The sequence below is a fragment of the Molothrus aeneus genome, chromosome 1 (assembly GCF_037042795.1).
Source record: "Molothrus aeneus isolate 106 chromosome 1, BPBGC_Maene_1.0, whole genome shotgun sequence".
Lineage (NCBI taxonomy): Eukaryota > Metazoa > Chordata > Aves > Passeriformes > Icteridae > Molothrus > Molothrus aeneus.
The window spans coordinates 2,385,270-2,446,217 of record NC_089646.1 but is presented as its reverse complement, the minus strand read 5'-3'; the positions used below and the strand labels follow the sequence as shown (position 1 = coordinate 2,446,217).

The 60,948-nt window shown below is 49.3% G+C and overlaps 4 protein-coding genes across 9 annotated transcripts; 2 read left to right on the top strand and 2 right to left on the bottom strand.

The window, feature by feature from the left end:
- Positions 1-1,687: 1,687 nt before the first annotated feature.
- GUK1 (guanylate kinase 1) lies at positions 1,688-13,787 on the bottom strand. Of its 3 annotated transcripts, none has more exons than XM_066553877.1 (8): positions 13,683-13,787; positions 8,477-8,590; positions 7,718-7,759; positions 6,886-6,982; positions 4,429-4,567; positions 3,083-3,167; positions 2,690-2,775; positions 1,688-1,865 (listed from the first exon to the last, which is right to left on the bottom strand). In XM_066553877.1, the coding sequence occupies exons 1-8, from the start codon at positions 13,723-13,725 to the stop codon at positions 1,830-1,832; spliced, it is 642 nt and encodes a 213-aa protein (XP_066409974.1). In that variant the 5' UTR covers positions 13,726-13,787; the 3' UTR covers positions 1,688-1,829. The 3 variants fall into 3 exon arrangements, 2 of the variants coding, with proteins under 2 accessions (XP_066409974.1, XP_066410061.1); XM_066553964.1 differs by lacking the exon at positions 13,683-13,787 and adding an exon at positions 11,953-12,247; XR_010783970.1 differs by having other exon boundaries at positions 1,836-1,865; positions 4,392-4,567.
- Positions 13,788-13,828: 41 nt separating this feature from the next.
- Positions 13,829-15,323, top strand: MRPL55 (mitochondrial ribosomal protein L55). Of its 3 annotated transcripts, XM_066553673.1 has the most exons (4): positions 13,829-13,845; positions 14,422-14,506; positions 14,654-14,840; positions 15,085-15,323. In XM_066553673.1, exons 2-4 carry the CDS (start codon positions 14,484-14,486, stop codon positions 15,226-15,228), a joined length of 354 nt encoding a protein of 117 aa, XP_066409770.1. In that variant the 5' UTR covers positions 13,829-13,845; positions 14,422-14,483; the 3' UTR covers positions 15,229-15,323. The 3 variants fall into 3 exon arrangements, with proteins under 3 accessions (XP_066409770.1, XP_066409690.1, XP_066409854.1); XM_066553593.1 differs by lacking the exon at positions 13,829-13,845 and having other exon boundaries at positions 14,330-14,506; XM_066553757.1 differs by lacking the exon at positions 13,829-13,845 and having other exon boundaries at positions 14,333-14,506; positions 14,657-14,840.
- A 104-nt stretch (positions 15,324-15,427) lies between these two features.
- C1H1orf35 (chromosome 1 C1orf35 homolog) lies at positions 15,428-19,086 on the top strand. Of its 2 annotated transcripts, none has more exons than XM_066550401.1 (9): positions 15,428-15,454; positions 16,290-16,426; positions 16,519-16,672; positions 16,751-16,796; positions 16,883-16,965; positions 17,055-17,127; positions 17,458-17,537; positions 17,799-17,957; positions 18,116-19,086. In XM_066550401.1, exons 2-9 carry the CDS (start codon positions 16,333-16,335, stop codon positions 18,336-18,338), a joined length of 912 nt encoding a protein of 303 aa, XP_066406498.1. In that variant the 5' UTR covers positions 15,428-15,454; positions 16,290-16,332; the 3' UTR covers positions 18,339-19,086. The 2 variants fall into 2 exon arrangements, with proteins under 2 accessions (XP_066406498.1, XP_066406490.1); XM_066550393.1 differs by lacking the exon at positions 15,428-15,454 and adding an exon at positions 15,531-15,655.
- A 1,518-nt stretch (positions 19,087-20,604) lies between these two features.
- ARF1 (ADP ribosylation factor 1) lies at positions 20,605-35,388 on the bottom strand. The gene is made up of 5 exons (XM_066550412.1): positions 35,257-35,388; positions 25,800-25,979; positions 24,664-24,774; positions 23,882-24,006; positions 20,605-22,215 (listed from the first exon to the last, which is right to left on the bottom strand). Exons 2-5 carry the CDS (start codon positions 25,945-25,947, stop codon positions 22,054-22,056), a joined length of 546 nt encoding a protein of 181 aa, XP_066406509.1. The 5' UTR covers positions 25,948-25,979; positions 35,257-35,388; the 3' UTR covers positions 20,605-22,053.
- Positions 35,389-60,948: the final 25,560 nt, after the last annotated feature.

Genomic DNA, 60,948 nt, shown 5'->3' with positions numbered 1-60,948 from the left:
GGACACCCCACCAGGCTGGGACATTTCCTCCTTCCCCCTCCCTCCCCTTCACCAGGGAAGGGGGACCCAAACCGTCCAAAGGATGGGCTGTTCCCGTTTCCCAAGAGCTGCCCCCGCTCCCGTTGCGCGGGGTTTGCACTCACCCGTCCCGCAGGGCTGAGCCGAGGCCGGGCTGGCAGCAGGGATCCGCAGGGAGCAGCAGCTGGGCACTTCCATGTGGGGACAGCCCCGCCGGTGCCACGCGGTGGCCGCAGAGCCCCGCACCGAGGCGGGCGCCGCGTCCTGAGCCTCCCGCTCGGCTGCTCCGAGACTCCAGCGCCTTCCCGCTGCCGTTCCTGCCATCTAGAGGGGACCTTTTCCCATTGCAAACGCGTCCCTCAAATTGTAACAAAATCCCACGGTTCAGAAAGAAAAATAATGAGCCCAATAATCAGAGCCCAATAATCAGAGCCCATCACTTGAAACAGGACAGGAAAAAGCACAGGAAAAGCCTGTGTGTTTCACACCACAAATCCACCCAGGATTCTCCTGCTTGTTTAGCCAGTTCCAGAACCAAGCAGTGGGAAATCCACGACAGGAAGCAATATTTTCTAGGAAATCTAGGAAAGATTTATCAAAGCAGTCCAAGAAAGATAAATGAGCAAAATAATCAAGTCAGGCTGTGAATTCGAGATACTAAAAGGGTGGCCCCAAGGAGAGTTTCTGCTTGTTGTCCTCATAAAGTGAAGGATGGAGGTTTGGAGATGGCCTGGACCAAGAGGTGCTGCAGAGCAGCTGGATAAACTGGAGGAATGGGATGTGAAGAGGATAAAACCCAAAAATGAAGTGTTTAGGCACAAATCTGCTCTGGTAAGAGGTGATTGGGGTGAGAAAATATCCCAGCCTGGCACTGCAGACCCAGCTGCTGGGGCTGTGTGGTTTGGGGGGAAGCAGCTGAAGCCACGCCCTGTGGGACAGGAGCTCTGACAGACTGCTCATTCCAAGGAAGGGAATCACACAAGGGTTTGGGGTTGGAAGGAACCTCAAAGCCCATCTTGCTGCAATTCCTGCCACAGGCAGGGACACCTTCCACAATCCCAGGCTGCTCCAAGCCTGCACAACCCAGCCTTGGGCACTGCCAGGAGTCCAGGGGCAGCCACAGCTGCTCTGGGCACCCTATGCCAGGGCCTCAGCACCCTCCCAGCCAGGAATTCCCAATTCCCAATCTCCCATCCATGCCTGCCCTCTGGCAGTGGGAGCCACTCCCTGTGTCCTGTCCCTCCATCCCTTGTCCCCAGTCCCTCTCCAGCTCTCCTGGAGCCCTTCAGACTCTGAGCTCTCCCTGGAGCCTTCTCCTCTCCAGGTGAACACCCCCAGCCCTCCCAGCTTATGTTCTGCTGGAGGGACTGAAGGGCTTGGAAGTTTCATGAAAACATCAATGTTAAAGCTAAAGAAAACTTGGGAAATGAAGTGCAAAGCTCTCTAGGTCTCAGAACAGAGAGCTATACAAGCAACAGCCACTGGATGTGGAGGATTCCCCCTAGGAAAAGGGATTTATTGCTGCCTTCAAGCACATCAGCCCAACAGCTTCTCTACAGCCTTCCAGAAGGGCTCAGCCCTTTGGCAGCTCCCAAAGAGCCTGGAGGTACAAACCTGAGAGGGAGCACGTGCTGAGCATGCAGTGAACAGAAGCACAAGCATGACCAGGTTTCCTTTTCTTTCCTTTTAATACAAACATCCTAGGGTGAGTTGGGGGTAGGAGCAGCCTACAGGGAATGTCTTTTGGAATAAAACACTGTGACGTACTTCGGGAATGATGTGCAAAATTGAAAGGGCCAAGCAGGGCCAGCTCAGGACTTCCTGGATTCTTCAGTCTTCTTGATTTCCTGCAAGGAGATCAGGAAAGAGAGTGAGAATTTACCACTCTTTGGGAAACAGCTCTTGGTTTCACAGCTTAGGAGACCAGCAGTGACCAACTGTGCTGGTGTTGTGGGTCCCAGGATGAGGTGAGAGATGAGAATTTGACTCCAAGTTCTCACAAGGCTGATTTATTATTTTATGATATTATATTATATTAAAAGAAATGATATACTAAAACTACACTAAAGAAAGGAGACATCAGAAGGCTAGAAAGGAATGAGAATAAAAACCTGTGACTGACCAGAGAGTCTGACACAGCTGGACTAGGATTGGTCATTAATTAAAAACAATTCACATGAGACCAATCAAAGATGCACCTGCTGGTGAGCAACCTCCAGACCACACTCCAAACAATCAGATAATTATTGTTTACATTTCTTTTCTGAGGCTTCTCAGAAGAAAAATCCTGGCAAAGGGATTTTTCAGAAAATATCACAGTGACAACCAAAAACTCAGACCAGTTCCATGACATCCCAGGACCAAGCCCTGAGTTCACCTTTAGGGACAGGGCAAGGTTTGACTTGGAAGCTCCAGAAACAGGAATCCCCTTCTCTGCTACCCAGGGATGAATGTTTATTTTGCCCCAACTCAAAAGGATTGTGAAAAAAAGGATTGTGTTGGATTCATCTCCCACTCTCTGATCCACCATCACTTGTACTCAGTCTGTCCCTCAGCAGCTCAAAGCAGAGCAAGTGTGAGATGAGGTGATATTTCTGTGGCTGCCTGAGAACAGACCCTCACCTGCCTGGCCCAGGAATGAGGTGGAGAAAATCCCCAAGGACTCACTCACCTCCAGCAGCACCTCCTTCAATTCAGAATAGGCCTTTTCTAAATCATCATTAATGATGACCAGGTCAAACAGCCCAGGCTCTTTACCTGGGGAAGGAGATGAGGACAGAGTTAGAGGACAATTTTTCTCCCCTGTGTCAGCTCTCGTGCACAAAGCCCCATGGCATTTTAATAAGATATTTCAGTATTATTATTAGATCAGCTGCTGCTAATGAACTGCTCTGCCAAGCACCCCCGAGGAACTGCAGTGGGAAGTGCAGCAGTGATCCAACTCAGCTCATGGCAAGCCCTGCCAGCGCTGCTGGAGAGCACAAATCAGCTGTTGCCACCAAAACCAGCTCCCAAATCAGCCAGGCACCCCCCTCTCCCTGCACACAGCCCTCCAGGGACTCACTGAGCTCCAGGTCCACGCGGGCTGCAGTCAAACGCTTCTGTAAACTCTCCTCTGTCTCCGTCTTCCGCTCCCGGAGTCGTTTCTCCTAAACCCAGGGACAGAGACACGAAGGGAATGAGAGCTCTGAAAGCTGCAGGCACAAACCACCCCCACCCTCAGGCAGGTGCTGTCTGTGACCATGGGCACGTGAGAACACCCTGCAAAGGGTGAGGGGCCTCACTTACAGCCCAGTGCAAAGCAGTGGCCAAACTGGGCTTGAGATCTCCTACCCACAATTCAGGGTCCCAGGTTTCTTTTACCTCCCTCTCATTTATTTATTTTTCCAGGTACTGCTGGAAATGAGATCTCTCTGCTGGGCTCTGGCATCTGGTGCTGCTGGCTTCCTCCTCCACAAACTCAACGAGAAACAGAGCCTGCCTGATGTACTGAGAGCAAGAGGGGAGAGTCAGGAGTTGTCCTCATGTGTCCTCATCCCTCTCTGAACCATGCTCGTCAGTGATTGCACTGCTGCAAGAGTCCCTCTGCAATCACTTACACAGGGTAAGACCAGAGGAGCACAGAATTTAGGGTGCTGCACAGAATTTAGGGTGCTGCACAGAATTTAGGGTGCTGCACAGAACCAGCCTCCCTGGGTTTAATATTAACTGTGAAGGGAAATCTCAGCACAGCATGAAGCACAATTAATGCATTTAAAGACTGGCCATGCTGCAATGGAGTTCATAACCAAGGTGTGGAAAACATTGAGGAAGGACTCAAAAAACAATACACAGGAAGATTTATCCCTGAGAGCCAGAGGCTGGGGAGCTGGGCTGGATGGAGATATGTTATAGGAGCCTCCTCGAGCCAGGTCTCATAAGCTCTTGGAGGTCTATAACACACCCAAGATAGTTCAGCTACCCTTGGAGGCATAAAAATCAGCAGGATGGCTTCTGTTGTAGTGTTGGAAACAAAAAGGTTCAATAAACAGCAAGATAAGAGCCAAGTGCCAGAGGTTCTTGGCCTTGGTACAACACCTCACAAAAGCCATTACTTTCTTTGTTCTCTTCTTTTTCTAGTAAATTGCCCAAGCAGGACTTTTTGGCTCCTCTCCAATTAGCTATCCTTAAGTTTGAGGTGAAGTCCCCTAAGCCTATGAGATGTCTTTTTACCTAACTGAGAAAAGAAACTCCTGGGTTTCTTTCCTTTTGGAGGGGACAAAGGACACTTTTGTCCCTCTGTGGCACACTCCTAGAGGGACATGCTTGGGGATGTGCTCCCCACCTGGAGCAGGGCCCTGCAGAGGGAAGGGGGAGCCGTGGCTGCTGATTACCTCTAAGCGCTAACGGCAAAGCAAGGCGGGCGCTCACCAGGATCTCAATGGAGGGCGGCTGCACCGAGATGTAGATGGGGTCCAGCTCCGTCCTCTTGATGTTCTTCACGCCCTGGATGTCGATGTCCAGCACACAGATCTGGTTCTGGGCCTGCACGGCCTGCACAGCTCCTTTACTGGGGACACAGCACACAGGGAAGGGGTCAGAGAGCCCAGGGGTCCCAGGACGAGGGAAGAGATGAGAATTCGAGTCCATGTTTCAGAAGGCTGATTTATTATTTTGTGATATCTATTATACTAAAACTATACTAAAAAAGAATAGAAGAAAGGATTTCATCAGAAGGCTGGCAAGGACTAGAAATGGAATCTTGTGACTGATCAGAGAGTCTGAGACAGCTGGACTGTGATTGGCCATTAATTAAAAACAACCACATGAGCCCAATCCCAGATGCACCTGTTGCATTCCACAGCAGCAGATAACCATTGGTTACATTTCATTTCTGAAGCTTCTCAGGAGAAAAATCCTAGCAAAAGTATTTTTCATAAAATATGTCCTTGACACAGGGATGTGGTTATTAATTGTTGTGGGTCCCCAGGAGGAGGGAAGAGATGACAGTTCTGACTCCATGTTTCAGAAGGCTGATATTATATTTTATATTTTATTATATTTTTTTATATTTTAGATCCTATTTTATATTTTTATATTTTATATTATTTTTATATTTTATATTATTTTTATATATTTTTAATTTTTATTTTATTTATTTTATTTTATTTTTTATAATTTATTTTTTATTTATCTATTTTTATTTATCTATTTTTATTTATCTATTTTTTATTTATCTATTTTTTATTTATCTATTTTTTATTTATCTATTTTTTATTTATCTATTTTTTATTTATCTATTTTTTATTTATCTATTTTTTATTTATCTATTTTTTATTTATCTATTTTTTATTTATCTATTTTTTATTTGGCATATATTTTATTATAAAAATATATGTAAAATAAAATATATTATATTATAAGAAAATTATACACTAAAACTACACCAAAGAAAAAGAAAGGAGACATCAGAAGGCTAGACAAGAATGATAATAAAAACCTGTGACAGACTCAGAGAGCCCAGCACAGCTGGACTGGGATTGGTCATTAATTAAAGACAATTCACATGGAACCAATCAAAGATGCACCTGTTGGTGAGCAACCTCCAGACCACAATCCAGATAATTCTTGTTTATATTTCATTTTTACATTTCTCAGGAGAAAAATCCTGGCAAAGGATTTTTCCTAAAATATGACAGTGACACAGGGGGGTTGGGGTGTCCCCTCTAGCAGCAGGGGAACCTCACAGGGCTCCCCAAACTGTGGCAGGAGGGGACAGAGCCTGCTCTGCTCTTGATGAAGAGTTTCTCCAAGTGTCACTGCTCTGGCTGGAGCAGGGAGCTGCTGTCTCCTGCTGGAGGGGCTGGCAAAGCCGTGCTGGAAGCTGTGGGGATGGATCATGTGTGATTATCCCACAGGATGGGTGGGATGTCCATCAACTCCTGCCTTGGCAGAGCTTCACCACCTGGAGGGAAGTTCGCTGCTCATGGCAGGAGGTTGGAACTCGATGATCTTAAAGGTCCCTTCCAATCCAAACCATCCTGGGATTCTTTGACAAACATGGAAACAACCTTCATTAAAGAGCAAAACCACTGAGAACTGCCCTTCTGCAGAGATCCACTGACTCTGCTCAAGGATGCTGGATGGACATGGATGCTCCATCTGTGTCACAGACACATTTTATGAAAAATCCCCTCCTTAGGATTTTTTCTTCTGAGAGGCCTCAGGAACAAAATGTAACCAATGGTTATCTGCTGCTGTGGAATGCAACAGGGGCATCTGGGATTGGGCTCGTGTGGTTGTTTTTAATTAATGGCCAATCACAGCCCAGCTGGTTTGGACTCTGTCCAAGACAGAAGCTTTTGTTATCATTCCTTCTTTTTCTATTCTTAGCTAGGGTTTCATCAGAAGGCTTTCTTCTATTCTTTTGCTATAGTTTTAATATAATATACATCATAAAATAATAAATCAGCCTTCTGAAACATGGAGTCAGATCCTCATCTCTTCCCTCATCCTTGGACCCCTGTGAACACCCTCACACATCTGGGTCACAAGATGCATTTAATTCTCCACTCAGTTTTTCAAGTGGTGGCTTTTATATGCTGTAAAGACAATTTCTCTTCCCCAACATGGGGAATTGCCTCAAGCTTTTTAATCATTTATTATAATTCACTGATGACTTAAGGAGCAGAAAGGATTGGTGAGAACTTCAATTCTGCTAAGCTTGAGGGACTCTCCATTTACCCCACATCTGAGCAAGAACATCCTCAGGGGCTTGGAGAGATTCTGTATTTATTTTCTAACATCCCAGAATAGTTTGGATTGGGAAGGATCTCCAGGACCCTGTAACTGCAGCCCCTGTGGCACAGGCAGGGACACCTGACCTACCTTGTCCCGTACATGTTCCCAGAGAACTCCGCGTGCTCGATAAATTCACCAGCATCAATTTCCCTCTGCATTTCCTCCCTGGTCACAAAGTGATAATCTGGAGAGGGGCAAATGGGAAAAATGGAGAGACATTAACATTCTGAAGGTAAAGTTCATGGTCAAAATGACACCCATGGGTTTTTGGGGGAGAAGACACTCAAAATCTGTTTTAAATAAGGATTCACTTCCTACTTCCACACCAGTTGTCCAAGCATCTGCTCAAAACTTTCTGGAGTTTTCTGTGTGGCCAAAAATGCTGCTCTAGCCCATTTTTCATATCCTTTCCCATTCCTGGTGCAGTGGGAACTTCTCCTCCCTTGCTTCCAGGTGTGGGACACACTACAGCAGTAATGATGAGGCCTTTCATTTAAAGGGTTTCTAATTAAAGACCAGAATGGGATGAGAGAGGGGGAGATAAAAGGGAACATCAAAACCAAACTAACTTAAAAGGAATATTTCTCTATCTTCTGTTGAAATTCCTTCCTTCCTGTCACTTCAGAGGGAAAACTGCCATTGGAAATGAAGAACAAACCTCATTTGGTTGCTTCTTAAATATGCAAATACATGAGAAAACAGCTGGGCACAAACAATTAATACAGCTAAAACCATCTCATTAAGCAGCTGCACTTCCCAAAGCAGTGGCCATTGGAAATATCTCCCCAGAACTACCTGGAACTTTGGAAAAATCAAATCACCCAAGTTCAGAGCACAGCACCTAAAATGAGAGCCCAGCTTTGAAAACCTGAATTATTTAGAGAGTGCAATGAGACAGACCTGACTGCAACAGGCTCACCTTTGCCATTCACTTCTCCAGGTCTTGGCTGCCTTGTGGTATCTGCAGGAAAAAAAAGAAAAGAAAAAAAAGAAAAAACAGCCTTGTAAATTCTGTACATCACCCATGGGTGCTGCAGCATCAAAGAAATGCCAAGGTCTAAGTGGCACATGGATCTCTAGGGAAAAAAATCTCTATAAAGAGGGTTTGGGAGAAAATAAGGTTTAGTTTGGAGTGAGATGAGAGATGCAGTTGAATCAGGAGCATGGGATGACACACACACAAAAATGGATAATTTTAAGTTTTTCTCTCCTCCCATAGCATTAGATTTTTAAACATCCAGTATTTTTTCTTTCATGGTGGAGTGAATCCAGATCTCAAAGCACAGATTTTACTTTTAGTACACAGTGTTGGGACATTAAAACACATTTTGGAAATGGACCTAAAAACATCTTACAAAGCTCCATTGAAAAATCAAGTGGCTTTTGAAGCAGAACTGTGGGGTGATTTTGTGACTTTCACAGTCAAGAATCACTCAGAAGAACCTTGTTTACTCTCTGAGTTGTGTTTAGAGATGTGGAGAGTCACTAAACCTGGAAAGCTGCTACTCCAGACAAAGCTTAGACTCACCATTTAATACCAGGACTAAAAGGTGCCCTGAATTATTTAAACACCCCCAGGATCCCACAGACAGACTGGGACACAGGCAAACCATGCAAAGCCATAATGTGGGGTATAAATAGAGGGAGGCTCTGAGCTGGCCCAGCCCTGGGTACTCACGGGAGACGCTGAAGCCGAAGATGTTCTCATAATCTTTGAGCAGTTTCTTTAACAAAGTGCTTTTCCCTGCACCTGAGGGGCCACTCAGAACCACTGGCCTTGGTCCCTGCATGACTGGGGAGAGACAGAAAAATGGGTCTGGTTAGAAACACCCATGGAAAGGCAGCTGTGGATATCCCAGGAGTGCTCAGCCCCTCAAAACAGCACCAATCTTTTACCCTTGGGTACAAATTTATGCAGGAAAAGCTGAAATTATGCAAAATCACAAGCTTAGAGCTGATAAAAAGCACTGGGAGTGCAGAAACATTTCTCAAGAGACTGAGGTTAAACTCATAGGATGTAACCCAAAGAAGGAGGAAACTGGGATTTAGCTGCCCCTAAACTGGGATGACTGAAGCCACCTGTTTCCCATCACAGCTGGGTCTCACTGGGACCAAAATCCTAAGGAAAACTCTCTCTAAAAGGAACAAAATCCTATTTGTGCCTGGTGGCATTTGGAAACATGGGACAGAGGTACAGTCCCAGTCCCCTCCCTCTCACAGGGAGAAAGGAGAGTTTGCAGATAAAACTTTATATCACCAACCCCCAAACCCTTGCAACAGCATCTGAACTCAGGTGCAATCACTGCCATGAACAGGCTCAGGGGTTCATTCCCACATTTCCTGAAGCCCCAACTCCGTCTGCAGGTGTTTCATGGCAAGAAAGAAACAGATCCCACCAATCAGTTCCTGGTACAGGTGAAAAAAATGCAGCCTGGGGCCACACAGGGGAGAAGGGAGAGGGACAAGGGAGAGGAGAAGGGACAGGGAGAAGGGACAGGGAGAAGGGACAGGGAGAAGGGACAGGGAGAAGGGACAGGGAGAAGGGACAGGGAGAAGGAGTTTTCATGTTCCTGTGTCTCTAGAGAGAAGAAAGGTTAATTACCCACATGTGAAAAAGAAGAAATGCTGTGTGAAGGTGTGGGGGTACCACTGGGGACCCTCATCCCTCAGCAGCTTCCAAAGCAGAAGCGATGGTGAGAGTGGAACAAATCAAACAAGTTCCTCCTATTTAAGTTTCAGCAAGCAATCAAATCGTTTCCTCGGCCTCTCGGGCCGGGTGTGGCCCGGGGAGGCCCCAGCCAAGAAGCAGATAAAGCCTTTCCATTTTCAACGAGCTCACAGCAATGTCACCCTGACCTTACACATCACTTTTCAAACGGCCTTAAGGCAAATGCTGTCTCACCAGAGCGGCCGCGGGCTAATCCCGCCGGGCTGCCTCTCCCTGACCCCGCGTTTCCAGCCCTAAATCCCTCCTCCCTCGGCCAGCACGGAGAATTACACAACTTTTCCTCTCTCTGCTCCCCGAGGATCCTCGTCTGACCGCAGCTCATCCCAGGCGGGGTTTGATGCACGAAGGCTCGGGAGGTGCCGAGAGCGGCAGCGTGGGCGGTGAGAACACCCACGGTCGATAATCATCCAGAAGGAAATTCCTTGATTCCTTCTTTTTTTTTATTTTTAGTGCCCTCCGAGTGCTGCAGCCTCAGAGATGCAAGAGATGAAACCTTGGGGAGGACCAATCCCATCACCACAAAAGCAGAAGGCTGAACAAACTCCAGGAAATCCTTTGGGGGCTTTCCTACCATCATTCCCTTGGTCCTTAAACGTCTGTAATTTCCAAAAAACACAGGTTTTGCCTAAACGGTCAATACCCAAAGAAAGCACCAGGGAAATGCTGCTCAGTGCTTGCAGAGCAGTTACCCAAAGCATTTTCTTCTCTCTGTGCCACAGAATTCATCAGGTGAGCCCTCAGCATTCCTTGGAAAACGCTCCACACAAATCCATCCCTTCAGCCATCCCAAAGTGCTTCACAACACATCTGCCCCAAAAAATGCTGCTCCATCCCACACCAGCTTCCACCAGCACCCCAAAACCCCACAAGGGGCATTGGGGTGTCATGGATGTCCAGCTTCCCTTCCCAGACCCAGTTGTGCCAACAAGACCTGTGCTGGGTGCACAAATCCCAGGGCCAGATCCCCTCATCTCCCTCAAAATTCCACCTGCCCTTAACAAACACCAGCAGAAACATAAAACTGCCCAAATCACTTCCAATCATTCCATTCAAGCCCAGATCAACTGGGAAGGGAGCTGGGAGAGGCTCCAACACATCCTTACCTTTTCCTTGTGCTCCCTTGCAGCCAAGGAAAGCAGAGGGGCAGCAGCACAGGCTCCTGGGGCCAGAGCTGGGCTATTTGTGAGCTCCTAAAGCCTTAATTAACCAGCTGCAATTTGCAGGTGGCCAATGAGAACAACCCTGCTGAGCTTTAATCTCCCCCTGCTTCCTCCTCCATCCACTCCCTGCTCTCCTGGCTGCCAAAGCTGCAGCCAACAGCCCCAAAAGGCTGAGGGGTGGCAGAGCTTGCTGGGCTGGGATGATGGAAAACACCAAAGCTGCTCCTGGCCCTGCAGGCACAAGGATTTTGTCAGTGTAGAATCCTGGAATGGTTTGTGTTGGACCTTCCAGAGCATCTGTTCCACAGCCCTGCCATGGGCAAGGACAATTCCCACTAGGCCAGGCTGCTCCAAGCTCCATCCAACCTGGAACACTTGCAGGAACACTGCTCTTCCTTTGGAGCAGATCCACACAGCTTCACCTCAGCTCCTTCTCCTGCTCACAGATCCAAACCACTCCCCCAGTGGGACCCCCTCCTCCACTTCACTCCCTTTTCCTTCCCCAAAATACTCCTAACTAAAGGAAAAGACAGCTGGGCTGTGATCATGTCTCACTTCTTGCAAAACAGCTAAAAATAAACCTAAAGACTTGCAGGTGTTTCCTCCTGCCTCCCTTGTGAATCCCTGCTCTTGCTGCAGGTCTGCAGAGGAAAACTGAGAGGGAACAAAAGGCATTTCCACTCCCATGGAATCCCATCGTGGCCTGGGCCCTCACAGGAGGAAAGGTGGCAAACTGGGAATTTCACAGAATTCCAGAATGGTGGGGTTGGAAGGGACCTCAAAGCTCACCCAGAGCCACCCCTGCCATGGCAGGGACAGCTCCCACTGTCCCAGGCTGCTCCAAGCCCTGGCCAGCCTGGCCTGGGATGGAGCATCCACAATTCCCAGGGCAATCCCACAATGTCCCTGCTCCCCAAACACCACAGCCCTCAAAACCCACAGGTAAAGCACTAAGAAAGCTCCCAAACCCCAGATCTGGTGGATCTGGGGCTTTTTTCTCTCTCCTGTTTGGTTCCAGGCATGCATTGGTGCATCACATTTCCAAGCTGGCTGCAGCAATGTCACAAAGATGTGTTTATTTTAGGCAGAAGCTCCATTTTTTTATTCCCCCTTTTGTCAGGTTTTGGCATTTTCAGAGCAGCCAATCTGCAAATATCCAGCACAGAGAATTTCCTAAAAATGGGTTGGGATCCAGCCTAATCCACCAAAACCACTGCAGAGTTGATCAGCAAGAGAGCAACCCAACTAATTAACAATATTAATTACCTCCCACACCTGGGCCTGAGGACAAACAGCCACAGAAACCCCTTTGGGCTGCAGAGGTGCTCACAGGAGGATGTCCCCAAGGCAAGGAATGGCTCCTGGTCTGCTTGTGCTGCTAAATTCACCCTGGATTTTCCTCCACAGGTGGCAACATAACCAGGGGAGCAAAGGACAGACATCAAAAGAGTTAAACAAATTAAAAGTGATTAGCAGAGAGGCTTTACAGGGAAGGCAAAGCCACCTTATGAAGAAGGAAAGAAGATTAAAGCACGGTTTCCCTGGAGCCTTGAGAAAGGTCTCCTGGATTAGGAATTATAATCCCACCCCCTATTTTTAGCAGGTTTGTTATAAAGGTGCCACCCCCACCTTAGTAAGATTTGAGACAGGTTCCAAGAAGGGAGAGAGCTCCTGCTGTGACAGGGAATGATCTGCAGGGAGGTTCCAACCTTCCAACTTCACCCATGCTGTGATTCTGTGAGGAGCAGAGCATCCCACAGCAGTACAGAGCTGGAGCTCAGCCACCTTTTTCCTGGAAATAATTACCTCCAAAGCACTAATTAGCCTCTCCACTGGCTGCACCCTGGCTTGCAGGGAGTGGTGATGCTGCAGACAGAACACAAAGCACTTGCCCGAGGTCACTGCAGAAATCAGGGAGCTCCAAGCCCATTATTCCCAGACCATGTCCTCCTGTAAACCAGAGCAGCTGAACCCACCAGGAGGATGAAACCCACCTGGGAAAACCTCTGGAGAGGTGAAGCTCACACAGGTGTGGTTTTACCATCCACTTCCCCACGTGTTTGTTTTAGGATACCTGAGGGATGCTTGTCCCTAAAGCCCTCTAACCTCACCCCACCCCACAGTGCCCACAAACCCCACAAGCACATCCCTGGCTGGTTTATCCAGCCAGGGACACCTCAGAGCCACCCTGGAGCAGCTCAGCCATGGGGACCCGGTGTGGATGTTGGGAAGGGCACAGAGCCAGCCTGGGGACAGCCCCGTGGGGCTGTGACCTGGGCCACCCCCTCAGCCATCCCACATGGATAACACAGGACAGAGCAGGGAGAGCTCAGCCTCCCCAGGGCTGGGAGGGGGGGGGATCAGCACCCCCAGGTCGGTACCTCAGTGTTCTGGCACCCCCATGGGGCACTCAGCAGCCTGGGGCCAGCTGGGTCCCCTCAGCCCAAGGCCTTTGTGAGGGGCTGAGCACCCCAAGGCCAGCCAGGACTCCCCAATGCAGGGCCCTCAAGAGGGGCTGAGCACCCCAAGGCCAGCCAGGACTCCCCAGTGCAGGGCCCTCAAGAGGGGCTGAGCACCCCAAGGCCAGCCAGGACTCCCCAGTGCAGGGCCCTCAAGAGGGGCTGAACACCCCAAGGCCAGCCAGGACTCCCTAATCCAGGGCCCTCAAGAAGGGCTGAGCACCCCAGGACCCCTCAGCAGAGGAACCCCGTGAGGAGCTCGGCACCCCGGAGCAGGTCGGGCCCCCTCAGCCAAGGGTCCTTATGAGGGGCTGAGAACCCCAGAGCCGGCCAGGACTCCTCATGCCAAGCCCCCGTGAGGGGCTGAACGCCCCGAGGCCACTCAGCCCAGGACCCCCGTGCGTGACGGAGCTCCTCGGGCTGGTTAGACCCCCTCTGTGCACGGCCCCTGTGAGGGTCTCGGCACCCCGTGCGTGGCCGTGCCCCTCGGCCCGCGGTCCCCGTGAGGATGCGAGCCCCGGCCCCATCCCCGCTCACCCGCCCGGGCGATCCCCGCCCCGCGCATCCGCCCGAGGATCATGAGGGGATTGGGGGGGGGGGGGGCGCTCCCGGCAGCCCCCGCGCGCGCCCGCCGCCACCGCCGCGCGCCTGACGTCACCGCGGGGGCGGGGCCCGGGGGGCGGGGAGCGCGCGCCGTCACGTGAGTGCTGGGCGGCGGGACGGACCACGCGGCGGAACGGGCGGGGGGGGGGGTGAGCGAGGGGCTGAACCATGATTGGGCGGGGGGAGCAGCACGGGCAGGGCCGTGATGGCGGGGGGAGTTGGGGGAGAACGGAGGGGGCAACATGGGCTGAACCACGGCGGGGCGGAGGGACGGTGGTGGTGTTGGGCCGAACCACGATGCGGTGGCGGGAGCCATAGTGGGGTTGCAGAGAGGCGGGAGGGCTGAACCAAGGTGGGCGTGGGGGGGGGAGGCATAATGGATTGAACCATGATGGGGAGAGGGGGGAGCTATCATGGAAGTGACCTATGGCTGGGCAGGGGGACGTGTTGGGCTAAACCATTGCGGGAATGGGGGTAACCCTAGTGGGGCGGAACCACGGCGAGGGCGGGGGAGACGTGGGGCTGAACCATTGCGGGAATGGGGGGCAGTCATAACATGGCCGGAGCTGTCATGGGGCTGCCCCGTGCTGAAGGGGGGATGTGGAAGCTTCACAGCGATGGGGACACGGCAGTGTCACCCCACAGCCACCCCAGCACCTTTCCTTGTCACCAGGGTGTTCCTAGGCTGTGTCCCCTTCTCCGTGTGCCGGGCCCGTCCCTCACAGCCGGGCTGCGATGGCGGCCAGCCGTGCGCTGAGGTGAGCACGGGGTGCCTGTGGGGCAGCGGCGGCTCTCCTGCCGGGGAGCTCCCGTCACCCTCACGGTGACACCCGGTGTGAGCTCCCGTCACCCTCACGGTGACACCTGGTCCCTCACGGTGATACCGGCTCTCCCCCCTTCCCTAGCAGTGCCCTGCGCCTCCTGGCCCGGTCCCGGCCGCCGCTCTCTGCCTGCACCCGCAGCAATTCCAACCGTGCGGCCATTGGGCACCTGCAGCGGCAGCGCTACGGCCGCCTGTACCCGCTGCTGCTCGTCAGCACCGACGGCTCCACCGTCCGCCTGCGCTACGGAGAGCCCAAGAGGATCCTCATGGTACGGGGACAGTGACAGACTGGGAGCAGGGAGGTCACAAGGGCCTGGGATGTGTCCTGGGGGGCTCATGGTGTGGTTCAGGGGGTTCACACCCTGTCCCGGGGCCTGGGAGCTCACACTGTGTCCCTGGAATCTCACACTATATTCCAGGGATCTCACACCATGTCCTAGGGGTTTCATGGCATGTCGTAGGGGTGTCACACTGTGTCCCCGCGGTATCATCCCGTGTCCCCCGTGTCCCCAGATGCCCCTGGACAGCAACACACTGCCCGAAGCCGAGCGCAAGGCTCGTCTGCGCCGGCAATTCCCCCGCAAACCTAAGGCCAAGGAGGAGGAAACCTTCGAGGGCATCGACCTGGACACCTACAAGAAGTTCTGGAAGAAATGAAGCGCTGAAAGCATAAGTATTTAAATGTATCAATAAATGTATCAATAAATGTATCAATAAATGTATCAATAAATGTATCAATAAGTACAAGTCCAGCCGTGTGTGGGTGTCGGCTCTGCGGGGTTCCCCCCGCGCTGGGCGGCGCGGTGGTACCGCCCGTCCGCTCCCCCCTCCGGCCGTGCCCGCGGTGGTAGCGGCGGGGCGGGCGCGCGCTCGGCGGCCGGAGGTGCGTGAGGGGAGCGGGGGCGGGTTCGGGATTTTGGGGATTTGGGGAATTTGGGGCTCCGGGTGTGACCCCGCGGGTCCGGCACGCCCGATCCTCGCACTCCCCAACCCGGAGGAGCCCGGGCTGCAGGGAACCGCCCCGAGCTGCTTTCACACGCCTCGGGCACGGGCAGACTCTTACCTCGGGCCCGGCAGCGTCCAGGTCCTGCAGCCTCCCCCGGCCTTGAATCCCTTCCCAGACCCCGAAACTCTCCCCCAGCTAATGCCTCACCCCAGGCCATGCAGCTTCTTCTCGGGCTGTACAACCTCCCCGCCGAGCCCGCCCCAGGCCATGATCCCTTCTTCCAGCCCATCGCATCCAGGCTGTGAACCCTCTCCTAGACCCTCCATGAACCCTCTTCCTTGAAGCCCAGAACCCCCATGCGCGCTTTAAACCCTCCATCAACCCTGCAACCTCCTCGCAGACCCAGAGCCTTCCCACTTCTAGTCCTGAACTGTCCCCACCCAGGCTTGTGAGTCCCCCTCGCTCTGCAACCCCATCCCGGAGCCTGAATCCCCCAAGCAGTGACTGCCCCACCGCTGGTCCTAAACCCTGCCTGAGGCTCTGAACTTCCCCCAGACCCCCCTCCTCTCCCGGCTGGGACCCTCCCCAAGCCGTGCACCCCCTCCCACCTCCGGGTTATAAACCCCCCTCTAACACCCCCACAAAGGCCTTTGGTTACTCCACTCACCCCTGGCGAGCCAAATTTGCTTCCCTGCGCCTTCAGGAGCCCCCCCCCCCCCCAGAGTTGCTGGAGGATCTGGAGTGGGTGAACCCAGGGCTGATCTCTTTGCAGGTCTCCAGAACCCCCTGAATCCGCTGCAGGGTGTGGCTCCACCATGTTCGGCTCCTCCCGGGGCGGGGTCCGGGGGGGCCAGGACCAGTTCAGCTGGGAGGATGTCAAGACGGACAAACAGCGTGAGAATTACCTGGGTAAGGGCTGATCCTGCTCCAATCCCACCCTGCCTGTCCCCTGTGTGGTTTTGGGGTGTGATGAATGAGGGGGGAGTCATTGTTCCCCACAGGGAACTCCCTGATGGCGCCGGTGGGGCGGTGGCAGAAGGGCAAGGACCTGACCTGGTATGCCAAGGGCAAGAAAGACACGGGGCCCCCGTTATCCCGGGAGGAAGAGCTGGCTGCAGTCCGCCTGGCCGAGCAGGAGGCCATGATGGCAGCACTGTGAGTCCCCACCCCACAAAAACCCCAAAACCAGCAGCTGCGTGTCCCCACGCACGTCACCTGCTCTTGTTTTTACAGGGGCTACAAGAGCTTGAAGAGGCAGCCCACGGGCCTCAGCAAAGAGGTAACAGGAGCACCACGTGTTCCCCCAGTGTCCCCTGGGCTCTGATTTTGGGGACACACACAGGACACTGTCCCCTCTCCCCACAGGACCTGGCTGAGGTGTGCAAGAGGGACGGCGGTGAGCGGGATGAGAAGGACGTGGATCGGGTGGTGGGTTTGGGCAGCTCCAGGTAAGGACAGGGAAGGATCCCACAGCCATTTCACATCAATTTGTTTGATTTTAGTGTTTTTATGCCTTTTTTCTGTGGTCTCTCTGCAGTGGCAGTGCTGGCAGGGTGATGCTCTCCAAGGAGGACAGGGAGGCTGCCAAGATGGGGCTCTCGGTGTTCACGGTACGGTGCCGGTCACACTGTCCTTGGAAGGTTCAAAAATAGCTGGGAAAAGGCAAAAAGCAGTGCCCTTCACTTGGAATATTTTATCTAAAAACCATCTGGGTATTGTAGCACAGAGACCTGCAGGAATTTCCTGTGTCCTGTTGGCACAGAGGTCATTTGTGGGGCTTTAATTTGGAAGCAGCTGTTAAGGGTATTCTAATTTTTCCCTGAATGTAATTTAAATGTTTTTCTAAGTTTAATTTTTAAAGGGAGAAAACCCTTATGTCTTGTAATTACAAGCAATGGGCTCATGGGTTCACTCTGTATTTTTCCCCTCTCCAACCCTAGCACCAGAAAGTCTCCAGCAGCCCAGAGACATCTGTCTCCAAGAAGAAGCAGGAAAAGGAGGAGAAGGTGGAGGAGAAAGGGTGAGGATTTTTCCCACTTTGGTGGGAAACCACCAGAAATGCCCTGGCTTTTATGGGAAATATTTTACAAAATGTTTCCATGGCTCTGTTTGGCACTGGGCTTGTTTTGCATCTCTGAATCATCCCCAAAAGCCTCTGTGGGCTTCTCTTTGGCAAAGGAGGGATGTGGTGGGATGTGCCTGGAAAAGGGGATGGGGATGAGGTTTTGGAGCCAGAGGGATGCACAGTGCAGGGATTCTCATTGCTTGATCCATCCTGCAGACCTGAGAGCAGTAAAAAATCCAAAAAGGAGAAGAAGAAGGAGAAAAAGAACAAGAAAAAGAAGAAACACAAGAAGGAGAAGAAGAAGGACAAAGAGAAGCATTCCAAGAAAGATGCTGCCCCATCATCCTCCGATTCTTCCCCGGATCGGGATAAGAGGTAGGGGCATCAGCAGTGCAAAACGGGAGGAAGGATTCAGGAGAGCCACGTGGTCGTGGCTGCCATCTCCTCGTTTTCCAAAATCCCCTTTTCACCCCCAGAATCACTTGGTTGCTGTCCCCTCTGTCATTGCTGTCACTTCCCCCCTGTCCCCGCAGGCACCACCGCAGGAAAACACCGCCGCAGCACTCGGAGGCGGCGCGGCACGGCCGGCGGCGGCAGCGCACGGAATCCGACACGGAATCCTCGAGCAGCGGCAGCCGCAGCAGGGACGGCCGCGGCCGCCACCCGTCCCCGCGGAGGAGGGGCAGGAAGAGGAGCAGGTCCCGCTCCGCCCCGGCCCGCGGGCTCCGGCAGCGCCGCGACACCGACTCGGACTGAGAGGGAGCTGGGCTTGCTTCAGGGACAGATATCAGATTGATTTATTTTCTAAGTGATGAAATGAAAAACGCTGCAGCCCCGCGGGTGCCGGGGCAGTGTGTGTGGCAAAGGGCATCGAGGCTGTGGTGCCAGCAGCCCCTTCCCTGCCCGCCCAGGGGCAGCAGCAGCGGCTGTGGGGGCAGCAGGGCGCCCTCCTCATCACCCCTAAACTCCATCCAGGCAGGATTGAGCACGGAGGGTGCTGTGCTGAGGGCTGCTGCTGGGGTGCTGACAATGCTGTGGATACCTCGTGTTTATGGATAGAGACTTTGGAAGAGATTATTATTATTATTATTATTATTATTATTATTATTATTATTTATTTTTGTTGTTATTATGATGGGGTTTTGTCTTCTTTCTCTGCCTGTGCAGTGGCTGAAGAGTTTCTTTAAAGATTCCCTAAGTTCATCAGCTGCATGGATGGGAGTTTAAAGCTCATCTAGCTCCAGTCTAGGGACACCTTCCCCTGGGCCAGGCTGCTCCAAGCCCTGTCCCACCTGGCCCTGGACACCTGAATAATTCCTCAATTTACAGGGAGAAAGTGGATGGGACCAGGTGTCTCCTTCGGCTTTTGCCCTGGCCACATCCCCCCAGCCCAGGGGGCAGCAAATTCCATATCCCAGACTCAGCACGTGATTGTTGATGTTCTTGGCACACTGAAAGAGGGGAATTTCACACCAATAAATAGAAATATTGATCCAAGTGCAAAGGGGGTGTCCCGAGCAGCTCCGCAGCATCGCTGCCAAGCACAAGGGCCTCATTTGTGTAATTAATGATGCAATTGAAGACAGGGAGGGTTTGTGTGTCTTGGTGGACAAAAGCCCAGTGGCACCGTGCTCAGGAGCTCACAAAGCCCTTCTGTCCCAGCAGTGGGAGATGCTGCAGAGCTGTCACAGCCTGTGGTGATCCCACCCCAACACCATTTTTGGGGTTGGCAGCTCCTTGGCACCAGGGCTGCTCCTGAGCCATCCCAGGGATGCCCAGGGCACAGCTGGGGCACCCCGAGCTCCTGCACTCCCTGGCCAGGAGCTCTGGCCCCGCTGGTGCTCACCAGGCTGAGCTCAGGGTCACCTTCATGGGATCTTGGGATCCAAACTGTGCTTGGAGCCTGCAGGGAACATCCCACTGTGGAACAGCACAGCAAGCAGAGCAAAAAACCCGCAAAGCCCAGAGTCCTGCTCTTCCATGGGCTCCCACGTGCCACCTTCACTGCCAGGCTTTGGGCTGGATGGGTGGCAGGGCTGGCAGGGGGATGTGCACCCACAGCCCCTCAGCACAGGGACAGGGTCCTGGTGTGCCCAAGCACTGGTGGCCCAGCTCAGTTCAGCTCTCCTGGGCTTTCTCCTGCTCTGCCCTGCTCCTGTCTCACACTCAAACCAAGATCAGTTTGAGACACGCAGGACTGCAAAGCCTGTGCTGCCCAGAGCAGAGGGCACAGCTCAGATAACATCACCACATTCCCTGTTTTCCACACCAGAGCAGCAGCATCCTAATCCAGCTGGCCCTAAAGTTCAATTCCCTCCCAGAACAGGAATAAAGACCTGTCCTGCTCTATTAGGGATGCAAATATCCTGATTCACAGCTGGAAATTCCAAGGTGGATTCCTGACTTGCGGGAGGTTTGTGATCCCAGTTTGCCCAGTGCTATTTACTCTGTACTCCAGTGCCAGGTTTCCCCCCAGGGAATTTGCTCTCTAACCTGCAGGACAGACCTTTGATCCTGCAGCTTTCCAGTGCTCTGGGGGAGCTGCTGCAGCTGCAGCCAGGAAAGCAGCCAGGAGCTGGCAGGCAGCCTGAGCTGAGCACTGGGGAGAGGAGAAGCTGCAGCTGACAGGGAAGGCAGGAGGATCATCCAGAGGGAACTGCAGAAAGGGAAAATGCAAAACAAAGCACTTAGGAAGGTGGAATTCCTATTTTTCCCCCCACAAAACTGCTAATTCACAGATGCTGTAATTAACTGGGACCAGCAGGAGGAACAACCTGTTGGGGGAACCGATGGGGCTGCTCAAGAAGCTCAAGCTGTGCAGCCCCAGAGGCAACAAAGTGACTCCAGCAAAACCCAACAAACCCCACCCACCATTTCACCTGCAGGGTTCCAACCAGGAATGATTCATTTCTTGGAAAACACAGGAGATACCCTCAAATTTCCATGCAAATCATCATGTGGCAAAAAGCTGCCTGGATTTGGATCCCCTGCACAAAGCTGATACAAACCAACACGATACCAGTGCAAGTTTCATGAAACTTTTTATTCAACAAGTATTTAATTATGATTCTGCCAAGATGATCGAATGAACAGCAAGGCATAAAAAACATGAAATAGTTAAGAGATTTTATTCTAATAGCTTTAATTACAGTGCTTGTTTGTCGAAATGAAAACTGAAAACAAGTATACAAAACAGTTGATTACTAGTTGTGTATTGAAAGCAATAAAGGTTTCCACAACACTAAATAAACCAGTTCTGATAGTTCCTCGAGTTAAAGTTTAACAGCTCCAGCTTCTTCAGTGTTTATCAAAATACAAAAGAAAAGTAAAGAGGTCTTTTTTTTATTTTTCTGATGGCAAATCTGAACCTTGCAGTATGAGGGATGCCAAGGGTTTTCACACATATACAGATATGGGATTGTTCCAAAATGGGATTGAATACTTGTAGAGTGGAATGACTCTCCAAACTCTCATGCTTTTTGTTTTGTTTTTTTTTTTTCCCTAGACACTATACACAGATGTTTGGTGTTTTTCATGGCAATTCTTACGTTAAGTACAGTACTTTCTGCCTATAGAGCTTAGGATTAGGACAGGCTGTGCTTCCTGTGGAAAGGTTTTGCCTTCTGGAGTGGTTTAAGCACAAGAAAAGTACAAAACACTTTTTGACAAATATGACAGGCTAAAAATGTCGACTTCTGGAAATGATTCAAGTTCAATGGAAACGAGAAATCTCACCTGAACCAAAAGTCAGATGTTTAGCATGAGTCTGCAAAGCTCATCTAAACCAGGCCCAGCAAATCCTTGAACGGTTGTGAACGAAGATGAGCACAGACTACGAGCTACAGAAAGAGCCAGAGATCTACTACTTATGATCTGGTCATTAAGCAGATGAAGCTAATTGGGTGTCAGTCATTGCTTCACCCTTTCAAAAGAATCAAGAGTCACCACGTTAGAGCTGGAGCAGCAGAAGCGATGTCAAACGTTTGTGTGTTTTAAGTGTTTTTACTTTTCCTTGTCTATTTAAAAAAATACAGAATTCAGGTTAAAAACCAACCACCAAAATGGATCTCACAGATCTCACAACCCAACCAAGATGGAATCCAGCTCTACTGCACAAGGACCACTGGCAACCCTTACGTTATTAACCCACTGAATTCCCTTCCAGGTACTAAACAGTGACTCGATTCTTTACAATAAAAAAGCTGAGTAATATTGCATAGGAGTACCAGAAACTGCCTCATTGGAAACAAAAACTATTTACATTAAATAAGAAACCTAACTGTTTTCAGGCTTGTATTTGCCACATTTACAGCATGATGCAATATATACTGTGACAAAAAAGAAATGAAAACAGCTTCCGGCACTCAATACCACAAAGTAGCACAGTTTGCCACATTAGAGTAAAGCGAAGGGCGAGTAGGAGGAGATAAGAGGGAGGGTGGAAAAAGAGGGAAGAGGAAGGTTTATGGTTTCATTTCTGGTTTCTGAGCTGATTGGACAACCAGTCCAGTCCTTCATAGAGACCGTCTCCACTAGTGGCACAGGTGGCCTGGATGTACCAGTTCCTGTGACGAAGAGAATGCAGTCCGAGTTTGTCTGTGATTTCTGCTGCATTCATGGCGTTCGGCAGGTCCTGGGGGAAGCAACAACAGTCATTCCCTGTCACACACACCTTTTATGGAAAATCCTCCCCTTAGGATTCTTTTCTCCTGAGAAGCTGAGAGGCCTCAGGAACAAAATGTAACCAATGGTTATCTGCTGCTGTGGAATGCAACAGGTGCATCTGGGATTGGGCTCATGTTGGATGTTTCTAATTCATGGCCAATCACAGCCCAGCTGGCTCAGACAGAGAGTCTGAGCCACAAGCCTTTGTTATCATTCCTTCCTATTCTATTCTTAGCCAGCCTTCTGATGAAATCCTTTCTTCTGTTCTTTTAGTATAGTTTTAATGTAATATATATCATAAAATAATAAATCAGCCTTCTGAAACATGGAGTCAGATCCTCGTCTCTTCCCTCATCCTCAGACCCCTGTGAACACCCTCACAATTCCCCACTCCTCCATCACCAGCTTTAAAGTCATAAAAGAGCTCTCAGAACTTCTCTTGCAGAAAAACCCAGTGGATAACTGTGATATTCAAGCTACTTCCCCAACACTGACAAAAGCCTCAAAGGTTTAGCAACCCAATCTAAATCCACATTATGGAATATCTGAATATGAGGGAAGCAACAACAGTCATTCCCCACTCCTCCATCACCAGCTTGAAAGTTAAGAGCTCTCAAAACTTCTCTTTCAGAAGACCCCAGTGGATTACTGTGATATTCAAGGTATTTCCCCAACACTGACAAAAAGCCTCAAAGGTTTAGCAACCCAATCTAAATCCAACATTATGGAATATTTGAGTATTATCCAGCCATTCCCCCAGTGCTGACACTGCTCACATTTCCAAGTCCACATTTCAAAATTACTGAATCATAATGAAAATTCTGTGAGAAGTACCTTAGGATTCTCAAAAACACTTGCAAGGCAAATGACTGCTGACACCTGACTGTTCATCCAAGGTCTTGGAAGGAACTAAAACTTTGGAAAACCCACCTCAAATTCTAATATATTATCTGTATGTTGCTGCAAGTGAATTACAAGTCCCAGTTTGTATATAAAATCAACTCCTGTTTCCACTCAGGAGTATCCTTTCTGTGACTGCAGGTATTTTAGCACCCAGTCCTACTCTGCTGAGCACAGCTTCTTTAGAGGCCACCTTTCCTGCTCCTGGGGCACCTTCACCCTCCCCAGCTGAGGCTGTGCCATCAGTGGAGCAGGATGTTATTCCCTCTTCACATTTCAGGCCCTTCACATTTGGGGTTAAGCAGCCAAGGCCTCCACAAGCAATAAGAACACAACTCTGAGGCCTGGCAGAGGCCAGCTCACAGATCAGCACAAGCACATCAAAACTCCAGTGTTTCCACCCTCAAACAGCCTAAATGAGGAATTCAGGGAGGCTCTGGCATCCAGCATTCCTCTCTGCAGGAAGTTTGGGCAGGTGCTGTAATTGAGCTATGTCAACCTTAAAAATCAAACTGGTTTTCACTAAAACTGAAAATCTTTTAGCCAAGACTGTTTAGAAGGATGCTCCTTTCAAATGAGAATTTAATCATTTTTTTTTTCTCCCTTCCCTAAATGGCCATTTACTCTGAAAATACGAAAACCAAGGTCAAGATCTGGCACTCACAAGGGTGGTGGAAGTTTTCAAGGGTTTAGACAGACAGACAGACAGACAGACACCTTTCTTGGGGGCATACCTGTTTGTTAGCAAACACTAATAAAACAGCATCTCTGAGCTCATCTTCTGCCAACATTCTCATAAGCTCTTCTCTGGCCTCGTTCACACGTTCTCTGTCATTGCTGTCAACCACAAAAATCAGACCTAGAAATAAGCAAACAAAAATAAACATAAACAAAAATCAGACCTAGAAATAAGCAAACAAAAATAAACATAAACAAAAATCAGACCTAGAAATAAGCAAACAAAAATAAACATAAACAAAAATCAGACCTAGAAATAAGCAAACAAAAATAAACATAAACTTGAAGTCTCGTGTCTGTGAGAAAGTCTGTTCTTGCTGAAAGTTGGTGAAAACTGGTGTTGGTTTGCATTTGTTTTTGCAACTTGGGTATTCTTTCTACAAAACCACTTGGCATTTTCCAGGGAGAGGAGCCCCTGAATTGCTGTGACAGGACTCAAAGACACACACATGAAAAAGGCCCAGGAGTGACAGAAGTGACAAACTCCCAGTTCATGGGGCTGCAGAGCTTTAAGTAAAGACTCTGCTTTGAAGTGAGGGCAGAGCTGTGCTGCTGACAAAGAAAAAACCAACTCCTGAACTCGCTCTGAGTCAGAAGGACAAGGAAGACTGGTCTGTGGAATTCTTCCCATCCCTCTTTGAACCTGCAGTGAGCAGCACACAAACACACCTTTTATAATAACAAATATTTCCACTCCCCTCCAAAAACTGACTCACTGAAGACAGCCAAAAAGTTCTTTCAGACTCTGGAGAGCTGGGAATGAGGAGTGTGGGCTCACCTTGTGTGTTCTGGAAGTAGTGGCGCCACAGGGGTCTGATCTTGTCCTGACCACCCACGTCCCACACTGTGAAGCTGATGTTCTTGTATTCTACTGTTTCCACATTGAAACCTGAACAAGAGATGGTGGCACAAATCTCACTTCAACACAGCTGTTGTAATTAGCAGGTCACACTCTCAGACTGTGATCATTTTAAAAAGCTCACTTAAAAATTGGAACTGCTTTAAACCAGCAGAATCCTGTGCTGAAGCTCTGGAAGCAAAACCAGCTTGTCCTGCTCCCACCATCACCCTAATGAACAAATCTAATTGCTATCTGAGCAGCTACAAAAAACAAACTGTGTTGCCTTAAAAAAACCCCTAACAACAACAAAAAAAACCCCAAACAAACAAAAAACACAACTCCAAAAAAAACCCCAAAGAAATAAACTCCCCAAATAAACAACAAAACCCCAACCAAAAAAACCAACCTCAACCAAAAAATATAAACCCCAAAGGAGCCAAAAAAATATAAACTCCAAAGGAGCAAAAAAATATAAAGCCCAAAGGAGCCAAAAAATATAAAGCCCAAAGGAGCCAAAAAATATAAAGCCCAAAAGGAACCAAAAAATACAAAGCCCAAAAGGAACCAAAAAATACAAAGCCCAAAGGAACCAAAAAATACAAAGCCCAAAGGAACCAAAAATATAAAGCCCAAAGGAACCAAAAATATAAAGCCCAAAGGAACCAAAAATATAAAGCCCAAAGGAACCAAAAATCAAACCCCAAAGAAACAAACTCTCCCTGCAACCAAACAAAAAAACTCCTCATCCTGCCCTGGGTTTTAAGAAATCTCAAGACCTTCCAATCAAAAGAGAACAAAGAAAAGGTGAAGGCCTCTGCTCCTCAGGCTGACTGACATGATGCCAAACAGCTGGGACACAAATTGCCTTTCTGTGGCCCACAAAGGCTCATCCCACAAGTGACTGAGAGCGAGGGGAGTGAGAAGAGAGTCCCAATCTCCGCCCATGGCAGAATATTTGGCTGTGGCACCTTCCCACCACAGCTTTAACAAGTGTTTGCTCTGGCAGACAAGTCACTTAAACCAGCTGAGACCCAGATCTCCAAGCCATCAGTTAGAGAAACACAAACTCTTACCTATAGTAGGAATAGTAGTTACTATTTCACCAAGTTTAAGTTTGTATAAAATAGTTGTCTTTCCTGCAGCATCCAGGCCAACCATTAGAATGCGCATTTCTTTTTTGCCAAAAAGGCCTTTGAAGAGGTTAGCAAAAATATTTCCCATGGTTCAGATATGTTCTCACTGGCCAGTGAAGTCTGGAGGAAGAAAAAGATCAGAGTATCACTGATGAGTTACCAACAGTTGTGTCCTGACCATGACATAAAAAAAAAACCACAAAAAACCCAAAGTAAGAGATAATGTGAATCATTTATAGACACACCAGGCACCACTGAACATTTTCCCCATACTGAAGCAACACAAAGATGAACAGATGTGCCAAAACTCAGTGCTCTTGAAATGACTCAGCTTGAAGTGCTTCAAATATTCTTTCAGAGATTTTAGCATTAATTGCCGTTCTCAAACTTTTGCTTGCAAAATTCATGCAGCTGACCACTTCAGGTACTTTGCTCCCCATTGTTATGGGATAGTTTATCTGCAGAAAAGTGGCCCCATTAAACAAACTTTTCCCAGTTGACCTGCAGATCACAAATTTTCGCTTAGCACAGCAATAGCTGCTCCTTCTTTTGGGAAGGAAACTGAATACAGCTTGGATTTTCTCCTGCTCAGAAGAGTTTCCTTCCTCTCCATCCCTAAGGAAATGGTCTGTGAAGAGCACATAAACACAGAGCAGTAACTTTCATTAACAGTGGAGGGAGACCTTCTGTAGGAAACAAACCCACATTTAATAAAGTTAACTGTGGAGAATGAGCAGCCACATGAAAGGAGCACGTTCAGAGATGAGCACTCCCCTCTCCTGCCTGTGATTCAAGGGATCCACGTCAGCAGGAGCTTCCTGTTTGGGAGCTGCAGGAGCTGCTCTGCACTCCAGCCTCAGCCACCCCCCTGTGCCCTGGGACCTGACCCATCCCACCCCAAACCCCCCTTTCCAAACCCACTCCTGCACAGTTTACAGCAGGACTGAAATCCCAGCAGAACCACTGCTGTGCCTGGGAGCTCCCAGACACCTTCCAGGGACAATCCACACCCTCCTGATGCTGCCTGGAGAAGCCTGCAGGTGTCAGTTTAAGAAAAGACAGAACCCAAGTGAAAATTCAAGTTTCAGACCAGATGCACCAACAGCCAATAGATTCAAAGCATGAGTTTCCTGTAAACAAAACCAAATTTAAAGCATAACACGAAGCTTGAATCATCTCTGGAAATATTCTGTATTTCATGATAAAGCAAAACTCTCCCTAGAAAGAGAACAGAGTATCTATACAGAATATCTATTTATTTACCCTTATAGAAGATCTATTCTATTTATCTTTACAGAATATCTATTTAAGAACAGCTAGATTCTATCTATTCTAAAGCAAGATTTGGACTGACAAGCACAGCACAGCACAGCAGCCTTTTCCCACTCTGTGCAGTGATGTCCTGGCCATGCCTGAAAGCCTGGCTGCCTCACTCTGCACTGGGAAAGGCCTCAGCAGTTCTGTCCTCCAAAGGAGCTTTGCTGGATGCAATTTTTACCCCAAAAGTTAAACTCTGGAACATGAACCAAGGCACGTGTCTGAGCACTCCCAGCTGCACAGGGAAGTTCAGAGTCCACTCCAGGGCTCCAGCAGGACGTCAATCCCCACACAGCAACTCTCTGAAGCAACTGAGTCCAAGATTTGTTTATTTTATCTGCCTGAAGCTTTAAAACTCAACTCCTCTACAAACCAGACTGGGGATTAAAACCAAAGGGGAGCTTTCAAACTTCTGTTATTCCACCATTTCCTTTTGTATTTCTGCAACACGACCATGAATATTCCACCCCCACTGGAATATATGAAGGCTATATAAACAGGAAGGTTAATTAGGAAGCAGAGAAAACAGTTTTGCTGCAGTCCCCATTTGTCCACAGCAGGAAATCTCCCATCCCAGCCCACAGCACAGCTCCCAGTGGCCTGGAGGGCAGGGAGGCTGTAAAGCTTCCCTTTGTCTGGCTGCTCATGCCACCTCTATCTCCTGCTTCATCTGGAAAGCAGCAGCCAGGCCTGAACTGTGACCTTTTACAGAGCTCACAGAAACTAACTGCAAGAACTTTCACAGCAAGAGAACCTCAGAAGCCTGCACAAAGAATGCCTTTCTTTGCTTTGCACACGTTTAAAAGCATAATGGCTTATCAGGTGCTTGGACTGATCACAGGAATTAGTAAAAAGAGCAAAATCCTATCATTTACATCCAGGACAGCTTTCCACACACTGCACAAGTCCAGGCTGAACAAGTTGCTGGTACTTGGCACTAGCAGCAGTGAATCCTGTTAGATCCTTGTTTTCCTGGCAGCTATTTCCAGGTCAAGCCTGCCCTTTGCCATTGAAGCTGCTTTTATACCACCATCCTCCCTATTTTTTACTTTTTGTGAAGATTTAAGAAGCTAAGATCCATTTAAGCACTTGGTTTCCATTTGCCCTCTTGTTCTCTTCCACATCCCTCCTATCCAAACCGAGTCTGTAACTTTATTTGGTACTTCAGGGTAGGTGGCATTACAAAAAAGTCACATTTATTTTTATAGGCAGCACAGTATAGTTTACAGCCCACTCCTGCAAGAAAAAGCATGTTTACAAGTTGACTAAAAAGTAGCTGAATCCTTGCTGTCTAAAAGAAGAAAAAACCAGGAGAAATCCATCTGCAGAGCTCTCACAAACTATTTTGGTTCCCAGCAGGGTTTTGTTGGATGGGGCAGAAATTCCTCTCGTTCACCTGTTCCCACAGGAAGGAACTCGCAGTCCATGGTTTGTACTGCACCCTCCTCACCCTGCAGTGCCACGGGAGCTGCCTGGGTTAATGCAGCTCAGCTGAGGGATCACGGGACTGCTCCCTCTGCTCCCGGGCTCAGCTTTCATTCCCATCCCAGCCCATTACCTGCACCATGAGAACGTGCACGGCTTGAAAAGCCTTCAATTTCCTCCTATATTAAGCAAAAACAAAAACCTGTTACCTTTGAGGCATTATCACCATTTGTCTCACCAATCAATATCTGACCTGTATTCCTTACTGAATTTAACTTCCTCCTTCTCTCCACCCCAAAGTTGTCAGTAATTGCTACACGGATCGTTTTAGGAGCACAAGTTGGATAAAATTCCTGAAAACATGAAAGACTTCGGCTTGTGAGCTGCTTGTAGTGCTCGAGTACATCTTCAAAAGAGGGATCCATCAGGCTAAGTGGGAAGATTTGAGTATGAAAGGGAGCGATTTGAATAAACAGCAGAGAGTATTTTCACAGAGCTGCGTGAGTTTCTTTTTCTTCCCTCAGCACAACTCCAGCTTCTGGAAAGGGCAGCTCAGCACCCCAGCACTGAAGTGTCCGTCTGTCTGTCCCTGCCCATGCAGTCCTCCAGCACTTTAACACACTGCACTCCACCTGAGCAGCGCTGGAAACCCGTCAGGCAGGTTCGGCCAAGGCACAACGTGCCCTCGGTAAACAGCAGCGCTGACGTTCAGTGGGGAAGATGCAGTTTCGTTTCATGAAACCAAAGTATTTTCAGCTGCCTGTTTTCTAGTAAGTGATACATTGAGAGGAGCCCTCAGGAGAACGGGCAGCCTTTACAGGCAGCCTTTTGCAGAGAGGAGTTAAAAATGAATGAGTGTCTGCAACAGCAGCAGCCCGTGGTTGTTAAAGTGATATGGCCCATGAGGAAGGAGCAGAATCTGCTTTTATTAATTGGAGGTGGTTGGAATAAGAGCTCTGAGGAATATCTCAAGGCCAAAGAGCACCAAACACTTCATCATGCTGCAGAGTTTTGGATTTAAATGCATTTAAACGTCATTTCATTCAAGCTGGTATCATGAGATGTCCAATCTGCTGCTTGACCTCCAAAACTCCGTGGGTGAGCTTGGCCAACAACCCCACGTGTGTATGACCAAAGAGAGCAAAACACACCTTGGAATTCCCACAGAACCTCAGCTTTACACCTCTGCAAAAGTCCTTATTGGCCACAAAGAGATGAAACTTCCCTGAGACAGGAATTGTGTTTCATTTCAGTTCACATCATTTCTTTCAACACAGCAGAGACAAAATGAGAGGATGCCATTATTGAGTCAAACTATACTGCAGTATAAAATTCATTTATTTCACTTCTAGACACAGCACTTACCACACGAGGCTCCCACAGTGAATAAATAAGGCTCCAAACTCTGCAAGTGTTAAAATCAAGCAGGCTGGGCCCAGCATTTTGGCAATGTGAAAATCCCAGCAGCCATGAACACTGCAGGGGAGTGGAAGCAGCAGAGCTTCAAGGTCCTCTCCAACCCAAATCATTCTAGGATTTGATGGTTCTGACAAGATCACTCAAGGAAAGTTCAAGCCTCTGCTCCTCCCCTGCCCAGCAGCTGGGACAGAGGCACAGAGGGCATTTGCTGTCTCTGGGATATTTGCTGTTCCCATCCTGTTGAAATGCCATTTTCAAGGAGATAGAAACACCAATGGCACACTGAGCTCCACAGCTTCAATCAGACAAAATATTAAACACAGGGAAAACCCCCAGCAGCTGCAGGTTTACCTAAAAGCTCCTTCCTGCACCTTGGCAACTAAAACTGGCCTGTTTAAAAAGGCAATGGAACAAAAATTCCATCTCAATTTAAAGAAAAATCTCCTTGCATTGGCCTAAGCTTTAGCTCCATGTCTAAAACAATTAGAAAAGCCCCAAATCCATAATTCCTAACCAGGTATTAACATCCTGGTTCTATCAGTCACAGGGAATAAAAATGGATCAATTTGTTATTTACCAGAAATATTGATTTGAAATTCATCCAGTTGTCACTAGTTGGCCTGGATCATTCTTTCTCATTTATAGCATTCTAGAATGTTTTAAATTAAATTATCAAGAGAAGCAAAATATTCACACAAGAAATCACCAAAGCAATGTGCAAATAAGAGGTGAGAATGCATTTTTTAAAAAACCCATGCAACTCCAACAGCTGTTACTGGTGTAACACGCAAGAACAACTGGCAAATAATTTCAAATGCAAATCTCACCCCACAGCTTGTTATTAACAATATAAAGTGTGATTTAAAGGAGAATGTGAGAAGAGATCCAACAAGAATAGAACACTGCTAAAATTCAGGATTAATCCACAGCCCCAGTGTTTCACACCCCCACTCAGCAGGGAACAGTATTGATGTGTTCTCTCCTGAACTTGAAATCATTTCTTTACAGATTCAAGTGTTCTCTTACAGCAAATTTTGGAAAGACCTCTTTATATATAGCCAGGGTGGCCCAATACTATTCCAGTACGGTTCCATTCAACTATTTTTAGGAACTGTTTACTGCCCTTCCACATCTGCTAAGCTGAGAGATGGAATCTATCAAGTCAAACCCTTTCACTCTGGGGCCTCCACACTGCAATTTAGCTGAGATCAATTTGATTTGAGCTCTTTGGGCCGGAGCAGGAGCAGGAGGGATGGATTACGTGGAACATGTGAGAGCAGCCAACAGGCAGGCCTGGCCCTTTGTTCACAGGTGATTCATTATCCTGCACAAACAGCTCCGTCATGAGGGCCATGGCAACAACATCTTCCCAGAGCTCTTCATTAATATCACTCCTAACTCCTTGATTGATAATTTTAATAATTCAAACCAGAGGAGTGTTAATTGTGGAGATCAGCACTGACCACTGGCACCATTTCCTCCCAGTTCACACTGGGGGTGCTTCTGCCAAGCTTGGCATGGAAAAGGTCCTGAAGGATCCTAACCAGGTTATTTGAGGGAAAAAGCAGTGAAATCCAAGCTAAAGGTACAGAACTGTTGGATTTGGCCACCAAAGGCTTGCAAACTAAAAAGGGCTCCAAAAGCACAGCACATGTCCAAGGCAGATGGAGGACAAGGCAAGCACGGGGGGGACTCCAGGTGAGGGGAAATCTCCTTGTCCAGCAGCTTTGTTTAACCCAAGGAGGCTGAACACCCCCCTCTCTACACACCTTACCCAGCCAGGACATTCCCACATGCTGGAGTATTCTCCTGAGAGCACTGGGCTAGGAGGGGCAGAAAACACAAAATAATCATTTCACTTACAAGATCAAAACAAGGACACAGGGGGAAAAGTTTCCTTTGGGGGCATCCCTATTTCTCAGACATGAGAACAAGTCACTCCTAAAACAACAGCCAGAATAAAAAGAGTCAGGATCAGAGTGGGTTGCCTGACTTGATCCTCAAACCCCAAATCAGAATTATTCCCTAAATTCTCACCTTCAAGCAGGGAAAGCAAACTGCTGCTGTTTCACAAGAAAGCTTCCAGCTATTTAAAGATTTATACACCTGAGAGCACACAAACCAAGCCAGAGGAGACACAGGTGAGTGAGTTTGCTCACCCTTTCACCCAATGCAATTATTCCAACAGGGAAAGCAGCCCAGCAGGGCCCTCCAGACAAAATCAGTACCATCAAACCAATCCCAAAAACTTTCCTTTCAGAGAACCCCTTTATCCATAAGGCTGCACTCCTATTTTATTCCATTATAAACCTCATGAATAAAAGCAAAATAAAGTATCTGGGCTGGAAAATACCTTATTTAAAGGGAAGGCTGACAGGTGAAGAGCACAGAGGGAGCTGCATCCAAGCCCTCCCTGCTCAGGAAATATTATGGTGCCAAAAAAATGAAGATGTGAACCCCAAGAATGGCTTATGGCTTTCTGCTCACCAGTCCAGCACTGGGTACACTGGTGTGAGAACTGGTGGGTACAGAGAATTTCTTTTCAGATAAGCAGTGCACAGTTGGGGTGGGTTTTGGTTTTGTTTGGTTTTGAGGCTGAATTGTTCCTGAGCTCAAAATCTCCAATTTTAAGCCAAATATCCTGTTATTCATTCCTGGGAACTGGGCACTAAGTCAACATTGACACTCCTAGTAGAAATGGCAAGAACTCACAGGAGAGCTCCATGCAGCAATGAAATTGGCTTTTGGTTTGGGGGAAATGTCAAGGCAGAGCCTCTGAGTGCTGAGGCAGAGGAGCAGTGGGTGAACAAGAGCTGCCAGACACGAGGGTTTTATGAGAACTGAAACATCAGCAGAAGCTCCACCACAGCCCCTCCGATGTTTGAGTGTGTTAAAAATAAGGAATAAAATCGGATACTCGCAAGCAGAAAGGAAAAAAATGCTGAATTACACAGAAAAAACCAGCTGCTGTAGTAGGAAGCTGATTCTGAACTTCTTTACTCATCAGTTTAAGAAAGGAAGGGAATAGCACAAGCTCTGTAGCATTCCAGGAGCAGAACTTCCAAGAGATTTCTAAAAAAAGAATCAGAACTATTTCTTTTCAGATAAAGTTAGCTCACGTTCACCAAATTTATCCACTAAAAAGCAAGCTGGATGCTTGGGAAGGCTGCTGAAATCCAGAAGAATCCTTGCTTGAAAGCCCATCTTTATAAAGAAGAGAAAGAAAAGCCTCTGGGATGTGCAAAGGTGGTTCTTTACATTTCACCACAGCCATTTCAGCTGGAATCCTGCGTTTTGAGCTTTTCCTCCTTCCACCAATTCATGGCATCCATGGCTCAGCTGATCATTATCTGTAGAAAGCTCCTGCTGGAAGCAGCTGGAGCACAGCAGAGTTTGGTGAATTCCCAGGAGCAGAATCCAGCCCCGACTCCCACACACACGCTCGCTTTGCCTCGGAAAGCTGTGCCTGGTGCTCCCCCCACTCGGTCAGCATGACTAACACTCACAGGGAACTCGGTGCACGGCTCCTGCCAGGCCCTTCCACATTCCGGCTATTTCACAACCGAGGAAACGCTCAGGGAAACCCGTCCGAGCTCCTCCTCGGACCATTTCCACCCAGGGGTTTGACTTCTGACAGGATTTCCATCACAAAAAACACAGAGCTGTTCTGAGGGGAGGGCGGCTCTGCTCGGGCCATTTTAATCCCTGATGCTCCATCGCAGGAAGCACCAAGGAACTTGGCAAAGCTGTGGAGTTGGAGAGGTTCAATCGAGGTGAGTTTCCTCACCCTTTCACCCAATGCAATTATTCCAACAGGGAAAGCAGCCCAGCAGGGCCCTCCAGCACTGCAGACATGTTTGTAGCAGAGAAATATCAGTGGCATCACACCAACCCCAAAAACTTTCCTTTCAGAGAACCCCTTTATCCATACTCCTGTTTTATTCCATTATAAACCCCATGAATAAAAGCAAAAGAGCAATCCCTCCACTTCAGCCACACTTCCTTTTTTTTTTTCCCCCCCAGAAGCGCTCCAAATCAGCAGCAAAAATAGCAAGAAAGATTGCTGAATGACCTTGGAAAAATCCACTTGGCCTCGAGTTTCTCCTCCTGGAAAATAAGGTTAATGGAATACCCTGCAAAGGGGTGCTGCGAGCCTCGCAAGACAAAGCTCAAAGTATTAAATAAATACTCGGAATTTTAGTTATTGACAAAGCGACAATTTCAACACCAGACCTCTGGCCAGGACTGTAATCAACCTGCGGAATTTGCTTTGGCAGGAGCAGAGCGGCAGAGCCACAAGGTCAATGTCAAGCACCACAACATTTGGGGCAGTTTTTATGGCCCGGCTGAGTTTTGGTCCGGCTGTGCTGGGGCAGAGCCGGGCTATCACTCCATCACACCGAGCTTTATCAGCCTCCAAGTATCACGTTCGCCTCGCACAGAGGCACGATGGAGTATTTTCAGCCAGAATATAATATCCTTATCCTCCCAGCGGGAGCTGCTCGGCCAAGGAAAGCTGATCTCCCACACCACCGAACCCAAGGCGATGCATGGCAAACAAGAGTTGTTTGCTCCACGATAAAGCTCAACTCCTCTGCCCGGCAAAAAAAAACACCAACTCAGCAGCCAAGGGCTTACAGAGAATCAACCTCTGCCCCAGGAGCTTCATCCGAGGCTTCTTTCCCCCACCCCACGAGGGTTTTAGGGGGAGAGGACAAGGAGGAAATGCCTCTCCTTGCTCGGAGCCGTCCGCGGGCGGGGCAGGGGCCGGAATGAGCGAGTTTGGGGAAGGGAGGACAAACCCATCCCGTCCGATCCCATCGCTAGAGGGAGCGGAGAGGGGCCTTGTGCAGCTGCTGCCGAGCTGGAGCGATTCCCCTTTCCCAGCCCTGTCTATCCCAGCCCTTCCCACCCCATCCCACCCACGAGCAGGGAAGCGAAAGGCCCGACCCCCCCCTCCTCCGCCCCACAGACGTGCAAGGGGGGACGGATGGGGCAGCGCCGCTCCTGGAGGTTCTCTGAGGGAAAAGGAATCAGTAGGGACAAGATGGAGTGAGAAAGAATTAAAAGGAATGAGAAGAAAAAAAAGGGGAAAGAACAGCCCGGCCCCGCTGCCTCAGCGCCCGCCGCGCCTTAGCGCCAAGGCCGCGGGATGCGGGCGGGGGCGCGGCGCGGGGGGCCGGAGAAGGGAAAAAAGGCTCGAAAGGAGGGAAGAAGGAGGTGTCGGCAAACCCACCGGCGTCGTCGGGAGGCGCGGGCCGTGGGTCTGGCTGCGCTCGGAGGGTCCCGCTCGGAGCCCGCTCGCCCCGGCCGCGATCCGCCCTGGAGCACAAGATGGCGGCGCGATGCGGCCACGTCAGTGCCCGCCCCGCGCGAGGCACCACGGGGAGGCGAGGAGGGAGCGGGGGGCGTGGCCTGCGCCCAGGGGGCGTGACCAGGCCGGGCTGCCGCAGGGCCGGGAAGCGCGGGGGGGCGCGGCGTAGAGACGCAGTGGGCGTGGCTAAGGCATGAGTGACAGCTCAGTGAGAACAGGGGCGTGGCCTGAAGCGAGGGGGCGTGGCCACAGCGGGAGCAGCCGCTCCTGGACGGTGTGGGGGCGTGGCCTATGAGATGGCCACGCCCACTCTGCGGCGCGTGAGCGGAGCGGGAGCGGGGCCGGGATCCCGCGGGAATGCGGGAATGGGATGGGATCAATGGCATGGGATGGGGTTGGATTAGTCGGGACCGTGCCTGCCCTCCCTGCACAGCTCCCCTTTCTCTGCACTGTGCCCTCCCCTTTCCGTGCACCGTTCCCGCTTCTTTCACCGTTCTTTCCCCCTTCGCGGTTCCCTGCACCATTCCCCTTTCCCTGCACAGTTCTCCTTTTCCCGCTCTGTTCTCACTTCCCTGCACCGTTCCCCTTTCCCTGCACCATTCCTTTCGTCTTCCCTGCACTGTTTCCCCTTCCCTTCATCGCTACCCTGTTCCCTGTATCATTCCCCTTTCCTGACATCATTCCCCTTTCCCTGCACCGTTCCTTCATCTCTGCACCATTCCTTCCCTCTTCCCTGCACTGTTCCCCGTTCCCTTCATCACTCCCCCTTTCCCTGCACCTTTCTCCTTTTCCTGTGCTGTTCCCACTTCCTTGCACCATTCTTTCCTTGTTCTCTGCATCCCTCATCATTCTCCTTTCCCCACCCCATTCCCCCTTTCCTTACACCATTCCCCCTTTCCCTGCCCCATTCCCCATTCCCAAATCAGCCAAAGATCCTCTCTGAGCTCTCCCACCCTGGCTGCTTCTCCAGCCTCTCTGTGCCTCAGTTTCCCCAAACAGGGAAAATTTCCTTTTATTTTTTTTTTTTTTACCTAAGCAATTAATTTTCATTATTTAAACTAATATTAATTTATTTTACCTTACACAGCATAGAGGGAACAGGTCAGCGCAGCAGAATCTTAAATCCACATGGACAGAGAATAATTCATGTGGTTCCAAAGCTCAAGAAAGTGCTGTAAAAACAACTGTGCACAATAAATTTAGACTTATCTCCTTTCTGTTTTGGGTTAACTTTGAGATAAATCAAGGCTGTGTGCTGTTCCAGGCTAAATACTAAATCCTTTGTTAAGGAAAAGTTTGGAAACACAGCAGGAAGCCACCAAAACTGCTTATTTCCAAATTTCCCCCTGATGCTCATAGGAAATGAGTGCCTCAAAGACCTCCATCCCCTGTCCAACAGGGCTGAAATCACCCAGAATTACAGAGAAGGCAGACAGACAGATGGGAGTGAGCCCAAAAGCTTCTTTTCCTAAAAAAGAACTGGGTCACACTCAAGAGAGATGGCAGCAACAGGGCTGAGAAGTGCCAGGAGGGAGCCTGGGCAGGAGGCAAAATCATCCCTGGGCTTCTTTCAGGGAGGAACCACCCCCAGGCAGAGCAGGTTTAAATTAGTATTATTATTTTGCTTTAAAAAGCCCCTAAATTGCATTAAATCTCCCCAGAGGGTCACTCAGCACCACCAGCACTGATGGGCTGAGAAAGTGACAGCAAGGACACGCCGAAAAATCAAATTAATCCTGTTTTCCTGCCCCCTGGAAGCTGAGCTGGCTGAAATGGGGGGTTCAGGAAGAAGAGAATATTCTTGATTGGTGCCCACCTCGATGGCCAGGCATGGACAGCTCCCACTGGCATCACAGTGTCCCTGTCCCCTGGTGCAGCCCTGGCTTTGGGACCTGTTTGGGACACAGCAGCCCCCAGAGACTGACTTGAACCAAAAATACCCAGGGAGATTTAAGGAGAAAAAGGAGATTTTGCACTTGCTCAGGGCTCCTGGGGAGGAGCTGCCTCTGTCCTTGCTGGATATTTTGGGTGAGCCCTGGGGCAGGAGCTGAGCTGGGTGCCTCTGTGTGCCTGTGACAGGAGGAAGCTGCTTCCAAGCCAGCAGCAAAAAACCCAAATTTCTCCCCATCCCTGTCTCACACATCTCTTCTGAAAAAGCCTTCCCTTAGGATTTTTCCTCCTGAGAAGCTGAGAGGCCTCAGGAACAAAATGTAACCAATGGTTATCTGCTGCTGTGGAATGCAACAGGTGCATCTGGGATTGGGCCCATGTGGTTGTTTCTAATTAATGGCCAATCACAGCCCAGCTGGCTCAGACTCTCTGTCTGAGCCACAAGCCTTTGTTATCATTCTTCCCTATTCTATTCTTAGCCAGCCTTCTGATGAAATCCTTTCTTCTATTCTTTTAGTATAGTTTTAATGTAATATATATCATAAAATAATAAATTAGCCTTCTGAAACATGGAGTCAAGATCCTCGTCTCTCTCCTCATCCTCAGACCCCTGGGAACACGGTCACACATCCCCAAATCCCCTGCTGGGCACAGCTGAGCAGAGCAGCCCTTGTTTCACAGCCCTGTCTCCATGCCCGGGCAGTGAACCAGATCAGGGCTGCTCTGAGTTAAAAATAACCCTTCTCTCCTTTTCTTTTCCTTTTTTATTTTTTTTCCTTTTGCTTTATTTTTAACCCGGAGCAACTCCTCCTTTTAGCTCACTCAGGGCAGAAGATGCTCAACCCCACCACCCCAGTGGGGTGAGAATCCAGCTGCAGAGCAACTCAGGGGAGGTTATTTCATATTATCACCCATGAGACATCACCAGGGAGCTCTGATTTCATGATCATCATCCTCTGGGAGACCTCAGTGGACGCCGAGCTCGAGGTCTCATCCCTCTGATTCATTCCTGTGCTGCAGCTGGAACCCTTTGCCCTGTGACTCACAGCATTCGTGGAAAGAAAAGAGGCCTCAGTTTCTTTTTCAGAACTGCCCTTTGCTTCCTCCATCCTAAGGGAAGAAAAAAAAAAAAAAAAAAAAAAAAAAGTGGGAGAAGGACAAAACAGGGCAGCTCAGCTCATTTCCAGGGCAGCTCAGCTCATTTTCTGGGTGCTCCCAGGGTTCCAGAAAACCCCTTGGCTTTTCCTGGATGGTCCCTTTGGAGCTGGAGAGTTTTCCTCCCTGCTGGGAGCCTCTGATGACAAATCTGCAGCTGAGCTACACCCTGTTCTCACTGCCCTTTTGGATTAAAAATAAAAAATAAAAAAAAAAGAAAGAAATGTTTGTGCAAGGCGATTTCTGAGGTTATAAAAATATCACCTGGAGTCTCAGAGCTCTTCCCAAGCTGTGCTTTTCCTTCTGCATCTTCCCCCAGGGAAAAACACCACAGGCTGGATCTGCTCTTGCTTCAGGGTCCCCCAAAATAATCTTTTCTCCCGAGTGTGGGCAAGCTGTCTTTACTGAGAAGATTCTTGGCGTGAATATTTGGGATAAAGGGGTGGTGGAGACCCCTGAGCAGCTGGCAGAAATGGGTCCCCCCCGAAGGACATGGGGACCCATCACTGCCCCACTTTCTGCTGCCCTGGAGCTCCTGGTTGCTGTCAGGTTGAGGATTTCTTGGTGAGAATATTTGGGATAAAGGGGTGGTGGACACCCCTGAGCAGGTGGCAGCGATGTCCAAGCATTAAATCCCTCCTGGTGGTGATGGAAAAGTAATTTTGGGGTGGGTCCATCACTGCTTGGTTTTCTGCTGCCCTGGAGCTCCTGGTTGCTGTCAGGTTGAGGATTTCTTGGTGAGAATATTTGGGATAAAGGGGTGGTGGACACCCCTGAGCAGGTGGCAGCAATGTCCAAGCATTAAATCCCTTCTGGTGGTGATGGAAAAGTAATTTTGGGATGGAGACCCACCCCAAAAGGGTGGAAGGGGCTGAAGGACATGGGGACCCATCACTGCTCGGTTTTCTGCTGCCCTGGAGCTCCTGGCTGCTCTCAGGTTGAGGATTTCTCACCTCTGAGTCTCTCACCTCGAGGTGAGAATTGCAATTACGCACAGGAGCTGAGAAATTCCACCACCCTCCAACCCTCCAGCAATTTGCTGTGTTGCCTACCAAAAATAGCCATGGTTCCTGGGATTTGTGCTCCTGGGGTCATCTCTAGATGGGCCTGGGCTGTTGGAAAGATGACAGATCTAATGTTGCTGCTCATGTTTCACCATCCTGCAAGAGAAAGGAAGGTGGAAAGAGGAGAAAAGCAAGAAAAACTCTACACAGCTGCATGGAGAGGCAGGAAAATCAAGAATATTCACAGCCAGAGCTTTTATTTTGCTGTGGTTTCTCCTTCCAGAGCTGATTTAGGTGGCAGAAGGACCCACTCAGCTGGAGCAGCTTTGAGAGCCCCTGGAGAGCAGAGGGAGCAGCTCTGTGCTCCTGACACCACCTCCAGGGATGTTGGGAAAATTGCCTCAGCTCTCTCTGCCTCATTTTTTATCCTCCTTCACTTGGAAGCAGCTGCACTTCATGGCTCTGTGGCAGGCAGGGTCACCTGGCAGTGAGGGGATGTGTAACATCAGCACTGCTGGTGCTGGCACCTCAGGGGGGAACTGCAGCAGCTGTGGGGTGATGCCTCAGGTTCCAACTTTTAGATTTTCAGGTTCTGTGCTGCTTTAGTGTGTGGGCCTGAGCTTCACATCAGGGCATGCTGAGCTCTGTGCACAGAGCAGGGAGACAAAACAATTCCTGCTCCAGCTGGGCACCAAGGACTGTGGTATTCACATGCCCTCTGAACAGAGAGAAGCTATAAGAAAAGTAGAGAAAAGAATAATTAAAAAGAATAATTAAAACAATTCTTATCTCATTTACTACTCTTGTGTTTGTGAACATGTAGAATGTGTTAGAAGATTATTTACCTGAAAGAATTTGATATTTAGATTCTACTGAAGATTGTTCTGTTTCCTTAACCAATCACACAAAGCTGTATCCTGACTGTCAGGAGCCAGTCACGAGTTTTCCTTGGTACTCTTAGTAATAAGTGTGATATAGTATGGTGTAGTCTCTCTCTTTAATGTAGTTGTAATGTAATTTAGTTTTAATAAAGTGAGTGTTCAGCATTCTGAAGCCTTGGAGTCAGATGCCAATCATTCCTTTGAGGGTCCTGATTTTACTATAAAGGACAAATGATCCAAATCTCAGCCCAAGAGCACAAACCCCGTGGGCTGGAGAGAGAAAAACAAGCAGGGTGGGACTGCAGGGGCTAAAGCTGGAATGGGACAATGAACTGCAAGATGCAAATGGAGCAGAACTGATCCCAGGGAGAGAGCCCGGGAGCGCTGGTGCATTTTGGGGCCATTTTGGTTCATCTTGGGTGCAGCCCTGGCTGGGCTCTTGTGCTGCCCAAGGTGCATCCATGGAGGCCTTTGAATAAATCCCTGCTTTATCCTTTAGCTCTGTCCAGTCTCTGTTCTAGGTCACCCTGCACAAGGCATGAGGGCGATGCCCTGTTTGGGCAGCCTTGGTGGTGCCTTTTGGTGCCCAAGCAAGGTGGCTTGGACAGGAAAAATTGATTTTTGTGCTGTCATAGACGCACAGAATGGGTTGGAGGGGATTTGAAATATTCCCCATCCCCCCCTGCCATGGCAGGGACACCTCCCACCATCCCAGGCTGCTCCAAGCCTTGTCCAGCCTGGCCTTGGACACTCCCAGGGATGGAGCAGCCACAGCTTCTCTGGGAAATCCCTTCCAGGGCCTCCCACCCTCAGGTGTCAATGGAGATAAAGAGGAGGGGCTGGGATAAATGGATGTAAAGAGGAGGGATTGGCATAACTGGAGATAAAGAGGAGTGATCTGCCCATCCTGCTCCAGACAGCACCTGCAGCAGCTCCATCACCAGGGGAAATGACCACGCTCAGCTGCTGGGATTCCCCCTGGGAGCACAGCCATGGGTTGGCTGTGTTTCCCACATCATTTTGACCCCAAACATTTAATTCACTCAGCATTTAGGTTCTCTGGCTGGATGTTTTGCCTGAAAAACACCCTGTGACCTGCTCAGCCTGCCCTGTGACTCAAACATATTTTAAAACTTTAAATTTTAAGTTTTTTTCTTTAGTGACATTACATATTTTTAATTAAAGTATATATTTGTAGTTTCAGTTTCATTAATCAATTTTGATAGCATCAGGTCCTTAGGGACATCCCAATATTGCTTGATTTCTGATCCTGTAGGGTGTGCTGAGTTTGTCTGGCCTCTGGGGTGGGCAGTGCAGCAATCTCAGAGGAAATTCCCTGCTCTGCTCCTACCCCCAGCCCATCAGACACTGCTGGGGGTGTTTTCTGGGGGGGGAGATTCTCTCTGAGTGTGGAGACAGAAGGTGGGAGCATTAAAACCAAAAGCTGGGAGGATTAAACCCAAAGGTGGGAGCATTAAACCCAAAGGTGGGAGCATTAAAAATCCCATTTGGAGATCTCTGTGCAGTTTCCAGAGCTCCGTCAGGGAAAGCTGTCTGACCATCCCCAGGGCACCACGCTGCTGTAGAGGATTTCTTGTGGCATGAACCCTCCTGCTTTTAATGCCCCCTGACAGAAAATTGGGATTTTTAAAGCTCGGCTGAAATATTTGCCCTCCATCAGCAGAGTGCTCTGAAACCTCAGCAAAGCTGCCACCTCAGAAACTCTAGATGTTGCATCCTGTCTCTCAGGACACTTTTCCAGCCAGGATTCCTTGGGGAAAAAAAGGAGAAAGGCTCCTCCTTTCCCTGTGAAGTCATTGCTCTGGAAGAGAACATCACAGCAGAGGGAGCAAAGTTACTGCCACGGTGTTTGCCTGGCTGGGAATGAAACCTCACCCGCCCTCCATCATCAAAACCTCATTAAGCTGTGCAGCCACTAATTGATAAGCCCAAACCTGACAAGGAGGGGATGGTGGCTGCCCTGGGAGCTGCCAATCAATGTCACAGCTGTCCCTGGCCCTGGGTGAACTCTGACCGCCGGCAAGAATGCTGGAATTGTTCCTTTGGGAGGGGAGGGATGGAAAGCAGCCTAATTAGAGCATCAATGTCAGGTCACAGCCCCCCCACTGGACACCTGCCTGATGGAGAGGGAAAAAAAACCCTCCCAGACAGTGGTGATTGGGGTCCAGCTTCTGTTTCCAGGCTGGGAAAACGTCACCTTGCAGGGCTTTGTTCAGGCAGTGTGGCTTTGTGGAAGGCTGAGGATGCAGGAGGGAGGAATTCCAGCATGGAAGGGTTGGTTTGCAAGGCAGGAGGAGCTGGACTGGGGAAGGGCCATGGAGAAGCTCATTAATTGTACCTTCAGTTTTACAACATTCATGTATTCACCTTCTTAATTCAAAAGTTGCAGAAATCCAGGCCTCCATGTAAACCACAAAGTTTTCCTTGCAGAATTAATGGATCACTTGGATTATCATCCATTATTAATGGATTATGTGCTAAAGATTCAACTTCTGCAAACCATCGGATAGAGGAGGGTTTGAGGGTAGGAGAAAAGCATGGGGGTCAAAAAGTGTTGAGTGTATAACTCACAACAGGACAGGGTCATTTAATCTCATTTTGAGCAATCCCCTGACAAGTTCATTCCCTTTGAATAATGGAAAAACATCACCTTGAAGGGCTTTGTTCAGGCAGTGTGGTTTTTGTGGAAGGCTGAGGATGAATGTTGCAGGAGGGAGGAATTCCAGCATGGAAGGGTTGGTTTGCAAGGCAGGAGGAGTTGGACTGGGGAAGGGCCAAGGAGAAGCTGATTAATCTCTAGATGTTGCTATTTGTACCTTCAGTTTACAACATTCATGTATTCTGCTTTCTTCTTAATTCAAAAGTTGCAGAAATCCAGGCCTCCATGTAAATCATGAAGTTTTCCTTGCAGAATTTATGGAACACTGATTATGTGCTAAAGATTCAACTTCTGCAAACCACCAAATGGAGGAGGGTTTGGGGGTAGGAGAAAGGTGTGGGGGTCAAAAAGTGTTGAGTGTCTAACTCACAGCAGAACAGGGTCATTTAATCTCCTTTTGAGCAATCCCCTGACGAGTTCATTCCCTTTGAATAATAGAAAAAACTGGACAGTTTGGGTCAGAAGGGTCTTTAAAGAACATTTAGTGCAGCCCTGCAGCGAGCAGGGGCACCTTCAAGCACATCAGGCTGCTCAGAGCCCTGTCCACCATGATCCTGAATGGGCTGGGCCATCTCCATCCTCCTTTTGCAGATTCTCTGTGCCAGGAGGAGAAGGAGAATGACCAGAGGCACGAGAGGGGCCCTGGGCTGACTCTCCCCTGCCATGGTGGCATCTGAGGGGTCTCAGATGAGAGGGGCCCTGGGCTGACTCTCCCTTGCCATGGTGGCATCTGAGGGGTCTCAGATGAGAGGGGCCCTGGGCTGACTCTCCCTTGCCATGGTGGCATCTGAGGGGTCTCAGATGAGAGGGGCCCTGGGCTGACTCTCCCCTTGCCCTGGTGGCATCTGAGGGGTCTCAGAGCTGCCCCCAGGAGCAGAGATCCCTCTCCCTGGTCTGAATTTCCTGCACCTTCCCACAACACCTGAAGCTGAGGACTTTTTTTTTTTTTTCCCCTTCTTTCCCAGGGCAAAGGAACTGCCTGGGTGGCAGGGGTGTGGTTGGCTCATTCCAGCACCTGCTTGGAGCTCAGCAGATTTTGCTCCTGGGCTCCCCTGGGCTGGATCAGGAGGATTTTCTCTGACCAAAGGTAAATCTGCTGAAGTCAAAGGCAAATTCAAGGGTGAAATAACCAGGATTCACAGCTTGTGTGGTGCAGGAGAGCCTGAGCATCCTCCCATTTGCTGCAGGGGAGGGTGGAATCTGCCAGTGCTGGAAATTCCCAGAGATCCATCAGAATTCCCAGGAGGAAAAAGCCCTCAAGGACAGCAGCTGGCCATAAAACCTACCAATAGCTCCATGTGACACCTACAGACATCACAAATGAGGACCTTGAGAGGCCTCTGTAGTTCAGGAATCACCTCCAGGACATCTCCTTGCCCAAAACCACAGGGCAGAGGGGAAGGGCTTGATCTATCAGCAAGGACTGGCCAAGGGACAACCTCATGGTTGAGATCCTGGGGTGTCTTTTTCCTCCCACCCAAAACTCCTGCCTGCTTCCTTCCAATGCATGCCAAAAATTCCCTCCCAGCATGAGAAATTAGGGTTGGCCATGTGAGAAACCACACAGAGATTTCAAAAATCATAGAATAGTTTGAGTGGGAACAGACCTTTTAAAGATCATCTTTTGCAGGAGTCAGGTGGGTGAGGCATCCTGTACCTGCAGCTTGGATGTCCTGATCAAATTGTGTTCTTGTCAGTCAAAGACAGATAAATGTTGCTTTTCTGATGGAGGATTATGGATCAGCTGGAAATAATTTCTGTTCCATTCTGCATCACCCTTTTAGATTTAGCCCTGGTGCTTGAATCTGCCAAGTATTTGTCCAGGGGATCTGCCTGGCCTTTGGGACAGTAATAATGAATAACTAAGCCTTTTACCATCACAGTAATAATGAAGTTTTAATGGTGAATTAAGGAACAGAATGAGGGAAAATCCAGCCATGAAGCTGTTTCTGTCTGTTGGTATCTAGCTAGACAGTCAGATGTGGAAGTGTTAGTGGATGTGGGTGAATGAAGGAGTGATAAAATCACACAATGTCTATAAACATAAATCAGGATCAATACAAGAGTGGCTGCACAGATTCAGCCTCAGCTTCTGAGGCAAGAAACAGCTGTAAACCTGCATGCAGGTTTGTATATAAACCCCCTGGAACAGGGATTCAGCGTAAAACCTAAAATCTGTCCCCTGGGTTTCTGCATCCCTTGGAAAAACACCCATTTTCTTTACATTTTCAGGGCTTGTGCCACACTCATCTCTAGGGAAACAGCTGATTTATCCTGAGAAATAGATTGCAATTAACATTTAAGGCTGTGTCCGTGATGCAGCTACAAAAGCAACATAATGAATCAGGTTTTTAATCATGAACTCGCCCTGGTGGGAGGTGGGCACACAGCAGAAAATGCTGTCATTGATTCCAGAGCTGCCAAAACTGCTCCACATTTCCCTGATCCACTGGCCAGGCTCTGAGGAGCATGTGCTGGTGACTAAATAAAATGGATGTGACAATAAACTTGTCAAAATAGAGGTTGGTTCGCTGTTTTATTCTTATGTGAGCCCACCACGGGGGTGAGGTGCTGGGATGGAGAGGCTGGAGGGGACCAAGCACCTCTTGCCATCAGTGTGTGAGAGGCAGGCATGGGAAAATGGAGATTTGAGGCCCTGAACTGGAGAGCACCTCTCCTAATCCACTGGCAGCCAGGACCTGAAGCTATGGATTTCTGGAGGAAATTACAACCAGGTAAGGAAAACACCATTTCCAGGTGGATTTTGGGCATGGCCCAAGCGTGGTGGGGATGTGGCTTTGGGATGGGTCCCTTGGCTGCTGCCTGGAGGTGAAGCTCAGCTGGGGACAGGTTTTCTTTACAGAATTCCCAGAATGACCAGGTTGGAAGAGACCTTCAAGGTCAGCGAGTCCAACCCAGCCCCAACAGCTCAACCAAACCCTGGCCCCCAGTGCCACATCCAGGCTTTGTTAAACACACCCAGGCATGGGGACTCCACCACCTCCCCGGGCAGCCATTCCAGAACTTTATCACTCTTCCTGTGAAAAACTTTTTCCTGATATCCAACCTTAAATTCTCGGTGATATTTTTGCCCGATGTCCGGGAGGAATGATGAGGAGGACTCCATCTTATCAGGAGGCTAATTAATGACTTTATTATACTTTATTATTCTATATTATATTACATTATATTACACTACATCTAAACTGAATCTGCCAAGCACTCAACTGCACTCTAACTGCACAGCATCTGGTGACTGTCAGTGACAGTCCCCACACACACACCTGGATCCAATTGGTCAATGAATCAAGACACACCAGAATCCAATTACCAATTCCCTTCAGGTAAACAATCTTCCACAATGCATTCCACTTGTGGACAAATGCAGGCACAGCAAATGAGATAAGAATTGTTTTTTCATAGTCTATGAAACCCAAAAATTTCTTGGGAAGTTATGCCTTGCTTTTCTCTGTGAAGAGAAATGTGGTGACATAACCTTCCCCTGGTGCAGCTCGAGGCTGTGTGCTCTGGGTGTGTCAGTGCTGCTGCAGAAAGAGCCCAGGGCCAGCTGAGCACAGGCCCCTTTCAGGAGCTGCAGAGAGTGATGGGGGCAGCCCTGAGTCTCCTTTGCTCCAGGCTGAGCACCCCCAGCTCCCTCAGGGCTTCCTCACAGGGTTTGTGTTCCAGCCCCTCTCCAGCCTCCTTGTCCCCTCTGGATGTGCTCAGTGTCCCCAGGTCCTTCCCAAGCTGAGGGGCCAGAGCTGGGCACAGCACTCCAGGTGTGACCCCAGCAGTGCCCAGGGCAGGGCCAGAGTGGCCTCCCTGGGCTGCAGGGATCTTCTCCTCCTGGTTTGGTGGCTTCAGCAGAGTGGAAGAGGTGGCTTTGGGATGTGCCACCTGGAATTTCTTCAGCTGTAAAAGGCTCAATCCCAGCCTCTGGTTCCCTGAAAGGCCTTTCTCCTTGGGTGCAGACTTCTGGTGAGGGAAAGTCCCCTCTGGCCACCACAGGAGCAGCTGTTGATCCCTGAATTCCCGAGTCTGAGTCACCCTGGAAGCTTCTCCACCCCTCTGGCTCCTGCTCCAGCTCACACTGACTCCAGTTCAACACCTCCCAGGAGGAGTTTGGGCCAAATCCTTATTTTCCAAGGAACAAACTACAGCAGTGACTTTCCTTGGCTGAAAATCCCTCCAGCAGCTGCTCCAAGAGGTCCTTGGAGCTTTCCAGAACATCTCCTAAACCAGGAACCATCATCCTGAATTTTCTGCTGGTACCCCACAAAGATCCCAAATCCAGCTTTGAGATCCAATCTTGTTTGCAGGGAACTGAAAGCTGTGCTGGGATGATTTTGGCTGCTGCTCTCATTTTAAGGAGATCATAAAAATTTTTTAAGTCCTTGGTCCAGCCCCAGCTGCTCTTTCTGTTAGAGCAGGACAAGAGCAGGGCTTGCTCTTCTCTGAGAACCTTTTTGTAGTTTCATTTCTTCTTCATCTTCTTCTCCTTCTCCTCCTTCTTTCTTGTATTCCCTTTCCAACTGAAATGAAAGCAAAAGCAAAACTCTCTGAATAAAATTTAAATTTGAGGGCCAAATAACAATGACTGGCAGCTCCTTGCAATGCCAGAGGCCACATCCTGGTCCCAGGTGGCTTGAGATCAAGTAGGAAACCAGGGAAAATTGAGGGAAAAAAGGAAAATAAAAAGGGCAGTTAAGAAAAAAAATTGAAATTGGATTGTTTTGACCACTCTTCTCTAGGGAGAACCAGCATCAAATGTGGCTTTTTTCTGCTCTTTTTGCTTTCCATGAGTTACAACCTCACAGGGGAGGATTTGTCCCATGGGAAAGTCTCTGTATTTCCTCCTGGAGGGGGGATGGATGAGTTTTGAATGCACCAAAAAGAACAAACATGCCACCTGGAATGCCAAACACATGCAGTGTCATGGTTTGGAAAGACAGGAGTCTGCTAAGGAAGGCAGGAGCCTCCTCTGAAATGGAGAATGTAAACCCTCCCCACCCCTCCCAATTGCTATGAATTTGAAATTAAGGGGCTCTAAGGCAAAAATATGGGAGCAGGAAATAACAGTTCTTTAATAGGGAAGAAAATAAAAGGATAAAATAAACAATGCAGTGCACTAGAACAGCACTGACAGAGTCAGAACCCAGCCTGACACCCTGTGGGTCAGGGTGTGGGCAGCAGAACCATTGGAATTGTGGCTCAGCCCTCCTGCAGTGTCAGGGGTGGCTCTGCTGGAGCAGGGATCCTGGAGAAGGGTGGAGTCTTCCTCTGCAGATCCAGGGGCAGAGGCAGCTGCTGCTCCTCTGGGGAATCCAGTGGAGAAGCTGTGCTGGTGTTCCAGAATCTCCAGATTATATCCAGGTAGGAATGCTTGGCTCCTCCCCCTGGGCTCACATCTCCCAATGGGATGCTGTAGTTCTTATCAGCCATGCAGGGACATTCAATGGCTGTTATCAGCAGATGTCCCCCCAGAGGGAGGAGTGGGTGTGGTCACTCAGAGAGAGAGATAAGGCAAACTGCCCACTTGACAAAGGTGATCTGCCATGCAGATGGGAATGGAAAACATCTTGCATTGCAATCTGGAACATGCAATATTTTGGCTGTGGCAGCCCGTTCCCAACGGGGCTGACGCTGCCATCAGCTGTGTGGATCCGTGTTTTGGTCAGGATAGACCCTCCCTGCAGGTAAACTGAGGCACTGGCAGCTGTGACAGCAGTGAGATGGGCTCGGGGAAGGTTTTCCAGCCCCAGTTTTGGCTCCCAGGGAGGTCTCTTGCAGCAGATGGCAGCAGTGGGTTGGAGAAGCCAAAAGAGCCAGGTCCTGGCAGCTCCCAGGGATTCCAGCAGGGATTTTGGGAGGGAAATGTCCCAGCCATGATCCCACAACCTCTGCATCCCACGGCAGAACATCCAACCCAGCTGCTGGGGTATGGGAGGAGGTTGGAACCCAGGACATTGCTCTGGCTGCCCTGGAGGACTCGAGACCCTGGCAGGGGCTCAGAGACCTTGGCACAGACTCACAAACACCTGTGCCTTTGATTTCAGCCCATGGAAACAATTCCCAACTTTGTGTGAGGAGTTACAAGCCACAAGGGTTTGAGTAGAATGACAGTGAATTTATCACAGGGTGAAAATGTAGAATTTTGGGGATTTAGAGTGGGGATTCAAGAGGCAAGATGGAGGAGTCTGGGCATGTCTTGTCCTCCTTCTCCTTCTCCTTCTCCTTCTCCTTCTCCTTCTCCTTCTCCTTCTCCTTCTCCTTCTCCTTCTCCTTCTCCTTCTCCTTCTCCTTCTCTTCCTCTTCTTCCTCCTCCTCTTCTTCCTCCTCCTCTTCCTCCTCCTCTTCTTCCTCTTCTTCTTCCTCTTCTTCTTCTCCTCCTCCTCCTCCTCCTCCTTCTCCTTCTCCTCCTCCTCCCTCATCTTCTTCTTCTCCTACTCCATCATCATGTTCTTCTTTCTTCTTCTTCTCCTCCATCTTCTCCTCCATCTTCTGCTGTGATGTTGGCACTTCTGGATTGGTTTAGGGTAGAGACAGACTGTCTAACATAGGTGATAGGTATTGGAAAATTATTGTAAATAAAGCACAGGCAGTTTTTAGTATAAAAAGCCAACACCACCCCAAGGGCAGTCAGTGTGCCACAACCCGACCTGCTGGACAGATCTCAGCAGGTCAGAGAGAGAATGGAATAGGTAACAGAGAATAAACAACCTTGAAAAGCAGAACCAACAAATCTCGACTTCTTCTTCAGTTGTGGGGTTGGTGAAAAGAGACTTTAACACCTTGGGAGCCATTTCAGCAACACAAAACCCGAGAGGGGATCTCCAGTGTCCCACAGAGGGGCTGAGCAGCTCCTCCTCTCCTGGAATTCCCAGTGCTGGGGTTGAATGTGGGGCTGCTGAGCAGATATTCCCCCAGACTGTGAATTTTCATTCCAATGATCCCAGAAACCCCTGTGGGTTGGATATTGAGGCCAAATCCTCTCCTGCAATGGTTTGGAGCTGGAGTGGACAGGAACACAGGCAGCCTGACCACTTTATCCTTATTTTTCTGCAGTGGAGATTCCTCTGGGCATCTCAGCCAGTCTTTTAATCATCTCTCTTTCCTAATGAACATGTTTCCCCCCTTTTTCTGATTGTTTTTTAGCTAACTTTAAGAAACCAAGGAGGGATCTGATGTCACTGGTGTGTCCTCTCCACAGGATTCCTGTTCTCTAGGCTGGTTTCAGCCCAGTTAAGGAAAAACCTCTTCCCAAATACTGAATAAAATCCCAGTGGGAGCAGCCATCCAGCCTGGATCCACCAAACCATGCCTGCTGTAAATGTGGGAGGGTGACAGGGACGAGTGACATCCCAAAGCCACACAACACAGCAATGGCAGAGGTGCCTCTGATCCCCAGTAGGGAGAAAATTAAGATTTTTCTCTCCATTAAGAGGTGGGAGTGGTGAGGATTCCTTGGGGACCGGGAGCAACAGAGCCGGGGATCCAGCAAGGATGGGGCTCAGGGTTGGGGCTCAAGGGGAAAGAAGGAAAACAAATGGGCAGTTAAGGAAAAAAAAAAAAGTCAAATTGGAATGTTTTGACCACTCTTCTCCAGTGACAAACAGCCTCAAATGTGGCCTATTTCTGTTCTTTTTGTTTTCCATGAGTTACAACCTCACAGGGAAGGATTTGTCCCATTGGAAAGTCTCTGTATTTCCTCCTGGAGGGGGGATGGATGATATTTGATTTGATATTTGTCTCAGGGGACATGGCTCAGGGATGTCACTGAGGGATGGGGCTCAGGGATTTGGCAGGGATGTAGCTCAGGGATGAGGCTCAAGGGGAAAAAGGAAAACAAATGGGCTGTCAAGGAAAAAAAAGCCAAGTTGGAGTATTTTCACCACTCTTCTCCAGTGACAAAAATAGCATCAAATGTGGCCTTTTTCTGCTCTTTTACTTTCCATGAGTTACAACCTCACAGGGAAGGATTTGTCCCATTGGATTTGTCTCTGTATTTCCTCCTGGAGGGGGGATGGATGATATTTGATTTGATATTTGTCTCAGGGGACATGGCTCAGGGATGTCACTCAGGGATGTGCCTGAGACCTTCTCCAGGTTTGTTTCTGCCAGAATTCATTGAGATTTCTGGACAGGTGCTCTTTGTGGGGTCAGGGAGCTGATGCCGGAGCATGACCCACTCCAGGGGACAAGAGGCTGGGAGAAGGGGAGACTGTCCAGTCCCATTCCATGTGAGTAGAAACCAGATAATGGCTGTAAAAAAAAGGATTGATTTTTTCCCCCTTACCATATATTTCTATGGATTTACACGCACAGATTTGCATGCCTGAGCTGGCAAACGCCTCTGCAGCTGATGCACGAGCACAGCAGTGGGGAAGAGGTGGCAAAGAGGGGGTGGCTGCCTCTGTGCACCCCTAAAATCAAATCCCTCTACCCCCCAGCCTTTGCTCAAGCTCCACAGTGACCACAACATCCCTTTGTGCACGTGTGGGACGAAGGAGGAGTCAGAACTCTTCTATTCTCGTTCTCAAGGTTGTTTATTGTTTCTTATCTATAAAATTCTTTCTCTGACCCGCTGAGATCTGTCTAGCAGGACAGACAGAGGCACTCTGACACCCTCGGGGTGCTGTTATCTTTTTATACTAAGAACTATGTGTACAATATTTACAATTCCTTCCCAATACCTATCACCTATGTTAGACAGTGAACTTCTACTCTAAACCAATCTGAAAATGCCAACATCACCCAGAAGATGGAGGCCAAGAAGAAGAAGGAAAAAGGACAAGGCACACCCAAATCCCTCCATCTTGGGACCCTGAGCCACCATTCTAAAAACCCCAAAAATCTATTTCTTCACCCTGTGATAAATTCACTATCATTCTACTTAAACTTTCATGGCTTCTAAATCCTCATATAAGGTTGGTAATTGTTTTTCCAAGGGCTCAATCAAAGGCACAGGGGTCTTGGGCTCTGTGCCAGGGTCTCTGAGCCCCCTGGGCAGGGGCTCGAGTCCTGCAGGGCAGCCAGAGGAATTTCCTGGGTTCTGACACCCCACAGGGGAGGAGGAGCAGCACAACAACTTGTGGGGGTGTTCACAGGGGTCCCAGGATGAGGGAAGAGATGAGAATCTTGACTCCATGTTTCAGATGGCTGACATATATTATATTATATTATATTATATTATATTATATTATATTATATTATATTATATTATATTATATTATATTATATTATATTATATTATATTATATTATATTATATTATATTATATTATATTATATTATATTATATTATATTATATTATATTATATTATAAAATTATATATTAAAACTCTACTAAAATAATAGAAGAAAGGATTTCATCAGAAGGCTGGCTAAGGAAGGAAAGGAATGATAATAAAATCTTGTGACTGACTAGAGAGTCCAAGCCAGCTGGACTGTGATTGGTCATTAATTAAAAATAATTCCCATGAGACCAATCACAGATGCCCCTGTTGCATTCCACAGCAGCAGGTAATTATTGTTTACATTTCCTTTCTGAGGCCTCTCAGCTTCTCAGGAGAAAAATCTTAGCAAAAAGATTCTTCATAAAATCTGTCTGTGACAACATCCCTTTCTGCATGTATGGGATGCTCTGGGGCTCCTTCCTGCATCCCAAACTGAGGGTCCAGAGCAGCAGGGAGAGGAGTGAGCAGCACAACATCCCCTTCTGCTCGTGTGGGATGCTCCACCCTGCATCCCTGCATCCCAACCCGGGGGGGGGCCAGAGCAGCAGGGTCCTTCCCCATGGGGATTGAGGAGCACCACATCCCTTTCTGCTCGTGTGGGATGCTCTGGGGCTCCTTCCTGCATCCCAAACTGGGCTCCAGAGCAGCAGGGGGAGGAGGAGCAGCACAATATCCCTTTGTGCACGTGTGGGATGCTCTGGGGCTCCACCTGCATCCCTGCATCCCAAGCTGGGGGGCCAGAGCATCAGGGTCCTTCCCCATGGGGATTGAGGAGCAGCCCATCCCTTTGTGCACGTGTGGGATGCTCTGGGGCTCCATCCAGCATCCCAAACTGGGCTCCAGAGCAGCAGGGTCCCCTCCCCACAAGGAGGGATGTCTCTCAGGAATGTCTCTCAGGGATGTCACTCAGGGATGTCACTTCTTAGGGGAGGAGGAGTAGCACAACATCCCTTTCTATTCTGCTCCTGTGGGATGCTCTGGGGCTCCTTCCTGCATCCCTGCATCCCAAACTGGGGCTCCAGAGCAGCAGGGTCCTTCCCCATGGGGATTGAGGAGCAGCCCATCCCTTTGTGCTCCTGTGGGATGCTCTGGGGCTCCATCCAGCATCCCAAACTGGGGCTCCAGAGCAGCAGGGTCCCTCCCCACAGCCTGGCTCGGCTCTGCCCTCAGCAGGGCCCGGGGTGCCTTTGTCCCGCCGCTCCTGGGTGGTCCCCCCCGGCATTGCTGAGTGCAAAGGGCTCTCTGAATCGCTGCCTTGCTTTATGGCAATGACTGCAGGGAGTTCATTCTGCCCAGAATTAAGTCCATGACTGGTGGAAGGGCGTTAAGGTAGCGCTCCACAGCTCCAATTATCTCGGCCCCCCTTGGAACAAAACAGCAGATTGTGCTGGCAGACAAAAGGAGTTCTCTGGGTAACTTCTTGTCTGGGAGCATTCAGAGTGTGTAATTCCAGCAGAAATACCCGAGGGCTGGGCCAGCTCATGTCCTGGGCAAGCCTCCCATTCAAAAGAACCATTTGCTGGGAAATTGTATTCGGGGGGGAAGCCAAAAGAGCATTCAGCTCCTCCTGATACGTCCCTGGCTTTAAGGTATGAGCTGATTAAACTCCCTGCTGGTGCTGGGGCAGCTGAGCAGGGACATGGCATGGGCACAGGGGTTTGTGCTCCCTGCCAGCTGCTGTTCCTGCAGCTTTCCTCCCTTTCTCAAGCTGCACCAAGGGAAATTTAGGTTGGATATCAGAAAAAAGTTTTTTACAGGAAGAGAGATAAAGTTCTGGGGATGGAAGGTAACGAGGACAGAGAGGGGCTGGGAACACAAACCCTGTGAGGAAGCCCTGAGGGAGCTGGGGGTGCTCAGCCTGGAGCAAAGGAGACTCAGGGCTGCCCCCATCACTCTCTGCAGCTCCTGAAAGGGGCCTGTGCTCAGCTGGCCCTGGGCTCTTTCTGCAGCAGCACTGACACAACCAGAGCACACAGCCTCGAGCTGCACCAGGGGAAGTTTAGGTTGGTGTGGAAACCCAGGGCACTGGGAATGTTTCTGTGTCTGCTCTGGGGTGCCCTGACCCCCAGGGCAGCACTGACTCTGACCCTCATTCATGGAGAAAGTTCCCCAGACTTCAAGATAGACTGGAACCCACAAAAGTGTGAAATAGATTATATAGAGAGCAGTGCAGGTGTGTCACTGGGTGAGTGTCACAGGCATCTTTTATGAAAAATCCTTTCTTTAGGATTTTTCCTCTTGAGAAGCTGAGAGGTTTAAAGAACAAAATGTAACCAATGATTATCTGCTGCTGTGGAATGCAACAGGTGCATCTGAGATTGGCCCATGTTGGATATTTCTAATTAATGGCCAATCACAGTGAGCTGGCTCGGACAGAGAGCCTGAGCCACAAACCTTTGTTATCATTCTTTCTTCTTCTATTCCTTGCTAGCCTTCTGAGGAAATCCTTTCTTCTATTCTTTTAGTATAGTTTTAATATAACATATATCATAAAATAATAAATCAAACCTTCTGAAACATGGAGTCGGATCCTCTCATCTTCCCTCAACCTGAGGCCCCTGTGAACATGGTCACAGGTGAGAAATTGAGGTTTTTGGGGTTTTTAGTGTGTGGCAGCAAGATGGAGGGCACAGGGCGTCCTCCTGGGTTTCTTCTTCCTCCTTCTCCATGGTTTGGGTGGCATTTTGTAATTGGGCAGAAAAGTCCCCATTGCAGCTCTGTGGGATCAGTGATTGGGTTTAAAGGGAAAATAATCCAGGTGTCAGCTCTTCATTGGACAGTTTAGTCTGAAAAGGCCTTGGAACAAGAGATTGTGGCCATTTTGTGCCTTCTAATGAAAAGCTGCAGAACTCCCAGCAGTGAGGCTGTTTTACTGATAAGAAATAATAAACACCTGAGTGTGAACATGAACTACTGTCTCAAGTGCCTTCAATCCAGACCCACAGAAACCCACAACTGGAACCAACACAGGCTGGATAGCAGGGAAAAGTTTTTCACAGAAAGGTGATAAAGTTCTGGAATGGCTGCCCGGGGAGGTGGTGGAGTCCCCATGCCTGGGTGTGTTTAACAAAGCCTGGATGTGGCACTGGGGGCCAGGGTTTGGTTGAGCTGTTGGGGCTGGGTTGGACTCCGTGACCTTGAAGGTCTCTTCCAACCTGGTCATTCTGGGAATTCTGTAATTTCTAGAGTGAGAAGTGATGATCAAACACCTGGACCCCAAAACCCTGACCCTGGGACATGTGTGGTCACCACCTGCCCTGTGACAGCAATTCCTCCATCCACATTCCCTCACTGGCATCAGGAATAAAGCAAAGGGCAGAGTGAGCCTGGAGGGCCCAGCTGGGTGATTGTGCCCCTCTTGGTCTGGCCCATACCCTGTGTTTTGGGGTCAGAGGTTGCACTGGAGCCCCCCTGAGGGTCCCTTCCCACCTGAGCCACCCCACAGCCCTCAGACACGAGGGATCTCTGCTCCTGGCCTGCCTGCCCCTGGGTTTGGGGCTCTTCTTGTTCCTGTGGTGGCTGGAGGGGCTCACCAAAGGCAGGAGCTGCACTCCTGGGTCTGTCCTGGCAGCTGGGGGTTCTGAAGGTGTTGGGATCTTTAGCTTATCAGAGTGACCCCGAGATGTGTTGGAAAGTCTCTTTTCCAGCCTGGCGCTTGAAGAAGGAGTCAGGGCTCTTCATTTCTTGGTCTCAAGGTTGTTTATTGTTCCTTATCTATAAAATTCTTTCTCCTGTCCAGCCCAGCTCCGCTCAGCAGCACAGACAGAGGCACTCTGCCTACCCCTGGGGCAGGGTTATGTCTTTATACTAAAAACTACGTGTACAATATTTACAATCACTTCCCAATACCTATCACCTATGTTAGACACTGAGGTTCTACTCCAAACCAATCCAAAAGTGCCAACATCACAGCAGAAGATGGAGGCCAAGAAGGAGAAGGAGAAAGGCTGGACATGCCCAGATTCCCCCATCTTGCCCCCTGAACCCCCATTCCAGAAACCCTAAAATCGACTTTTCCACCCCCTGATAACTTCACTATTATTCTACCTAAACTGTTGTGGCTTGCTGGTCTTCATCTAAGGTTGGTAATTTGCTACATGGGTCACAATCAAACCCACAGGGGCATCTTGGGCTCTGTGCCAGGGTCTCTGAGCCCCCTGGCAGGGCTCTGGGCTGTCCTGGGTTCCCACATGAAGGAGAATCCCAGAATGGTTTGGGTTGGAAGGGACATTAAAAATCACCCCAGTGCCACCCCTGCCATGGCAGGGACACCTTCCACTGTCCCAGGTGCTCCCAGCCCCATCCAGCCTGGCCTTGGGCACTGCCAGGGATCCAGGGGCAGCCACAGCTGCTCTGGGCACCCTGTGCCAGGGCCTCAGCACCCTCACAGAAAATTATTTATTCCAAATATCTCATCTAAATCTCACCTTTTTTTAGTTTAAATCTATTGCCCCTTGTACTGTCACTGCCTGCCTGTGTAAAAACTCACAGTCCCTGTTTTTTCTAAGGCTCCTTTCCGTACTGGAAGGCTCTGTTAAGGTCCTGAAGGTTCTGTTCTGGCATCAGACCCACGTGTGGTGCTTCCTAAATAACTAAAATTTCTCTCCCAGATACAGTATTTTTAAAATTTCGCTTAAAAATGTGAAATTTCACTTGAAAATGAAAATTCCCTTAAAAAAATGTGAAAATTCACTTAAAAATTTCAGACATTTCATCAGAAATGTCACAGACGTTTCATCAAAACAATTTGGAAGCAACCAGTGTTATTTGCAAGCTAGAAAAAGAAAAATAATTTATTTTGGGAGCATGACTGTTGCAGATAATTATCTGGGGGAAGGAGGGGTGTTGGTGGTTTTTTTTTTTTTAATTTTAAATTATTTTTATTTTTTAGAAATGCTCCAATAGTATCACATTTTTCCAGCAATTTCAAACCAGAGCTGTGCCCAGAGTTGCCCCAACAGAGCCCACCTCACTCTGCTGACAGGGGAAGGCACTTTTGGTTCCCCACATCAGCTCTGCAATTTGGGTGCCCCCATGCTGTGACCTTGTCCTGCTTCCCCAGGAGAGCAGGATCAAAACCCTCCAAAAAAAAGCTGAAAATGAGAAACCCAGAAAATGCTGGATAAGGGCCTCCTTTCCTCCCTTTCCCACAGGGTTTTGCAGGGATGGTGGCCCAGGAACAGCAGACCCAGCTGTCACAAATGGACATTTTGGGCTATTTTTGAAAAAGGAGCCAATTTCTTCTGTATCACCCCCAAACCTTGAGAACATCTTGATCCCAGGCTGGGGTGAGATAACTGCAAGGTTTGCAGAGAGGTTGCAAATCATCTTTGCTGCTCAAACCCCTTGGAGAGAGGCACAGCTGCCTTCCCAAAATGAGAAACTCTTTACTCTGAGCCCTGCTGGTGGCAGTTTTGGTGTCACCGTGACTTCTGGCAGCCTTTGCCAGAGGGTTTTCCTGACTTCCCCTGAGCCCAAAGCTTCATTTGGGGGTCAAGGTGTCACATTTGAGGTCTGGGAATGAAGTGACCACTGGGCACACTTAAGTGCTCAGATTTGATCTGACTCTCCAGCTCCTTCCGTGGCATTTTTGGAGATCACCTGGCAAAGTTTTTGGGATGTGTAAGAGAAAAGAGACACATCCTCCTGGCAATAAAAAAAAAAACCCAAAAAACCAAAACAAACCAAAGAAAAACCCAACCAAAAAAAACCAAACCAAACCAAACAAAAAAAAAAAAAACACCAAACAAAAACCCTCCAAAAACCAAAACAAAAACCCAAAAGCAAAAAAGAGACCAACACAAAAACCCAGGAAACCAAACAGAATAATGTCACCATAGGACATGAAATACAGCAATGAAGACACTGGAACTTCCCCCTTTCAACACAGAAAAAGGGAAGTTTAATTTCTGATTTCAACATTTCTAGATTTCCAAAAGTTACAGTGGATTGGAGGGTGACAGTGCCACCTCTCCAATGACACTGGGCAAACCAACAGTCCATTAAATTTCTCCTCCTCTGGAAAAGAATGTAAAGCAATAATTATTTACAGAAAAGTGGGTGAGAATCTTCATTACAAGCATGTAAACATCAGAAGGCTTAGAAGAACAGGGTGACAGAATAAAGTCACCAGGACTTCGTGTTCCTCCAAAAAGTTTCATTTTGCAGGATCTGTCCCTTCCCGGCTGCTGGAGGGACATTTCCAACACTAGATGGAGCAGTGCCCCTAGACATGAGGGAACAAAAACACCCAGCTCGTGGTTCATCCTCACCTTCCACCTCGGCCCCGCAGGATTTGGGACAGATCGGGAAGGATTTGGGGCAGAACAGCTCTTTTTGAGCACTTTTTTCAGACAGGTCGCCGCTCTTTGGATGCTCAGTGTCCTGTGCTGGGGACTGTCCCTGCATGACCGGCCCGATGGGAATAAATCACATGGTGGAAAAAATCATGGTGGAAAAAGCCCCTTCTTTATCCACATAAAAATTCCTTTTTATTCAGGTTTTAGACCTCATGTGTGACTCCAGTTGGTCAGGAGCTTTCTTGCCAATCGCTTTATTGGTTATTCACAAGTCGTTATCAAGTTGTCATTCTGTGTTGATTGGTCACTCAAACTCTTGGTGTCCATGTGCAGGGACAGTTTTTTGTGAGAGATGTTTTTCATTTTTCTATCTAATGGTGTAAAAACAGGTTATGCCAGGTGCCAGTTATTTTTTTACTCAGGAATAGATTGTTACGTTATCGAGTTACTCACACCAGCATTGCTTTCACATGTGAACCTGCAAAGTGCCAGCTTTGACAAGGCCAGCCACTGATTCTAACAGAGCAGGCTTGGTTTTATAAAGCCTTTCTCTGTGATTTTTTAAAAAATCTTCTTCTTCTGTGACTTTTCTACAAATCTTTCTTCTTCTGCAACCCTGCCTGGGCAGGGGGATTAGGGGACATTGGCTGCTGGGGGCATTGCCTGTGCTGGGAGGTGGAGCGGGGATCAGGGGGATCAGGGGATGTTTCCCGTCCTGGGAGATGGAGCAGGGGGATCAGGGGACATTGCCTGTTCTGGGAGGTGGAGCAGGGATTGGGGGATCAGGGGACATTGCCCCTATTGGGCGGAGGAGCAGGGATTGGGGGATAGGGGACATTGCCCATCCTGGGAGGTGGAGTAGGGGGATCAGGGGAGGTGAGATGGAGCAGGGCTCAGGGGGATCAGGGGAGGTGGAGCAGGGATTGGGGGATCAGGGGGATACATTGCCCATCCTGGGAGGTTGGGAGCAGGGATCAGGGGACATTGTCCATCCTGGGAAGTGGAGCAGGGGGATCAGGGGAGGTGAGATGGAGCAGGGATCAGGGGACATTCCCACCCTGGGAGGTGGAGCAGGGCTCAGGGGGATCAGGGGACATTGTCCATCCTGGGAGGTAGATCAGGGTTCAGGAGGATCAGGGGGATCAGGGGACATTGTCCATCCTGGGAGGTTGGGAGCAGGGATCAAGGGGATCAGGGGACATTGTCCATCCTGGGAGGTTGGGAGCAGGGATCAGGGGACATTGTCCATCCTGGGAGGTAGATCGGGGTTCAGGGGGATCAGGGGACATTGTCCATCCTGGGAAGGTGGAGCAGGGGGATCAGGGGAGGTGAGATGGAGCAGGGATCAGGGGACATTGTCCATCCTGGGAGGTGGAGCAGGGCTCAGGGGGATCAGGAGGATCAGGGCTCAGGGGGATAAGGGGAGGTGGATCAGGGATCAGTGGGAGCAGGGGGATCACATTGCCCATCCTGGGAGGTTGGGAGCAGGGATCAGGGGGATCAGGGGACATTGTCCATCCTGGGAGGTAGATCAGGGTTCAGGAGGATCAGGGGGATCAGGGGACATTGTCCATCCTGGGAGGTGGATCAGGGCTCAGGGGGATCAGCCTCGGGGTCATTTCCGTGCTGCCTCAGCAGGGCTGTGTTCCCTGGGCAGCACAAAGGCAGCGAGTCAGGGGTTGGGGATTAGGAAGGGACAGACAGACAGACGGACGCTTGGCCGGACACAGCGCTCACTGCGGGCTGCCCTCCTGCTTTATGGCTGCAGGGACCTGCTGGGCTTCCTCCAGGGATGAGGGGCATCCCTGGATCTCTCATCCTGTGGTGGCACAGGGCTGTCCTGGTGTGTCCCCACCCACTGCAGGTGCTCTGAACACCCAGAGCAAAGCAGGAAACTCCAGAGCCCCTGGGAGTGTCCAAGGCCAGGGCTTGGAGAAACCTGGGATAGTGGAAGATGCTCCTCCTTCCCTGAGAGATTCCCCAGCCCTCATCCACGTGGGGTATCAGTGTTTGGATATCATGGGGTAGATTTATGCAAAAAGTGCTTTCTGCCAGTGATTCAAGGGGACATTCATGCTGTGCTCCCTCAGTTGTGTCTGTAGGAAATACCTCCTGTGGCAGGAGCCTCCAGGATGGAGCTTCCCACAAGCTGGTGCCTCAGTTTACTTCATAATAGAATGGTTTGAGTTGGAAGGGACCTTCAGGCTCCTCTCGTTCCACCCCCTGCCATGGCAGGGACAACTTCCACTGTCCCAGGCTGCTCCAAGCCCTGCCCAACCTGGCCTTGGGCACTTCCAGGGATCCAGGGGCAGCCACAGCTTCTCTAGGAACCTGTGCCAGGGCCTCTCAGGGCTGCTGTGCCCTGTGTGGGCTGTCCCTCACCTGGGTGGTGTCTCTGTGACACAATGCGCTGCTGTGAATTAGAGCAGAGCCTTCCCATCAGGCTTGGTTTTGGATCCCATCAGGTGT

Coding starts and splice junctions, on each gene's coding strand:
- MRPL55 (XM_066553673.1), top strand. CDS start 14,484: ATGGCGGCCAGCCGTGCGCTGAG. Junction 14,507..14,653: donor GCGGCCAGCCGTGCGCTGAG/GTGAGCACGGGG, acceptor CCCCTTCCCTAG/CAGTGCCCTGCGCCTCCTGG. Junction 14,841..15,084: donor AGCCCAAGAGGATCCTCATG/GTACGGGGACAG, acceptor CCGTGTCCCCAG/ATGCCCCTGGACAGCAACAC.
- C1H1orf35 (XM_066550401.1), top strand. CDS start 16,333: ATGTTCGGCTCCTCCCGGGGCGGGGTCCGGGGGGGCCAGGACCAGTTC. Junction 16,797..16,882: donor CCACGGGCCTCAGCAAAGAG/GTAACAGGAGCA, acceptor CTCTCCCCACAG/GACCTGGCTGAGGTGTGCAA. Junction 17,958..18,115: donor TCCCCGGATCGGGATAAGAG/GTAGGGGCATCA, acceptor CTGTCCCCGCAG/GCACCACCGCAGGAAAACAC.
- ARF1 (XM_066550412.1), bottom strand. CDS start 25,947: ATGGGAAATATTTTTGCTAACCTCTTCAAAGGCCTTTTTGGCAAAAAA. Junction 24,775..25,799: donor AACTACTATTCCTACTATAG/GTAAGAGTTTGT, acceptor TCTCTTGTTCAG/GTTTCAATGTGGAAACAGTA. Junction 22,216..23,881: donor TAGTGTTTGCTAACAAACAG/GTATGCCCCCAA, acceptor TGCTTCCCCCAG/GACCTGCCGAACGCCATGAA.
- GUK1 (XM_066553877.1), bottom strand. CDS start 13,725: ATGATCCTCGGGCGGATGCGCGGGGCGGGGATCGCCCGGGCGG. Junction 8,591..13,682: donor GGCGGGGATCGCCCGGGCGG/GTGAGCGGGGAT, acceptor GTCTCTCCCCAG/TCATGCAGGGACCAAGGCCA. Junction 4,568..6,885: donor GGGAACATGTACGGGACAAG/GTAGGTCAGGTG, acceptor CTGTGTCCCCAG/TAAAGGAGCTGTGCAGGCCG.